The sequence below is a fragment of the Crinia signifera genome, chromosome 7, assembly GCF_055691185.1.
Source record: "Crinia signifera chromosome 7, ASM5569118v1, whole genome shotgun sequence".
In the NCBI taxonomy this organism is placed as follows: domain Eukaryota; kingdom Metazoa; phylum Chordata; class Amphibia; order Anura; family Myobatrachidae; genus Crinia; species Crinia signifera.
The window spans coordinates 153,507,950-153,568,897 of record NC_139223.1 but is presented as its reverse complement, the minus strand read 5'-3'; the positions used below and the strand labels follow the sequence as shown (position 1 = coordinate 153,568,897).

Sequence of the window (60,948 nt, the reverse complement as noted above, 5' to 3'; positions counted from 1 at the left end):
AATCATTTTTTTCTGACTTTAATAAAGTTTTTGCCGGGTATATATCAAAGGGGTCTAGACCTCGTATATCTAAACAGGTCCTTATTTTACCAAAACTCGCTGCCTAGTCTGAATTTAACCATTTTGTCGATAACAGCCCTTATTCCCAATCTGAAATTAGATAACTGGGTAGCGAATGGCCTCTCCTCTCTCGAGGAACAACTTTTGTCCTTCACAGAGTTATCAGAAAAATTTAACATCCCGAGGCAGGACTTCTATAAATATTTACAGTTACACCATTGGTTAACTTTCTGTGCTGACAAGCCGGGAGTGCCTCCTACCGTACCCTAAACGTCTGGAGGCAATGTTGACTTCACAAATGCATAGAGGAGGTATCTCCAGATGGTATATTGAGCAAACTGGCGGCTCTCCGACGGATAAATTGGCTTCCCATATTAGATGGGAGAAAGACTTGGGTAGGGTCCTCGCCAGAGAGGACTGGGATGCTATCGCTTTGTCATGCTTCAAAGCTTCTAAGTGTTTAAGCCACTCAGAGATGTTCTACAAGCTATGCCACAGGGCATACCTCACCCCCCTGGCGACTGCACAAAATGTGGCCAACGGTTTCTAACCTTTGCTGGAGAGGATGTGGCGGTGACGGGTCTATCCTACATATCTTTTGGGATTGCCCAAGGCTGCGCCCGCTATGGGAGAAGGTGTTCGTCCTTTTGAGCGAGGTGGTGGGGGAGTCCCTTCCTATGGACCAGTTGTGGCCCTATTTCATCTGTCCCTAGTTGTCTCGAGGGAAGATAGATACCTAGTTGGCCAGATATTAATTGCCCCTAAAGCAGTAATAGGCCAGTTTTGGAAATCCCCAGAGGTACCTGATATGCACCACATAATGAACAAAATCCAAAAAACACTTTCTATTCAAAACTATTGACTGTAAATACTCCTCTTCTGCTAACTCTATCCACTTTAAGTGGTTTAAATGGACTACCTACAGAGAGAAAAATAATCTCCCCCTGGGTCTACCTAACCATAGTGACATGTCCCGACATGTCCCCGATCCTGTCTGCTTGTTGAACAGGTAAATAAATGGTGCATCTTGCTGGATTCCCTTCCTCCTTCCCCTTTAGTATTTGATTTCATTGTTTGCTAGTATTGAAATTTTTGTTTATTGATTTAGGTTTCTATATAGAAAATACAGTCAGTACGGTATTTGCCAATGTCGATTAGACACTTTTGTACCCGACTATGTCAAGCTGTCATTTTTCAGTTGATGATGTGATATCTGTGGTACTCTCTGCTCTTTTGTTTCATGTTGCTGACTCAATAAAAATTATTTAAAAAAAAAAAATAATTTACAATGAGCAGGCCTAAGGGCATAACTAAATATACTGTAGGTTCTAAGGCAAAATACTGTAAGGGCTCCGGTGTACAGTACCACCCAAATGTGAAAAATGTATATAACACATATAACATTATATAGCTGCTGACCCCCTCAACCTACAGTACAGTAGCTACCCCCTTGTATATAACACATGTAACTATGACAGTGGCCCCTCTCAGCTTTGGACCCCATAGCAGATGATCTCCCTGCACCCATGGTAGCTAAAGCATTGTCCAAGCTTGAAAGTTCTTTATATAATACTAGCGACCCGCCCCGGCTTTGCACGGGAAGCACTAATTATCTATAGCCAGATGACTTCTGGTGGATGGATGGGGCGGTCATGTGATGAAGTTTTAGCAGATATCTATAGGTACATTGCCGATGGTCAATCTGGTTCTGTTGCACAACTTTGATGCGTTTAAGTTAAGAATAGGCATCACCGGTGATCCAACCTTCAATGTTGATACGTGCGGTGGCATTCCGGGTGGTTCCAATTAGTTAAAAAATTCAATCGGATAATTGACGGCTTGTTCTTCGTCCATTACTGTGTCGATCAATTTGTATTTGACTGTTTTTCCGGGCAGTTTCAATTGAATTTGCTCATTGAGCTTGTTGACATCATCATTTTTTGGTGCCAAAATTGCACGTTCGCACAGCCAATCCGGATTTTTGTAGTTGGTTGTTAGATTTGGGAATACGTTGTCAACAACGGCTTGAATATTCCGTTGCATTTGACAGAAGTTGGCGGGAACTAAATCTCATTCGTGGCACGATCAATTAATTGCCAAAAAAAAATTCTGTTGATCCGATCACTACTAAACTTCACAGGATCACCCGCTGGGCTAATCTGAAGATTGCCTGAAAATTTCATCAAAATCGGTCAGGCCTTTTTGAAGTCCATAGGGAACATACACACATACCCACATCCATCTCCCGATATTTTATAAAGCATAATGGGACAAATAATAATCATTACTCACTATCAGCCTCCTCTGAACCCCCATCAATGAACTTTGACCTATTGATTGGATAATGAATATTTAGATGATTCCTGTCTGCTCTGACCTTTTGCTTGGATAGTATATTGTTACATGGTGCCTGGATACTGGCTTTGTGCCTAGACAGTGATTATTTTATACATTTTCTAAGTGGTGACTGTTTGCCATGGGCAATAAGTTCCTAATTCTTGCATTGTGAAGACAGGTGGGTCCCTCCTTGTTGCTGCTTGTTCTGGAGATGCACTGCTGCTCAGAGTTCATCATCTTCTCTGGGTATGGGTAAAACCCGGAACCGGACAGCAGCCCGGAACGCCAAACCGGACAGGCTCCATTTATCAATATCTGCTATTCTGGAGCTTGTAGTGTTTGGTCCGGGGGGTGCATTGTTGGGGGGTGTCCCATCTGGTGGGACTGCTCTGACACCTGTCTCCAGGGAGTGGAAAAGGGGGAGAATTAAACCTCCCTGCATAGACCAGGAATGTAATAAAAACCTGAAAGGTCTGGACCATACAAGGAGGCTGTAATCTGACCCTTCCCCATGTCCCCGGTGAAAGCTATCACAGACATCCCCCCAGACTGGACACCCCACCCCACCCCCCCCCCCCCCCCACCCCCCACCCCACCCCGGACAGCCAGCCAGCTCCGGAATACAATGTTTGATAGTCCGGCGTTCCGATTCCGGTTTCCCCTCAGAATGTCATGACATTGTCACGCATGGCACCGCATCCTGGGAGACTTAAACCGCACCGATTGTAAATATGGTGGGGGTGGTAGGTGAAATTGGACAGGAATCGATGTGGTCACTGCAGCCGTGTACACAGTCCCCAGCGCCCTTGGTAGTATCCCTGCTTCTCTGTCCTAGAACGCAAAAGCCTGTGAGGACATTGGTCTGTGTATGTTTCACTTGAACTGACACATCTATATCTACAGTATTCTGCTGTAGATACCCAACTTAGAATAAGCCTTTAACATACAGCTCAAGCACGCATACAAGCCCACAACATAGACAAACGTGATTATTTTGTCAGAATCCAAATTAGCCTACTCATATGTATTTTTGTGGTGGGAAAGAAATCAGAGCACACAAAGGAAACATAGGCAGAGGTAAAATGAGCCAGCTACAGTACCCTTGATGATAACCGTAATTTCAATTTTCAAACCAAGCCCTTTTCAATGCATTGCAATGTTACATGCATTTATGTCTGTATTCTGTCCTGGAACATTTCATCCAGTATTTCCAAGGTGTGTAAATATTAGGATAATTTGCGTTCTTGCCAAGTTAAGCATACTTTATTATATAAAAAAAAAACTATGATGTAGAATTCAGATAAAGACTTTTGGGAACATCTTCACACATTTAAAAAAGATTACTACCTACAAAGTAAATGCAAAAAGCGATTACATATTTCACATTAATACATATAGCAAATAACGCAAAGAATGTGAATTGTGAAATTCAGCTAGATCATTTGATGAATGATGAAGGAGTTTAAAAAATTCATTTTCAAAAATCAACTGACTGGAAGAAATAAAAAAAAAACAATTGATTGGTAGTTGGTAGTGGAAGACAATTGAAGGTAATGGAGTTAATTTGCAGAGTGAAAGGATGAAAGTAGGGAAAAATGTAAATGATCCCTCTGCCTGCATGCAGCGGAGACGGCCATTTTTTATTCAATAGAGTGTAGCCTATAAATTACTACCATTGGAACCAAAAGGACACAGGGACAGGTAACAAGTAACAGGATTATGGCCTCTCTTTGACACCTTGCAGTGACAGATTATGGGCTGGGATTTTCTCATGGAAACCCAGCTGAGCCACATTAAAGCTGGTCTTAATCCCTTTGGTTTGCATAGTTACAATCCTTAGTGGCTGATTTCCAACTAGGCATGTTAACAAGGTGTCCAGGGGCCTGCTGGCCCTCCCACTCACTGCTTCAAATCCACACATCATTTTTTTAAATGTAGCACCAGTGGAGGTGGAGAGGGGTGGTTGGGTGCCACTTTGTGAAGAGGCTTTGGGACTGAGGAGCCAATAATGACACTTATATGATGTCTAAGCAGGACCATGTACACTGAAGCTGAGTGGCTCTGCCTCCCTACTTAACTGCTGTTAGCCTCAGAGCAGTTGTGAAGGGAGAGGGGGGGATTAGGTTTCTGAATTATAAGGCAAATAATATTATACCTTGGGTCAGCCTGACCCATGACACTCTTCACAGTCCTCAGAGTTCTCTCGGCATAAGTTACATCTGCCCCACCTGCAGTGCACATGGTTTTGTCCAATCGAGAAGGAATTTTCCTTTGCGGGTGAACCAGAATAATGGCCATTGTGTCTACCTGAATTTATAGGTGTTTTGTATATTACATGATTTTTACAGATTCTTTATTAAGGAATGATTGTTACATTGGGGTGTCTTCCTCTTCTACTGATCTGTGCAAACCAGGGATAAATTTGAAGAATTTTTTTCTGACACTTCTTCTGCTTTTCCGTGGCAGTGTCCCAAAAATGTTGGATAGACTTATGGAGTCCCAGATTGGTGACATTGGTTCACTTTCACTACTTGTGATGCTAATGCTTCTATGTCGGGATAAGGAAGACCTCAGAAGACGAATTCCAGTGGCCTTGTGAAGTATACAGTCTTCTTCTATACTAGATTGGCGACTTAAGGTTTCTGCTCCTGAATCTTCACCAAACAAGGACATCGATCCCAGCCCATCTTCGTCATTGAGGATCATGGAGCTAATCCAGCTTCTCCCACTGCTGGAGCTCGAAATTCTGTGTTTATTCAGGAAAGAACAGGTTGAGTGGTTCCCAAATAGCTTAGAATGAATGCAGTCTAGCTCCTCTTGTATTTTAGTTTCACATATGGTTCCTGCCAAAATGTAATTAAAGAGGTTAGATGAAGTACTGCGCAGATTTTGTTGTTGGTAATTTGTATATTTTATTTAATCATCACAATAAGACACATTTTATTCTTAAAGTATTCTCTCAAACATGTGACTGACACTGTGGAAGTGTTAGGATGAAACACATCAGCGATGACCATTACCAGCCGGCCTCAAGTGAGATTAGTGGAAGGGTCAGAGCTACTCATAATTGCACAGATTGCAAAATCCTCTCGATTGTTCGGGAACTGCATATGGATTTGGGAATGGATGGCGATTAGAAATCCATTCACAATTCTCTCGTAAATTTACATGGGGCGGGTTTTCTTTCTGTCTGGGCAGTGGATGACTACTCGCAGTCAACTGCAACTATGCACATTAGCTATCCAAGCTGAATTACGTAGGCTCATTGTGAGAAATGGCAACTGCAATACAATGTCAAATAATATCTCAAATTCATTCAAGTAACAGGAACTCTTACATATACTGTACCTGTGAATGTCCGGGGCAGTTTGGGAACTAAAAGAGGTTCTGATATAATGCCCTCATGTGGGAGGCACAACATGAAATGTAGGAACCAACACCAAAATATTAATACATGAAAAAAAGTATTCACCTGAGTGAACAATACAGGCGCTGGTGGGGTGGGATGTTGAGATAGCTGCTCTCACACAGAGGAGGGTCAATCCCCCAAGAAAATGGAATAAAAGCAAAAAACAAGTTGGTGGTAGAGCGCTTTAAAAAAAAGTTGTCTGAGAACAACGAAAACACGTCAGATTGCACTTGCATGTTGGACATTGGACTCTAAATTGGACATCCCACTTGGACCAGCTCCCCTACAACACTTCGATCCCCACTTCTGCTGTACACCATCTGAACTGGACAATTCAATCTGGGACACCGCCACCTGCTCAATATTGGAGACCTGCCTACTTGGAGACAGAAAGATCCCCATACTACCAGGGGCAAGCTACAAGGTTTCCAGTCAGGTATATGGACACCCACAATACCAGTTTTCATATGGATTACAAATTGGGAGACCAAGTATAACCATCGGAGGGGAGCACTAATAGGAACAAGCGGGACTGGCACTAAAGTATAACTTTCCATTGTCCTCCCAACAGTAATTTAAAATATATTTTTTATATTTGTGCATCTATATATATTTTATATGTTCCTTTAATAAGGATAATTTTTTATCATGTTTTATTAATTTGCTAATTATTATTTGCTTATTAAATGTTGCTTTTTAAATAAACTTCAATTTCATATATCATCAGTTATACATATGTTTTTTTGCAATTTCTGCATAAGTAAGCGCTCCGCCACCAACTTGTTTTTTGGTACAATACATCACTACAACTTTGTGGAAGACATTGGTTATGATATTCTTGGCAGTCTAGTGGCCCCTAGACTTTTACGCTGTGGTGGTAATCCCCAAACCTCCACACTTCACATAATACCCCAACCAATGAAACCACAAATTCTCCATCAATCAGAAAAATACTAGTTTCCATAATCCCCCAAATTTTGACAATATCCCCACTCCTCCCCCAGTGAAGCCCAGAAACACCCCAGAAATTGTTACACTCCCAGATAGCACCCACTCCTGTCCCATTAACAAATGTCACAATGGATATAGATGGGAGCCCGCCTTAGATGAGTATTTGTAGCATTGGGTGCTCTGTGAACTGGCAAAGGGTGTTTGTGTGGGAGATAGGAAGGGAACAGGGCCACTACTCTGGATAGGGCCACACCTTTAAAAAAAAGTCACTGGCTGACAGATGGCCTCAAAAGTGTGTCGGCCTACTGGGAATCTTCTCTGTAGAGTCTATGGCCAATCCACCCCTGGTGCAAGTCATCAATGGTTGAACTTCATCCCCAGGGCAGGAAGGCAAGATCCCAAGACCAGACCCTATTCCCCCTTTGCTTACATGCTCCACACTGGCCCCTCTCTGCAGCCCCCACGCAAACACACCTGAAACCCAGAGGAAACCACGTCCGTTGTCACTCGGAGTTATGCCACTAAATATTACAAGATATATGTTTATATTATATCAATTGTGTTTCAAGTTTACTGATCTTTTAATAACCTCAGCACTGAGGCACTCAAACAAAGCAATACATAAATAAATGATGCATTGTACCATAAAGCAGCTGATGTTCTTTTCTTACAGTCATTTGTAGCTCTTTCCATTTTGACCGGCAATCTTCCTGTAGACAAAATAAATGATTTTTCATTTATTTGGTTTTATTCAAACCAGTCTTTTAATACTAAAAATACACAAGTTAAACATTGGTCTAATTGTCTGCACTATAACTTTTACATTAGCACAGGAAGCGAGATATCTCACAGCTTCCTGTTCTGTGGTACAGCGTATAGGTGGAAAATACCTAGCTGATGAAATAGAAGATATTACTTCGGTTACTGGAGAGACAAAGTGAAAATAAAAAGTTTTAGACAACTATCCTTTTATTTAAAATAAAAATAGAGTGTTTGAAACTCAGGACTTTGCTGCAACCGGACGCACCACATACAGTTATGTTCTACTGAGAATCAATCTGGTTATCAATCTGAAATCGTTACATGACCTGAGACCACAGACATATATGTGTAGACCAAATGTTTCCTTTAGAAGAGTTCTGTCACACAATGCTACAATTTAGGTTTAGACCACTCACTCCTCCCATCAATGGTTATTAGGGCGGTATCATGTGAATAAAAAACTTAATATAGTGAAGTACAGTCAGACAACACTTTAATACATAAAATCACTGGTAAACCACAATTCAATTTCCAGTGAAAACAGGTATATTACACAGGTATTTTCTACAGGGCATTCCCTGCAATACATAGATAAAATTTCCAAAGTGTGCATAAGACGGTCAGTGTCACAATTACCAGAATTGGTAAAACTGGTATCAGCAGTTCTTAAATGCGCAGGAAAAATTGTCCCGGGGCAACTCACTCCCAGTCAGCTTCCACCATCCGGCACCGTCACTCTCGATCCGTCTGTCTGCTCACACTGATGACCAACGCGTTTCGACTTCAATATGAGTCTTTTTCAAAATTTATTCTCTGTTATACTTTTTTCTTTGGGTTTTAATAATGTCTCCTGGGGAATGGCGGTCACTTCTTTCTTATATTTCTCTACTTGTGTTTCATTATAATTAGAACATAAAAACTTTTCTTGTAGATTTTCAGCCTGTTGTAAAAAAATATTTTGTTCCGAACAATTTCTTTTAATTCTCCTGAATTGCCCCCCCCCCCCCCCCCCAGAATTGACCTAAACCAATCCGGATGGTGACAACTCGAGGCGTGATAAAGGAACCAGAGTCTGTTGGCTTTGTATAATTTTTTGTTTGAATGGCGTTTTCAGAAATGTATACCGTTACGTCCAAAAAGTTCACTTCCATGTTACTTCTGTCGAAAGTAAGTTCTATATTTAAAAGATTGGCATTTAAAAATGAATAAAACTCCTTTAAAATATGTACAGGACTGTTTTACCGTAGGAATAGGATTTGCAGCATATGTTGTCATGGCAACGCGTCAGAAAGTACCTACAGTGACGCGACTATTAGGATTGAAGTGACGGGACAACAGGGACACACCTCCGGGTGGAGGATTATGGGATATTGAGTTCAATGGCTGAGGTAGATGCCGGAGAAGATATACAACTTCATCGTGACCGGAAGTGATGTTTCGGGACAGATGCGACAGCATTTCCGGTTCAGAGGACCTTGGGTAATGTAGTTCCGCGGTGAGACGACCGGAGGTCAATTATGGAATAATTCTTAGCCTTTATATAGCCGCATGGAGTGCGGTAAGACATCTAAACATTTGGACCTTGAAAAAGACTCATATTGAAGTCAAAACGCGTTGGTCATCAGTGTGAGCAGACAGACGGATCGAGAGTGACGGTGCCGGGCGGGGGAAGCTGACTGGGAGTGAGTTGTCCCAGGACAATTTCTCCTGCGCATTTAAGAACTGCTGATACCAGTTCTACCAATTCCGGTAATTGTGACACTGACCGTCTTATGCACACTTTGGAAATTTTATCTATGTATTGCAGGGAATGCCCTGTAGAAAATACCTGTGTAATATACCTGTTTTCCCTGGAAATCTAATTGTGGTTTACCAGTGATTTTATGTATTAAAGTGTTGTCTGACTGTACTTCACTATATTAAGTTTTTTATTCACATGATACCGCCCTATAACCATTGATGGGAGGAGTGAGTGGTCTTGAACTAACCAGCGCCTGAACTAGAGTTATGTATACATTCTTGTTGTGCAACATTATTTTGTAAAGGGTTAAAGGGAATACCCTTCATACATCACTAGTAAGGCTGCTCAGCGCACTGGTGGAGGAACACATTTCTTGTTTTCATACAATTTAGATTTAGAATCCGCAAATTAAGGAGCCATTGTAATTGTATGGACATAAATCCCTTTGTTCAGCCGGTTGTATATTTGCTAATGGTCCCTACTTTCCAGACATTTCCACATTTTGGAAATTTTTTGCACATATAATATTATCCCACTGCGCAGTACTGGTGTGTCTGTATACATTGCATTACATTAATTGTTCTCTCTGCTTAAGTTCCCTCATATATTTGTTTATTATTTTTAGCTTATAGTTTGCATTTCATCAGTTTCTCATCCACCTGGCATCTTAACTATGGTGAGATATGGACACCTTTGGTATCCATGCACAGTAGTAGCAAATCATGGCCAACCCAGGCACCCAATCCACCAACAATGACCACTTTATGGACGCTCTCACCCTTTGTATATTGAGCACTACTTTGGGTCACTGAAATCCACCTCCACTGACCAAATACCGGCATTCACGGCTCTTCTGGGATGGGGCAGAGCTAAAAGGCCACAAATCACATAATTTTAGCTCTGCCTCCCCCTCAAACAGCCATTAATTATGGCATTTATTGTCATGGGGTGGGGCTTGATGATGTCATGCTCCGAGCCTGCCTCTGGAAACGCTGCAGTCTCCACTCCGGCTTCTCCCGGAGAGGAAAAACAAATTGTAGCCAGGTATGACACACGCACATACACACCATGGCCCTGATTCAGGTTTGCTCGATAAGCTGCGAACATTGCAGCTTACCATACACCTGAGACGCCACTCCACCACCCTTCCAAATACACCCCCCCCTCCGCCCCACTGCTGATTCCACAGGGTACCATGTGAAGGGATGTGTCCTTGCCGCCGTCCGCCCTGTCCCTCCCTCCCCACAACAAACGGCCCAGCGAGTGAGTAACTCGCCAAGGTCGTTCGTTGCCAAGGTCTGCACATGCGCAAATATGCACTTACCTCCCAACTTCTTGGCTGCTGGAATAGGGACACTCACGCGGCTAAGCCGCGCACGCACCCAGAAAGGGGGTGGGGCCTATGCAAATGAGGGCACGGCTTATGCAAATTAGCCGCAACCCCATTTTCGAATGCGCACAGCGTCTATTCAATCAACTTGGGGGGGCTTCCAACTGCCACCCCCCGCAGCGGGACAATGCCGGCCGCGGGTGGGACAGCGGGATAGGACCCGAAAATCGGGACTGTCCCGCTGAAATCGTGACACTTGGGAGGTATGCACCCTGTTCCGAATAAAGGAGGCCCATATTAGTTTTAAAACTTAAAACATCAGGAGACTGGGAAGATCTCGCGCCCCTGACTTACCTTTAAAAGAAGCAGTTTAGCTTGTAATTCTGAGAGTCTAATTTTCACACTATTTTCAGTTTCAACTCTACAAAGAAAGAAAGTGTTAGAGGTCGGAATTTGTTTTAAAAACAGCTCAATGAGTCCTGAGTAGGAAATTGGCCGACATAAAAGTCAGAAGTATGAGTACACAGCCTTTCAGTTTGTTAGAAACTGGATCATAGGTCGGCACTAAATAGGTCAACACCATATGGTCAACATTGGTCAACACTGTCAAGGTCGACATAGATAAAAGGACAATACGGCAATGGTTGACACATGAAAAGTTGACATACATTTTTTTTTTTTTTTTACTTTTGCATACCTCACCATTAGGGTTGCCACCTCTCCCGGATTTCCGAGATTCTCCCGTTTTGGGTGGCAACCCTCCCGGAGGCTTTTCCAGTCTCCCGGATTCTAGATAAGCATCCAGACTCCCCCAGCCCGCCGCAGCCTCTCCGCACTCTCCCCCCCCGTATCGCCGCAGCCTCTCTGCTCCCCCCCCCCCGCTGAAGCCTCTCCACTCTCCCCCTCGTGTGTGCCTCCGTCAGATGCACCCGCCGGCGCTTACATCCAGCAGCACAACCTCCTGCCCGAAACACCACCTCCATGACCAGGCACCGCTGCCCTGCCGCCTGCCAGCTGCCCGATCTCCTGCCTGACACTCCTCCTGCCCGTCCTGCCACCGCTGCCCTGCCACCTGCCCAGCCACACTGTGCCAGCCTGGCCACCAATGTAATATTACCAGGTAATGTGACATGGGTGACATGTATATGCATGTATAATATACATATATACACACACATACATGTGTGTATTCAGTATATATATATATATATATATATATATATATATATATATATATATATATATATATATATATATATACAATCCCGGAGGAGGGCGGCACTCAGAAAAAATTCTCAACACGTTCTTATGATAAAAGCATACCTCACAACTTTGCCAGTTCAGCAGGCGGTACGCTGCTGCTGCGCGCCGTAAGAGCGACGAAATTTTCGGGGGCGTGGCCTAATTTGGGGCGTGACCTATACTCACGGCTCTCCCGCGAGGCCACGCCACCATTTTGCCGCTATGGGGGCATGACCCAGAGGCTCTGTGAGCCTCTAGCCATGCCCCCAGCCCCCTGGCTGCGGGAATAGACGCTGTGCGCATGCGCACAGCGTTTATTCCCCGCTGCTTAGCAGCTGACAGGGGGGACTCCCAACAGCTTTCCCACACCGCGGGACACTGACGCCCACGGGTGCGACAGCAGGAAAGGCCCTTATAATCGGGACTGTCCCGCTAAAATCGGGACTGTTGGGAGGTATGTAAAAGACATGTGTATTATAGGCCACGCCCACATTTCCTGAATAGTCCATGCCCACTTTAAGAGGCCACGCCCACTTCCCCAGGAGCACGCGTGCCATTAGGACAGGCAGGGGGGGGGGGATCCAGGAATCAATGATGAGTGAGGTGGCAACCCTACTCACCATCCATGTGTGCGCTAACTCCCATTGGCTCTGCTCTCTTTCCCATGATTTATGTACCTCCCTCCTCTATCCACTTCTCCCACGAGAGCTTCCTGTTAGCTTTAAGCCAGTGACACATGCTCTTCCTGGTGTTTAGCACAAGAGTAATATGTCATATCCAATGTAACCACATTTCCAGGCAACCAAACTGGACACATATAATCCAAATGTTTGACACCTCGGGTCAGGTTTCTGTCCTCCCTGACCTACCTTAGGACAGGTGTACCATCCCATTGGTGTATGTGGGGTCTTTCAGTGCAGACGTAAATCATTTTAAGCTATACACACTGAAGTATACGTATGGGCCGTCGGTATAACTATGATGTGATAAACTCATGATGCTATAAGAGTTTGGTGCCATTCATTGTACCACCACAACAATAAGGTTGTACCACCACAACAATAAGGTTGTACCACCACAACAATAAGGTTGTACCACCACAACAATAAGGTTGTACCACCTTAATTGATTTTTAAACATGATATGATTCTATCCTTGTATGTAGCCTTACTAAACTAAATCTTATGTACGAGTAAATACAGTATATTACATTACAATACTTTTATATCTCGTTGTTGCGCTCTCCTTATCAACATACTGTAGAAGATTATTGGAAGGTTCATTGCTTGGGCAGAACAGCGGGAGAAGTTTTGTGGGAGATACAAACAGCCATTCACTACATAAACCCATTTACCTGAGAAAATTTCCTGATGATCTTATTAGGTCAACTGTCTGCTGATGGCTGAAGCCTTCTGTGTCCATCCCATTAATATTAGTAACCATATCACCTAAACGCAGAATAGGCAAAGATATCACATCACTAGAAAGTCACCTCGTGAATACATTTTAGTTGTGTAGTGTGAAATGATATTCTAAAGTCTACATAGTTCCAATATTTCCCTCTGTCTTTTTTCTCCCAAGTAACCAAGCTCCAATATTTATTGTATATTTTATACATTTTGGACTATTCCAGGGGATATTTCTAAATAGAGAGATGCAAGATGCACAGGGAACCACAAGGTGGCACTGCTGAGCATTATCATTGGCTCCTTTCTGTTCCAGACCTGAGTTTATGATTTTGGTGTTAAACATTGACAGGGCACTTTGCGTTCACATAACTAAAGCTGGCCATACACCAGGGCGACCTGCATGCTACCTGATCGTATGAAGGTCGTAAGAGCGGGCAAACGAGCGATCGTATGTGCTTTAAAGGCGCATACGATCTGTTTATGACCGCAAGGAAAATCGATGGGTCAAACGTGCAGCGCGTATGATCTGAGGGCCGTCCTCTCGCCCCGTGGGGCCGCGCATCGTACTGATATTCCTCACAATGGGCACACAATCCGTTGCGTGACCCGTCGAGATTGTACAATAGGGCCTGATATTGTTCAGGTGTGTGGCGAGCTTTAGACCCTAAAGCTCTCCATGATCACATATCTCAGTATACAGAAGGCATGTAATATAATAATGTCAGCATCATAATTATATCGTTAAATAAATGTAAAACTAAAATAAGCTGTGTGTGGGGGCACTGACCAGCTTTCAGTCCGGCGTGGCTGGATGGGCTATTCTCATGCACTTTGCACACATATGTCTTCATCTCTGATCCATGCTCATACTGTAATTTGTAAGTCTGTAATGCAAACACACGTTCAGATGTGTAGAAGGGGACAGCACTCAGACACTTAGTTATTATGGAAATCTGTTTTCATAAAGATTTATTTAAGATTTTATTATAATAAAAGAAAGTGGGACTTAAATATTTATTTCCAAATTGTGCAGACAGTTTATACAGCTCAGTGCACACAGAACCTGTACTGCCCAGTAACCCGTATAATCCTTTTAAAGACCAGGGTTACAGGGAGACAAAGGCAGGTTGTTATATTACTGCCTTAAAGTCTTGATAAACAGTAAACGTCCCAGTACCCAGTTTAGTTATGGCTGCAATGTTATTTCTAAAGCTGGCCATACACTACGGCGATCTCTCGCAGCAGTGTATGGCCAGCCGATGCCCCACAAGACATTCCCGGGCAGCAGGATCGCATGCGTTACATCACATGTGGTCCTTTCACATGTGATCGCCTGCAACCCCTGTTCCACAACGCCGAGAGGAGGGTCCGGGGTCGGAAGGTTGGACCGGCATGCCGGTCCGACCTCCTGCTCAGGTTGATACGCACGGGGCCGCGCATTAGGCAGATTTTTTGTCCCATTCCATTGGGAATGGGTGAAATTGGCCAAAATCGTTGAAGTGTATGGGGGCCGACCAGAATATATCGCTAATGACTACAGGAGCACACAGATACACAGGGTACACACTGAACGTACACACCAATTCATCCGGGAATGAATCTGCAGTGCAGTGAACGGGACCCAGGTCGCGTCAACCCGTGTTACCCATTTCCACTACCCCTGGACCCACGAGCATCCCGGGTGCAACCCTGGTAGTTACCAGGGTTGGAGTGCCGGGTCAGTCAACCCGTAATGAGCTCCGACGAGGCCCCCGCAGGGGTACTTATATGAAATGGGTGCATTTGTGCATTGCATGTCCATTGGACTTGAGGCCCTACTGTATGTGCAACACACCCTGCACCCATTATAAATATGCCATTGGTCTGTGCATTGCTTTCCTTCGCAAATAACAACATCATAAACTTTGCACCTTGGGGGAAGTGATCCATAAAACAGGTATACATATTGCAAGCAAAGTAACCATAATGTATTTTCGGCCATATGCCAAGTTCCATTTTTGGAATGCGGTCCACCGTGCAAGGATGTGCTGCAACAGGAAGTTGTCACAGACCCATATGACATACTATAATTGCACTCATACTGAACAACATTTATAGGGGATTTATGGAAGGAGAGGGTCCGTGTGCAGGCACGGTGCGGGCCCTCTCCACTGTGGCATCGAGTAGACTCGTTTTATGCCAGAGTGGCTTTATGTCAGAGTTTACTGTGCATGCAAAGGTCTCCAAGAACAAGACACCCGTGATGGTCATTTTCCCGGGGACATATCTTTTGATAAATGGCTGCAGTCAACAGAGAGAGATTAAAGTAACACACAACAAATGGGAAATTAATATGATCACTTAATGAATATGATAACTTTGCAAGCTATTTGTCACCTACAGCCACATAAAGAAAAGTTGGTATTGATACAAATAAGCATTTGGTGTGAGATGTTACCTGAATCTCAAATCCAAAAGGTTCATTATCCTGTTTCACAATAACGACTATTCTCCTAAAAGAAAATATATTTAATGCATAATATAAAAAGTTAAGCAAATATCAAACACTGTCCAAACAATTACACATCACAATGTCTGTTGGTGCAATGGTTAGCATTGCTGCCTCACATTGCTGAGGTCTTGGCCCTAACTGTGCGGAGTTTGTATATTCTCCCCGTGTTTGCGTTGGTTCCCTCCGGGTGCTCCGGTTTCCTACCACATTCCAAAACTATACTGGTAGGCTAATTGACTCCCAACAAATTAACCCTAGAATGTCTGTGTGTGCGTGTACTGTACATGTGGTAGGCAATATAGATTGTAAGCTCCACTGGGGCAGGGACTGATGTGAATGTTCAAATGTGCTCTGTAAAGCGCTGCGGAATATGTGTGCGCTATATAAGAAACTGTTAATAAATAAAAAATCTAAATATGGGGGCAGATGTATTGAGCCTGGTCAAGAGATAAATAGGTGACAACGCACCAGCCAATCAATTCCTAACTGTAATTTTTTCAAACGCAGCTGATTGGCTGATGCTTTATCACCTCTTTGTCACTTTACAAAGCTTAATACATCTGCCCCATTGTTACTTGGTCTCAGTCTAGAGGAGGACTAGGCAAATGAAGGCTACCTGGCTGAAACTCTACTCGGACATACAACTACATACTGGAAGATGTACAGTATTCCAATCCCACCTTGGATCATTATATACTGTGGGGCTGATGTATCAACAAGTTTTGTAATATGCAACAACTTTTATTACATGTGGTATCAAGTATTGTATACTAGTAAGCCCACTCGAAGCAGATGTTTTGAAAGCTAGTAGATGTTGTTTCACTTGCTGCCAACAGATGGCAGTGTTTCTGAGTTAAACAGACATAAAGATAGATAGATAGATAGATAGATAGATGATAGATAGATAGATAGATAGATAGGGAAAAAAGGGTGTTCTTCTATATGGCGCCCCAAAGACACCCCAAATTCTGCACTTCCCTGCTCAGGGCTATACCTCTTTTAAATTAGCCAATAAATTTCAATAGTATAAAGAAGGGTGTGAGTGGAGATTGTGCGCAAATGGTTTTTAAAGTAAAAGTGAGCCATGCAAGTGGTGTGAAAAATGCTTCCCTTTTTCTTTTGTCTGACCCAACTTTATCAAGTCCTCCATCGGAACGTCTGCTTGCGGCATGACCTGACAGCTCCCATTTTGCCGCTGTGGGGGCATGACCAGAGGCTTTGTGAGCTTCTAGCCATGCCCCCAGCCCCTCTGGCTGCGGGAATAGACACTGTACATGCGCACAGGGTCTGTTCACTGCTGTCTACGGGTGACAATGGGGACTCCCAACTGCCCAGAACACACACACCCCCTGCGGGACACTGCCGGCCCCAGACAGGACGCAGGAACGTCCTCAAAAAACGAGACGTTCCAGCCGAAAGCGGGATAGTTGGGTGGTATGCAATATGTGGGTAAATTTACCCGAATGTTCAAAGTAAGACTTTCCAAACATGTATATAGAAATATAAAAAGAGGTTTGGAGAATCACATAAACATTTTATTTCAAAGTCATCATTTAAGTCTTTTTGAGTTAGCATTTAGCTGGAGGGCCATAGTTTGGACATGCCTGTGTTAGGGCATTCCTGATCTCTGCTCATACCAGTTGAGAAGAAGGGAAACTGCCATTGTGATCCATGCACTGGCACATGCCTCCATCAGTTGCACCCAAGTTGACAGGTAGGTGATTGATTGCTTTACGCAACTTCCCCACTTTTTCTCTCCATAATGCTTGATACAACTCCTCCTATACTAGAAATGTGATTCAGTACATCTGATTCATTTAGTAACCTGCAACGCCCTGCAGCAGTGTCGGACTGGCTCTTGAACGGCCATCCGGGTCAATGCAGAGGTAGGGATGGGGCCAGTCTGCAGCAGTGGTGTGACCAGCCGCAACAGAGACTGGGCTAACCATTAAGGAGTGCATGGGCTGGACCCCTTGATAAATATATATAATAAATACTGAGGACTATACGCGGTCACCCCTTAAGGTTAGAGGAGAGGAACTTTCATGCCTAGCCAAGGAAGGGTTCTTTACAGTAAGGGCAGTTGAGCTATGGAATACTCTGCCAGAGAAGGTTGTGATGGCAGATTCAATTGAAACGTTTAAAAAAAGGTTAGTAACATTTTTTAGCAGAAAAAATTATCCAGGGTTATAACCATTAATTATAATCTATAATAGTGGATCCAAAGAGGTCTGCCATTTTGGGTTATTAGTAGAGATGTGCAGGTTCTGATTTACTCTGATTTACTCAAAGCAGGATCTTATTGGCTATCCCAAATCACATGACAGTTGTTGACAGTTGATAGCCAATAAGATCCTGCTTTGAAATCAGAGTAAATCAGAGTAAATCAGAACCTGCGCATCTCTAGTTATTAGATATTCTGGTTTGAAAGTTGGTAACTTCATATAGGTCATTAAAAAAAAAAAAGAGGTGCACCGTAGGAGATCAACTATAGGTTGAACTTAATGGACTAATGTCTTTTTTCAACCTCATCCACTCTGAAGGTAATTCAGACCTGATCGCACATCCGTGGCTTCCCACGGCGGCTGATTATCGATAGACTGCGCATGTATATGCAACATAGTTTGTATGTTTAAAATCCTGCTACTTTTTTCTTTTGCAAGCCATTCGCAAGGTGAATGACATGAAGTAGGTATCTGAGGGTGGTAACTGGCATTTAGTGGGAGTGATGAGAAAAATGCTGGGAGTCACAGGGAAAAGGAAGACGTGCCCAAGCAATGTAGGGGAGGGTGTGTGACATCAGTAACAGGCCAGATATGCCTGTATTCATCACAGTAGATGAGTAAGGGCCTGAACCAGACCTTTTCCCTAGGCTGAATATGTTTGCAGCATAGCGACCAGGTAAATGCCACCTGCCCAAATGCTCCCACCCGCAAATCCTTGCATGCAGGGACAGAAACGCTTACACATCCCTGCACATGAGGCTACACGAGTAAAAAATCATTCAATGGTCACCAACCATCAAATTTTTTTTTTCCTGTTCGCAAATAATAGCCTAGACTGACTTTTATTTCTGACGGAGATGGCCAAAAAGGGTGGGTGTTTTCCCCAGGCAGTAGGGCCCACCAGGAATTTCCCCTGTACCCCTGTGAGTCAGTCCAAAAGTATGAGTTCTAGTCCTCTGAGTTCTAGCAGCCGGCCAGTTCTCATTTTAGGCTGCTGAGGCCGATATTTTTCATCACAAATCAGTGTAAGTAATTGTCAAAGAGAAAATAGGGTATTAGCTCAAAACAGATCAGCAATTATTCGGCACAATCCTTGTATTTTACTGGACGACAACACTTACCTGTGAGGTTCTGATCCAGTAGAGTCAACTAGTGAATTTGATCTTGACTTGGCAAGCTGTAAATAAGTGACAATTGTGTTATTTGTACATGTACAGTATGATTGTGAGCAATTCATTGAGTTCAATTAGAGATGTGTGCCAAACCCATTTGGTTTTGGGCCTATACAGAAACATAGAATTTGACGGCAGATAAGAACCATTCGGCCCATCTAGTCTGTCCCCCCTTTTTTAACCATATTGTTACCCTTAACCCCTATTTGATCTTTATTTCTTTGTAAGGATATCATTATATCTATCCCATGCATGGTTAAATTGTTCTACTGTCTTAGGCTATTCTACTTGTCCACTACCCTTTCTGTGAAGTAATTGTTCCTCAGATTTCTCCTGAACCTACCTCCCTTAAGTTTGAGTGCATGTCTTTGTGTTCTACAGGTGTGGTATGCCGAGCCAAAAGTATATATACACCGACATCGGAATCTCGACTACCAGAACTCCGGCAGGGGGCGAGCACAACGAATCCCCTTATGGGCTCACTGCACTCGCCATGCTCGGTGTGGGCCCACACAAGGGAGAATAGCTCCTGTCAGTTCGGATCCCGCCTTTTGGGCATTTAACAATCGGGATTCCAATGTCAGTGTATTGTCCGTCGGAAACACTACTGACGTTCCGTCATCCGGGACCTATGTTGTACTACTTTCATTCATTTGAACAATGTTTCCCTACTGGACCTTGCTTAAACCCTTGATACATTTCAAATATATATCATCATCGAATTCAGGGAATTTTTTTTGGGGGGGGGGGGGGGGGCACAGATTTTCACTTTTTTTAGTAAGACTCCTCTACCCCTTTTTAACATTGTGAAAGATTTACATTTCACCTACCTTATCCTTAACTTTCTTTCACCTGGTCCACCAAATGTTGTACTATCATGACAGGCAGCAGCTGCTATGCTAGTATTTGGTTGCTGCTCCTGTTCTCAAAAACTTATCATTGGGAATTTGTGATCAATGAACACACACAATTTGTACAAAACCATCTAATAGTATTATTTACTTAAACTTTCTTTGTTTTAAAAAAAACTACCACTCACTATGGAGTCACAAAATCTTATGTGATCACAGTTGGGTATGGCCTGCAGGGTCACAGTACATATATGTTATGTAAACAAAGTGGGATACAACACCTCAAACACACACCAGTTGTACAAAAAATTGTAGTATTTATTTATTTATGCACTGGAATGTTTGAAACCTGGACAGATATGCCAGCAGCATTGAAGAGGATTGACACTGAACATAACACAGCACTATGAGTGGATGGACCCAGTGAGTGAATGTACACAGCACTGCAGCCACTGGACACAGGGAGTGAATGGACACAGCAAAGAAGTCACTGGACATAGCACAACCACTTGAGTTGATGGACACAGCACTGCAGCCACTGGACATGACACAGCACAGCCCAGCAGTCAGTACAGTGGCATGGCCACTGGGAAACAGTGGCAAGTCGCTGCTATGGGGTCCTTATATGGAATCCAAAACCTGCAATAAACTAATGCAGGGATGATGACCTTTTGCATCGTTTTGGAAGCAAGCAAGGTGGAAAAACTCAAGCCGCCACTTGGATTCCCTCTGGAATTTTCAGTAGGTCCAGTTATAAGGAAACCAAGCCCACTCATCTCTAATAAAAAATAGTATCTTTTCCCTTTTTATAATATTTTTATTCTTTTCACTCTAAGGGCCTTATTTTGGTTCATTCTTTCTGACAAAATCCTTCTTAGATGGACAAAACCATGTGCACTGCAGGGGGGGCAGATGTAACATGTGCAGAGAGAATTAGATTTGGGTGAGTAATTTTGTTTCTGTGCAGGGAAAATACTGACTGCTTTATTTTTACACTGCAATATAGATCTCACTTTGAAGTAAAACCCCACCCAAATCTAATTCTCTCTGCACATGTTACATCTGCCCACCTGCAGTGCACATGGTTTTGCCCATCTAAGAAGGATTTTGTCAGAAAGAATGAACCAAAATAAGGCCCATATGTGATCTCTATAAACTTATGTTTGTATGCCATAGGCATATGCAGGGCTGGTTTCTAGTTGCCTGAAATCTCCCCTCTAGGGCCCACACCATGGCCACAAAAGTAATATATAAGTCAACTGCATGTTTTACCTTTACTATCATTTTACTGCATGTTTTACAGATATCAGTATTACAAAATACTCTTTAAAATGTATTTGAATTGAATTGTGTGCCAACTAGGTGGTCTGGAAAACCTGTTCTGTACTATGGCAATTGTCAATGAAGCAAGGAAGAAGGAGGCAGTATGGCTGTTATACCTGTTAGCACCTGTGACACAGGCCTCTTTTTGCAGCACAAATGATATTGTGACATTATGGTGCTCACAGGAGAGAGGAAAAAAAAGCAGACATAATAAAGTACTAAGGTAAAATGGAATCAGTGTTGAGGGACACAGGAGGAATATTTTGTGGCAGAAAAAAATGAATAAAACGGGGTAGGAGGATGGTGGAGGACTGCAATACATCTGTGTCGTATATTAGGACAATGACAATAAACAAGAGTACAGATGTGTCCATGAGCATCTATCCTCCGACACTACAAGTAAGCTCTGTGTGACATTATCTTTGCTACTGACTTTTTCCATTGTGTGAATATGAAGCACAAGCAGCTTCTGCTGATTAAAATTATATGCAACATGCCTCTATTCTTTGTGTGACTGCAGCTGTATCTGCATAAGAAATGGAACGTTACAGTGTTTTCCTGTACTGTAGCATTTCGTATGCAAATACAGCCACAGACACACATAATTGTGACATTTTGATCTAAGGTAACAACAGTAGAAGTACAATAGCAAGAAGAGATGCAAAAAAAATATACAAACCCTAGAAATCAGACAAGACAAGTGGAACCTGCTGGGTCAAAATAACCCATGACCAATGTTCCCTCTAATTTTACGAAGGCTGTGTGCGGCAAAAGATTTTGGCTGTGCAACTTTGGAAGGAAATTTAAATTTTTGTGCGTCACTTATATATAACTGGAAAATTACGTTCAGCATTTGTGTTAACTTTACTTCAAAATGATATTAAACATTTAAACATTAAAAACACAGCACACAATGTAGTTAATGGGTGAAACACACATTAATTGAGTCCACAACTGCAAAAAGGGACCACTGCTGCTTTGTGCGCTCTGTTGTAATGTCTGTGCGCACACTCGTCGAGTTGTGTGCGCGCGCACGTGCGCACAGCTTAGAGGGAACACTGCCCATGACTTCCTCTTGGTCACTGATTAGAAGTTGTTACTATTGCAAAAGTCTCTGAGGAACCACAATTAAACTGTCAGTGGCAGATAAGGATTCAGAGGGATGCGGTCATTTGGTCTACAGCATTATGGTAGACAGTCATTAGGTCGACACCATTAGGTCGACATGGGAAAATGTCGACATGTGTCTAGGTCGACATAGGAAAAGGTCGACATGGTTCTAGGTCGACAGGTCATTAGTTCGACAGGTCGTTAGTTCGACAGGTCATTAGTTCGACAGTGTCTAGGTCGACAGTCAAAAGGTCGACATGGAGTTTTTCACTGTTTTTTGAGCCGACATGTGCCGACAGGCGGTATTTCATGCCCTACCATCCACTAGGGCGTGGTGGGAGAATAAAATAGTGTGCCGAGCGCAGCGAAGCACCGTGCCCGAAGCATTGCGAGCGCAGTGAGCGATGCGAGGGTATGCGGTGCATTTTAAACTGTGTCCATGTCGACTGTGTTGACATTCAGGTAAAAAAACTGTGAAAAACCATATGTCGACCTTTTCACTGTCGACCAAGACATTGTCGAACTAATGACCTGTCGAACTAACGACCCGTCGACATTTTCCCATGTCGACCTAATGGTGTCGACCTAATGACTGTCAACCATCATGCTGTAGACCATCATGCTGTAGACCAAATGATCCCAACCCGGAATCAGACTAGTAAGCCAGAATCCAGTGGTGGAAGTTCTGGCAGGTTCATGTTACCAGAACGATAGGTTTCAGGATGATAGTTATTATTTTTTTCACTCTTTCATTTATTGGTGCACGATGAGACAATCATTTTGGTGTACCTAGTAAAAAGGCTGGAGTTTAGTCAAACGTTTATACCACCTATTTCAGATATTGGACCTGATTCAGGACCGGTTGCTAAGCAGCAGGCTGCTGAGCGAGCAGGTCAGCAACGCACCGGGCGAGAAAACGCATGAATATCCCCACCGGAATGTGAATGGATGTGTAGTTGCCGAAGGCATTCGCACTTCGGGGCTGCACATGGGTATATTCGCATGTGCAGACCCCCAAACATCAGTCCCCGGACCAAATAAATGACGGGTGACATTCTATGCTTTGCGCTAAATGCGCATGTTTTATTCTCGCACCACATCGCCGCAAATCGCCTTTTTTCAATTCGCACTTTTCAGTCAAAATGCGCATTTTTAATGTGATGCGCATTGGAGGCTGAAAAGTGCGAAGAGGGGCGATTTGCGGCGAAGTGGTGCGCTCTATTTAGTCCTAAAAATGTGCGATTTTCATGTCTGAAAATCGCACGTTTGCAGGACAGCGCAAAGTTAAAAAAAAAAAACCGAGCGCGGGGTCCCCCGCCCGAGCATAACCAGCCCCGGGCTCACTGAGCCGGTGCTGGTGACATAAAATCAGGGTCCCCGACAAATAGGGGTCCCCTTGATTTCATGAAACCAGCACCAGGCTCAAGGTCCAGCGCTGGTTCCCAAAATACGGGGGACAAAATGACTAGGGGTCCCCCGTATTTTAAGAACCAGCACCAGACACAACCAGCCAGCAGGGTAATGCCACAGCCGGGGGAAACTTATTATATAAGCTCCCGCGGCCAAAGCATTAACCCCCTGGCTGGTCAGCATGGGCAGGGGTCCTGGGGAAGTGGGGACCCCCCCAATGAAGGGGTCCCCCCCTCCAGGACTTACCAGTCCATGCTGATAGTCCGGGGCTGTCCCCGATGCCCCTGGGTGGTGGGCATCGGGCTGATGGCTTGTGTAAAAAAAAGAAGTACAACTATTGTTTTATACTGGCGAACTATGAGTCCCAGCAAGCCTACCCCGCATGCTGGGACTTGGAGAACCACAAGTCCCAGCATGCGGGGCATTAAAGGACCCGCTGGCACTTGTAGTTCTGCAGTACAAAAAATTGTTAACAAAATCACACTGACACACTGTAAAATAAAAGATTAATACACACAAAACACACACACACTGATACTTACCTACCTTGAGCCCGTAGGTCGGTCCCTGGATCCTGGGTCCGTCCTCCGGGGCTCCAGGGCAGAAGAGTCCGGTTCCGGGGCCTTGGTCCTGGTTCCGGGGCTGGTCCTGGGGTTCCGGGGCTCCTGGGCTGCAGAATCCGGGGTCCGGGATCCGAGGTAGTCCCCAGGGGTACCTAAGGAAGCAAATCCAACTCACCTGGTCCCCGGCGATGACCTCGGAATCCTCTCCGGTGACAGCGCTGCTCCCATCTGGTACCCGGCTCGCAGGACTTTGACAGGCGCAGAGATGTTTCCTCCTCGGCGTCTCTGCACAGAATGATTTCTTGGCCAATCAGGAGCCGAGAAAGTTGGCTCCTGATTGGCCAGAAATCATTCTAACTAGAGACGCCGAGGAGGAAACATCTCTGCTCTAGATGCGCTGAGATGTTACTTCCTCGGCGTCTGTATTCAGAATGATTTCTGGCCAATCAGGAGCCGACTTTCTCGGCTCCTGATTGGCCAAGAAATCATTCTGTGCAGAGACGCCGAGGAGGAAACATCTCTGCGCCTGTCAAAGTCCTGCAAGCCGGTTACCAGATGGGAGCAGCGCTGTCACCGGAGAGGATTCCGAGGTCGTCGCCGGGGACCAGGTGAGTTGGATTTGCTTCCTTAGGTACCCCTGGGGACTACCTCGGATCCCGGACCCCGGATTCTGCAGCCCAGGAGCCCCGGAACCCCAGGACCAGCCCCGGAACCAGGACCAAGGCCCCGGAACCGGACTCTTCTGCCCTGGAGCCCCGGAGGACGGACCCAGGATCCAGGGACCGACCTACGGGCTCAAGGTAGGTAAGTATCAGTGTGTGTGTGTGTTTTGTGTGTATTAAACTTTTATTTTACAGTGTGTCAGTGTGATTTTGTTAACTATTTTTTGTACTGCAGAACTACAAGTGCCAGCGGGCCCTTTAATGCCCCGCATGCTGGGACTTGTGGTTCTCCAAGTCCCAGCATGCGGGGTAGGCTTGCTGGGACTCATAGTTCGCCAGTATAAAACAATAGTTGTACTTCTTTTTTTTACACAAGCCATCAGCCCGATGCCCCCCGCCCAGGGGCATCGGGGACAGCCCCGGACTATCAGCATGGGCTGGTAAGTCCTGGAGGGGGGGACCCCTTCATTGGGGGGGTCCCCACTTCCCCATGACCCCTGCCCATGCTGACCTGCCAGGGGGTTAATGCTTTGGCCGCGGGAGCTTATATAATAAGTTTCCCCCGGCTGTGGCATTACCCTGCTGGCTGGTTGTGTCCGGTGCTGGTTCTTAAAATACGGGGGACCCCTAGTCATTTTGTCCCCCGTATTTTGGGAACCAGCGCCGGACCTTGAGCCTGGTGCTGGTTTCATGAAATCAAGGGGACCCCTATTTGTCGGGGACCCTGATTTTATGTCACCAGCACCGGCTCAGTGAGCCCGGGGCTGGTTATACTCTGGCGGGGGACCCCGCGCTCGGGTTTTTTTTTATTTTAACCCTTTATTTTATTTTTTACAGCAGAACCCTGCACAGAACATTGCGATCTGTGCAGGGTTCTGGCTAATTCGCCAAACAGACCCTGGTCTGAAATAAGTGCGATAATTAGGCACCTAAAAAATGCGATGTGCAAATGCGCATTGCATTAAATAAGCGACTTGTATACTTTTCTATACGAAAACATCTGGATGCGATAAAAATGCGAATTAATCTCGCAAATTTAATCAGCATACCTTAACGCACATAATATGCGATTTCAGTCCCTTAGCGCATCCCATTAAATTAACGATTTAATGGGAAAATGCGATATCGCCATTTTGTGGTCTAATTACCGCAAAAAAACGGAAATCGCAGAGCATAGAATGTCACCCAACGTATCAACCTGAATCACCCCCATAATGGAATCAATCATTTGTAGCTTAGACGCTCAAATTGTTATGTGACTTCTGGTAAATATTTCTATACAGCCCACAGGCTCGGTTATAGACTGGTACAATATAAAACACTATGCATGTCTTTACACCACATAACAAGTATGAAAACAAAACATCTTTATTTGAAAATAAAATTAAAGAAATTTTTATTTTAGCATGTGTACTAGTTCTTGTTTTCTTGCACATTTTTAGGATGCTATTAATATATTTATTATTATTCATTTAAATAAAAGATGAAGTTGTTGGTTGACGTCATTTTATTTATTGTCACTGATTATAATCTTTTTGCTCATCCTGTCTTTTCTTACCACCCCTTTTGTTTGATGACAAAGAGACAGGTATACTAAAGGACCCCATACACTATACCAATGTATTGCATGCTAGCCTCACATGTGATACCCCGGCAACAGACGCAACGCCTCTAACACATAGAATAAATTGTGGCCCTCATTCTGATTCATTCGTTCCCCTGCGCATTCATACAGGGGAGCAATGTGTAGAAACTGCGCATAAACTTTTATGCACATATGCAGCCGCTTTGTGCAAGCGAGTGCGGATAATTTATCAGCGAATGTCAGCTGCCCGTACAAGGGTGCCGCAGATCTAAGGTCAATGCATTAAAATTGTGTAGAAAAGGGACAAAACGTAGTAGAGTATTGGAGAGTAATAAAGTGGAGAGAGATAAAGTACCGGCCATTCTGCTCTTGACATTGTTCAAACACAGCCTCTCCAAGGCTAAGTACATCTTCCCAAAAGGCTATGAATAAAGAATCAAAAAATAACACACTCACATAATGGGCGGTATTCAATGAGCCAGAATCGCCAAGTTTTATGGCGATTCTGTGTTTTTTTCGTGTCTGACGGTGATTTTTGGAGCTCCTAATGCGAATCACCCTATTCAATGACCTATAATCGCCGATAAGGACCGGTGAATGAAGCACCAATCGCCAAATGTTATTCTCTACAAATCGCCGTTTTTAGTCTATAGGATTTTGCATGGGGAATCGACGGTAGTCGAGGGGAATCGCCAAAAGTGTATTCAATGAGAAGTTGGCGATTCCTTTTTCTTGTTACATATCGCCGTTCCTCACCGAGTGTCCCTCGTCATCTTTTTCTGGTGAACTTTTATAGGAACATGTCAAATAATTGGTTTTAAGTGTTCTATTTAACTGTGCAAGTGTAATGTATTATTATTTGCTGCCCTTGTGTGATGTGATGGTCGTAGAAGTGCTATACAAATATATATTTAATTTTTTGAGGTATTTTTTTTTTCTCCCACAAAGCACTGTTCTTACCCATGGTGCACCTCACTTACCCATGATTCTCCTCCCCACCTCACTCCTTCGTTTGGCCTTTGTGCAGATTACCCAGATTTTGCCGTCTGCTGTATTGGAAGCGTTTATTCAGGGTAATTTGCATTTTTCTTGCATTTCACTGCAATTTTTTAAACACTGACGACATTAATGAAGCTGTTTAGGGAAACGCAGGGTTGGCTGAGAATCGCCGTTAGGGCCGGCGATTCTCAGCCACGTTGAATAGGGTGACTCGGCGACTCCCCACGAATCCCCATGCATGGCGATTGGCAGCAAAAAAACGGCGATTGGCTGGCGAATGAAAAAACTGAATCGCTGTGACCAACGATTCAGCTCATTGAATACCGCCCAATGAATCACATTTTTAAAAATAACTTTTGTTACAAGCGGAACAGAAAAACAAGGTTGCATATATAACACTATGGGCCCCGAATTCGGCCCCGTTTCTGCTGGTGGGAGCAGTGGCGTAAGATCGCCCCAGTTGCCCGGAGGCAAGATAAATATTGGTTGATTGGCCCACCGGGAACCCGGGCCATTTCCCAGTGGGCCGGACCAGATGTCCCTCCGACTGGGCCGCCTACCTTGGTTCCAGGGCTGCCAGAACAAAGCGGCCGCAGCCTGGTCACAAACGGCAGTATTGCCCAAAACAAATATGGGCGCCGCATATATGCATATATACCTGTAGCGTCAGCACTCCCCCCCCCCCCCCCCGTGCCGGATTTCTATCCCCATCTGCCCCTGGGTGCCCCCACACACACACAGCACCTTATATAAATATATATATGCATGTGTGTAAGTGTGTATGAATGTATGTATGTTATGTTTCAAATAAAGAATGTGATGTCTATGGTCCTACTTGGAGGGGACGTCAGCCACAAAGGCGATATTGAAGACTTTCAGTGAACTGATTTACATTTGCAGGGGAGGAAAGGTGCCCCCTTGAGAGCAAGGGCCCGGCGGCAGATGACTCCAGAGTTACGCTTCTGGGTGGGAGTCTGCGCATGCATTTCACACTCGCCAAAGCATTTGCACTGGTAGGAAAGGGAACAGATGGGGAACGCCCAGCGTTTTATGGACGGCCCCCGTGATAAAATTGGGCATTCCCCTGTGAACGCACGCAGGTCAATGCCTGCTCAGGGCACGCGGCTGATGTCACATGACGACAGCATCCTTTTCAGCCATCTCCAGCGGCAATAAAAGTCCGTTCAGACCAACTTTGATTACTGAAGGGGAGAAAAATCATACGATGGTCGGCGACCATCGAATGATTTCTCTCCCCTTCCGCCACATGCGAGGAGTCTACGCAGCTTAGCAAACGAGTCTGAATCAGGCCCAATATAATGAGAATGACACTAGAAGGATCTTTAAGAACTGATAAACTGAGTACTGTTAGTCCTATATATTGTGCAGCATGGATGGTGTAATGGTTAGCATTACTGCCTCACAGCGCTAAGGTCATGGGTTCCATTGCCACCATGGCCCTAACTGTGTGGAGTTTGTATATTCTCCCTGTGCTTGCGTGGGTTTCCTCCGGGTACTCTGGTTTCTTCCCACAATGCAAAAATATACAGGTAGGCTAATTGGTTCCCAATGAATGAACCCTAGAATGTCTCAACCATACAGTACATATAGCATCTAGGGCGGGATGTTGTAACATCCGCGCCCATTATCGCCGGCTACCGCATTAATAATAACGGCATATGCTGTAACATATGCCGGTCTTAACGCAAGGGACAGCTCTTGCGATAAGAGCTGTCCCTTGCGATGCGGTGCCGGTACTGGACTTCCGGGTATGTGACCCGGGAGTCCATCTGCGCATGCGCAGAGTGACGCGCCGGCCGCAGGGCATGCTGGGAGGGATCGGTGACGAATTCCTCAAACAGCGCTGCGGTAAGAAGCCCATAGGCTTCTGCAGGGAATCGCCAGCTTTTGCTGGCGATTCCCTCCGCAGCGCTGGCACTGCGGAGGCGCCATATAGCATATAGAAATGCGGTAAAAACCCCGAAAACTGGGTTTTTACCGCATTTCTGCTTTACAGAATCTCCCCCATAATATGTTCAATACTTTTATAAGGACATCAGCTAAATAAGTCACGTACCTGCTTTCCCCTTGGTAACGTTGCTAAGGCTCCTGTCAGGCTGTGGATTCTTTTACCCTCCACTCCATTTCTGCGCAATGTTTCCGAACAAGCCCCAAATTTGCTAAGGACAAAGCTTTCCAGCTGGGGACCACGGATGTCCTGCATACTGTGTCTAGTTGTGCACATTTCACTTTGTACATTTATTTCACATACAGAAAAGACATGTCTGCTATTAAGAAGAAACCTGCCTTGTCTGCTGTAAATGGGAACGGAAATATAGTGTTTGTGGTTTCCTATGTAAAACATGTAAACCTTTACGGATACCAGGGAAACGCTCTGTGTATATATTAACCCTTTTACAACAAAATGGGCCCAAACTACACGGTATGACTTCCCCAGTAAGTATTCTGTAGCTGTAGAGGATGTAGAAGAAGTAGTGAGTTCTTGACAATATACATACATTTTAAAGATGGACAGTACCACTTGTATTGTTCTGTGTATAGGCATGAGCAAACCACAGTTGTTATGTAAAACAAAGTTTTTTTAATACAAGTTGATTATGGAAACATAGGTAAATCTAAGGGGGTGCACCGGAACACCCATTAGACCGCCGGCCGCCGCACATACAATTTAAAGAAATGACAGCCGGGCAGAAAAGGGCTGTACGCTGCCCAGCTGTATAGTCACTGGCTAACTTCTAAGCAAACAAGCAGCTCGTCCCAACATCAATGCTCCCACTGGACCGCAAGCCAATTGGAGCTTGCGGTCCGGCAGCCAATCAGGAGCGGCCACCAATACTACCAATGCCGCTCCTGACTGACTGATGTCGCGGTCCAGTGGGAGTATTGAATTTAGATATTGACAGGGACGCAGCTGCTGCTTTGCGTAGAAGTTAGACAGTGACTATGCAGCCGGGCAGCGTACAGCCCTTTTCTGTCCAGCTGTCATATCTCTAATAGGTCCTTGGCAACGAGCAATACCCTCCCCTATGGCAGTGAGAAATTCCCTCCCCCTTGGAAACTAGCAATATCCTCCCCTTTGGCAATGAGCAATACCCTCCTCCTTGGCAACGAGCTATACCCTCCCCCTTGGCAATGAGCAATTCCATCCACCTTGGCAAGGAGCCATTCCCACCCCAAACCCCCCTTGGTAACAAGCTATTTCACTCCCTTCTTGGCAACGAGCAATCCCCCTCCCCCTTAGCAATGAGCAATTAACTCCCCCTAGGCTAGGAACAATTCACTGGCCACACCTCCCACACTTAGGCCATGCCCCCAAAATTTTACCGGGCCCGGCATTCCTTTCGGCTGCCCTGGTCCCCTCCCATCACTGCTGCTGCTGGTCCCCTCCCTTCACTGCTACTGCTGGTCCCCTCCCTTCACTGCTGTTACAGCTGGAGTAACGCCGATGCTGGTTCCTCTCATCACACACACTGCTCCCTGCTGCTACCCTGGTCACACGCTGACCCCTGTGACTCCCCGGGTCACCAGCACACACTGGACCCCCTGCATTTAACACATGCTCGATCTGCTTACACCTCCGGCAGGCAGCAACTGGCTCATTGCATGTGCTTCATATTAACTATACCCCAGCCTGTGCCTCATCCTATCCCTCATCCTACTAATGCCCAAGCCTGTGCCTCATCCTATCCCTCATCCTACCTATGACCCAGCCTGTGCCTCATCCTACCTATGCCCCGGCCTGTTCTTCATCCTACCTATGCCCCAGCCTGTGCCTCATCCTATCCTCATCCTACTAATGCCCCAGCCTGTGCCTCATCCTATCCTCATCCTACTAATGTCCCAGCCTGTGCCTCATCCAATCCTCATCCTACTAATGCCCCAGCCTGTGTCTCATTCTATCCTTTATCCTACTAATGCCCCAGCGTGTGCCTCATCCTATCCCTCATCCTACCTATGACCCAGCCTGTGCCTTATCCTACCTAATGCCCCAGCCTGTGTCTCATTCTATCCCTCACCTGACCTATGGCCCAGTCTGTGCCTCATCCTACCTAATCCCTAGCCGGTGCCTCATCTTATCCTAATTCTACTAATGCCCAAGCCTGTGCCTCATCCTATCCCTCGTCCTACTAATGCCCTAGCCTGTGCCTCATCCTATCCCTCATCCTACCTATGACCCAGCCTGTGCCTCATCCTACCAATGCCCCGGCCTGTTCTTCATCCTACCTATGCACCAGCCGGAGCCTCATCCTATACTCATCCTACTAATGCCCCAGCCTGTGCCTCATCCTATCCTCATCCTACTAATGCCCCAGCCTATGCCTCACCCTATCCTTCATCCTACTAATGACCCAGCCTGTGTCTCATTCTATCCCTCACCTGACGTATGGCCCAGCCTGTGCCTCATCCTATCCTCATCCTACCTAATCCCTAGACTGTGCTTCATCTTATCCTCATCCTACTAATGCCCCAGCCTGTGCCTCATCCTATCCTCATCCTACCTATGAACCAGCCTGTGCCTCATCATAGCTATAACCCAGCCTGTGCCTCATCCTACCTATGACCCAGCCTGTGCCTCTTCCTACCTATGAGCCTTATTCTAGTACACTCTTTCTGACAAAATCCTTCTTAGATGGACAAAACCATGTGCATTGCAGGGGGCAGATGTAAAATGTGCAGAGAGAATTAGATTTGGGTGAGTTATTTTGTTTCTGTGCAGGGAAAATACTGACTGCTTTATTTTTACACTGCAATATAGATCTCACTTTGAAGTAAAACCCCACCTAAATTCTCTCTACACAAGTAACATCTGCCCCACCTGCAGTGCACATGGTTTTGTCCATCTAAGAAGGATTTTGTCAGAATTTCAGAAAGAGTGAACTAGAATAAGGCCCAATGACCCAGCCTGTGCCTAATCGTATCCAAATCCTGCTTATGCCCCAGTCTGTGCCAATAACATCGGTACATCCCATACAGTACCTCCAAATTGTCCCAATTACAGTGATGTTATGAAGCTGTCCAGGTAATGTAACAAGGTCTCTGTGTCTGGTTCCTGATGGCACACCTCTCCTCCCACTCTAGTTCTGTATCAAGTTGATTCCAGAGCTTAAAGTTAAAGCAGCCCGAGATGTCTTCTACATTATCATAAGCCACAAGACTTTACGGTACTTCTGTACTTTCACGGCGCCAGCATGGCGCCGCGCGTCAGAGTCCCCTTGCGGGGCTCGCTTCGCTCGCCCACGCTGCGGGCTCGGTGGCTCGCTACGCTCGCCACGCTAATTAAAATCGACTCCATGCCAACATGGATAGTGGAGGTATGAACTATCCATGTTGGCATGGCGTTAACTTAGTTTATTTTACTTAATTAGTGGCGAGCGTAACCCGGAAGTACGCGCGGCGCCATGCTGGCGCCGTGAAAGTAAAGAATTACCGACTTTACTTGTTACCTAAACCTGATTCTTCTACACATTTTCATCCTGCCAAGTAATAAATGTGAAAATGTTTCAGAGTTTCAGTAATGAAATGAGGTCATTTCCTAGATTAAGACAAAGATTTTGAGTTGATCCTTTTTATGATTAGGGAACAGAAAACTTGTGTTGCTGAGTCATTATTGGTGAAATACAGATTGTTATTCCAAGAATCCAGTCTGATTTTTATAACTGTAATGCAAAGGTGCCCAAACTTAATAGGCGCAAAGAAAATAACGATTATCCTGCTAACAAAGTTTCAGTTTGGTATATGTGCGATGATTGATTAGATGGTGTAATTAGCATAACGTTGCATAGACATGAAATTGTTGTATTGATGTGAAGTGGCATATACAAGTGAAGTGCGTACAGTTGAAGTCTATTGCATATAGTTGATTTGAATTGCATGTAGTTGACGTGAATTGGTAAAACTGTAAATAAAACATAAACATGCAATTACAATTTGCACATAGGAAAATGCAAGGTAAACATGCAGTACACATAACATTGTGCATACAACCTGACATTATGGGTAAAAGGTATATGCTAGAGCAGTGATTCCCAAACTTTTTCAGTCCAAGGCACCCTTTGGGTCTCTATGACTTTTCAAGGCACCCTTAAGCCAAAATAATTACCGAACTGTCACTTTTTTAAAGTTATTGGGTCAAAACAATGACAGCGCCGCCAGAGCCCGAGATACCACACATTGGTATGCCGGAAAGGTGAGTATACAAGAATTGCTGCTTACCAAATGTATACATTGCATCAAACCAAAATAATTATTTTTTACAAAGCCTGGGCTTCTTTTTTTTTCATTACTTTAAATGGAATGCATTTGACCGGTATTACACTGAAAAAAGACATAGGGGAGTACATGAATACTCCCCTATATCTTTTTTCAGTGCAATACTGGTCAAATGTACCTTCATCCATTTAAAGAAATATAAAAAAGCTTTATAAAAAAGATTTTTTCTTGAGCATGATCGCTCAGCCCACAGCAATGTGTTAGCGCTGTGTGCTGAACGATCTGTTATGGCCAGTGTTCTCACCGGAGAGCATGGTAGATATTAATTTCCAAGCGATAGCAAGGCGTGGGGCCGTGCATCACTATCACTGTGGCCCCTACACACATAGCGATGTAGGGGCATTTTCTAAGTGATCTAGTGAGATCACGTGTGTAGGTTGAAATTTTTAACAAGGTCAATTGCTGTTCGTATGAAAGGGGTAAAAGTCACTTACCGCTGGCACCCCCCCTCCCATAGTTTTCTCTATGCAGAGTCTCACATAAAACATATTCATTTTTTACTCACTTCCTCAGTTAGGACTTCAATCAGTCATCAGGACCCTTGTCCAGCGCACTCCTTGGCCACTCCAGCCAGATCCAGCAATTCAGTCAGCTAGCACCCGCGCCCTTTTCTGTCTGGCTCCAGTCACAGTTTGTTACACCCACTGTACTGTCCGGAGTCACGGCCAGATTTAGGGGTCAGGCCGCCCCTAGGCACAACATTTTTTGGCCGCCCCCCAACCCATCTGCTGCAGCAGTGCAGCCCAGCACATATGGCTGCCTGTGCCAGCATGACCCAGTCCTCTGTACCTTGGGCTGGACCACCAGCACCTTCTGTGGGGTCATTTGGTTCCCAGGAGGGGGTAGTGAAGCGGGTTGCATCTCTGTCGGCTACTTCTCTGTGAGGTGATGGTTACCCTGGGTCAGGGAATTTCAAATGTAGGTAGAAAGGAACCGCTGTGTCTGCTGCAGGAAATATTAGTTAGCCGCTGTGCTATTCAACGAGAGAGTCTGTTCGTGTCAGTTTGTGAAAGGAGACGGCACTTGCAGGGAAAATTCCCCTTCTACCTGTGATCGGATGCTCTGGAGCTGGTGGTGGGTTGTATGTCAGGGACGGGCAGATGGAGTGTCCATGTTGTCCGGGTGCTGCGCCCTGGGACGTCAGGCACAGGCAGCATGATGTCAGTCAGCCAGCCTGCCACCTATAATAGCTGCCACCCCTAGGCCTGTGCCTCACGGGCCTGGTGATACATCCAGCACCCCACACCAATGTTTAAAGTGGCCCTGGTGGCCCTGGAGAGGTGGTGGAACTCAGTTCCCCTAACCCCCCCCCCCCCTTTTCTTCCCCCACTGTGCATCTTTGGTGCGCGGCACACAAAAGGGGTGTGGTCTCACATCAAGAAAGGAGCGTTCTCACAAAGTAGCACACATATTGGAGCCGAGGCCGGCGGAGGGTATATATACATGACTGCACGCAGTTGCAGGGTTATCTCTAGGGGAGAGATAGGTGTAGTGAACCCAGACCTGACCGTGGGTGCTGATCAAGCTCCGGCGGGAGTGGGACAGCGCAGCACTGTCCTCATTCCCTCCTCTCCCTCTCTCCTCCCCCCACCCCCCAGGGTGCCTGCCAGCTCCATACTGCCTGCCTCAGCCTTCTGACTCGGCATGCTGCGCACTCCCACCCCCTGGTACCTGCTCACTCCGTACTGCGGCAGCCCGCCCGCTTAATCTGCACAGACAGCCGCTGTTCTCCCTGCGCAGTGCGCACTCACGACCCGGCGCCTGCTAGCTCCGTACTTCCCTACCCGCCCGCTGACACGGCACAGGCAGCTGTTCCAGTCCCTGCTCTGTGCACACTCACTCCCCCCTCCTGGTGCCGGCTAGCTCCTACAAGCTGCCCGGCCCGCTCACATGAAAAAGAAAAAAAAAAAGATATGAGGCTGCGGCGGCGGCACCCCTGTGACATTGCTGCGGCACCCCAGGGAGCCGCGGCGCACAGTTTGGGAACCACTGTGCTAGAGTGTAACTAGTATTGCTAGCATACATAACTGCCTAAATGAGTTTAGGGCGACATAGTTTTGAGTGATAAACTCACCATCGAATGCTGTATCAGGCTGGACCATGTGAGCTGTGTCTGCCTGAATCCATGTGAAGACTTAATATGGGCACTAGCATCATCTTTGTCCCAGAATGCATTGCTAGCCACAAAAAGTTAAGGGGGACAAACTACCTGGTATAGATCTGTGCTGACCACAGGAAGGAGTGGATTATGAAAAACACAGGAGCAATTGAACACAAAGGAAACTTATGCTGAAGGCATGACACTCCCCATCTGGTATCATTGATACCATATATTAAACTTTAAGATGATAACAATAAGAACAGTTCGGATACTGGTCTGTGAAAGAACTTAGGGGTTTATTCTGGTTCGGGCGGCTGGGCCGTAAGCGTACGTTCCGGTTTTTTTTTTTAAATCTGCGCATGCGTACCTTCCGCAATGCGCAGGCGCGACGACTCCACAACGCTGACTGACGGGTCTTTCCGTGCGAAATAATGAGGGAAACTGGGTGTAAACATGGGCGTACACGGGGGTGTGCACAAAAAATGTATGGTGCTACTACCGCTTGATCGGCGAAAGCACCGTTCATTCCGGACACAAAACAGGCGGCCGCCAACCGCCACCTCAGACCACCCCTACAGATACCGCATGACAGCATGCGCCTGGGTTTGCTAATTAACGCTGATTACTACTCAAACACATACACCTGAATGTAATAAGCAATGCTGCAGTCTATTAAGTCCAAACCATGATTTCACTACCTGCAAGCCACACACAGCACTCAAACACATTGGAAGCTTATCTTTCTATACTTCTCTACATGTAAAGGTTGGTTTAATTTAAGGTAAGAATCATTTTAAGACCAGCTTATATATGCTAAGGTAGGTATTTGTAAAACATTTTTACACAATCACTACGTGTTTTCATATAGTTTACACAGCAGCACACTCAATCTACACAAGTCGACATGTGTCAACGTGTTCACTCTAAAACCAACATATGTTTTGTATTTATGATACAAATACATAAACCACATCTAACAGCTACAAAGGATGTTTCAGCAATGTTTTCAGCCCATGGCCACTATTTTGCACACAATCTTTAAAGTAAAAAAGTAAATTGCAATGTGGGGACACATAGATAGTGATAAAAATGCAACATTAGAACATAAAATATATACATGTAAGGAGGGTTAAAATGTATTATTTTTAGCCTGTTCTTTAAGGTAGACAATTGAGGTAATAGAAAACAATAATTGATTAACAAATAGAATATTTATTTTAATTGTCTTAATCATAGTTGAAAGGGTAGATTACGAGGGCCATATATGTGAAGGGTATGCCAGCGTGCACGGACGTACGCTCACTCTCACGAGCGGTGACATACGCTGAGTTTTCCATTGAAAACAATAGAGACCCGTCCGTGCACGGCGGCGTACGCTCAGATAGCCGCAAGAAGTCGGTGGTAAGACGGACAAGAGACGTCGTAAACGGTGGTGTACGCTCTGTTGTACGCCAGTTGTTGGAGTCTAAGCGGTGATCCGTCCATGTACGTTGGCGTACGCTCAAGTGTACGCCACTCCCCTTTGTCAGTGTTTGTGTCCGTCCATATGCGGCTGTTTTGTGGGTGGACTTTCGCTCACCGGCCACGTACGGGGAACGTGCGCTGATATGGAACGTACGTACGTTTGGCCGCCGCAACCAGAATAAGGTTCTTAGTCTCTCCGTGTTTACAGACCTTGACCTCAATCTTACGGACTTTCCCATCCTTACTTGGGAATGTTTTGGTGACAAGACTTAAAGGCCACTCGTTACGTCTGATGAGCACAATGTCACCTGGTTTTAAGTTGGGTTTGGCAACTTGCCACTTGCTTCTTGGTTGTAAGGTAGATAAGTATTGTCTTTTCCACCTGTTCCAAAAGGTGTTTGCAAGGCTTTGAACTTGTCTCCATTGACGTTTAAATAAGTCTTTGGTGTTGAAATCCCCAAAAGGAGAATAAGCAGTCCCGGTCTTCTGAGTAAGAAGAGTGGCAGGAGTAAGTAGAAATGGGTCCTCTGGATCATTAGAAACTGAAGTCAAGGGTCTGGCATTGATGATAGCTGAGACTTCAGCCATGAAGGTAGTTAAGCTCTCGTGTGTGAGTCTTGCAGTTCCTACTTGCAAAATGATGGAATAAAGGATTCTGTGTATTATTCCTATCATCCTTTCCCATGCACCTCCCATATGAGAAGAATGAGAAGGGTTGAAAGTCCACATACAACCTTTCTCACTAAGGTATTTCTCTACTCCCTTTCTGTCGATGTTTGAGAGAATTTTAAATTCTTTAGCTGCTCCAACAAAGTTGGTGCCTCTGTCTGATCGAATGTGTTTTACTGGACCACGGATGGCAATGAAGTGTTTTAGTGCATTAATGAAGCTTGAAATGTCCATTGATTCTATAACTTCAATGTGAACAGCTCTGATGCTCATACAGGTGAATACCACTGCCCAACGCTTGCTGTTTGCATTGGCTCCTCGAGTGTGTTGGGTAATGATGGTCCAAGGCCCAAATACATCAAGACCAACATTTGAAAGGGAGGATCTTTACTAAGCCTGTCTGCTGGAAGATTAGCCATCTTCTGAGTTTGAGGAGTGCCACAAAGTCTGCGGCAAGTAATACATTTGAAGATTTTGTTGCTTACACACCTTTTTGCTCCAATAATCCAGAACCCTGCTGACCGTAGAGCTCCTTCTGTAAACAGTTGTCCCTGGTGTTTATCAGAGGTCCCAGTTTTGTAGGCCAATCGAATAGATGATCTATGTTGTGCCATCCTCTCACGGAAGGTGCAAATCATTTTGCCGACATACCCATAAGGGCATTTTAGATAATATATTACATGGTCCATCATACAGGTTAGACGATATCTCAAGTCAATCTTCCTGCCACTATGTGGATGATAGAATGACCGACCAGTAATAATTGAATTATTTTTATATTATATAATATATATATATATATTTATATGATATAATCCGATCCCAGCATAAGTGGATCGGATTAGCGAGTGCTACCTGTACCTTGAATATCACTGGATACTTTCTGTACTCCCTAGGTGGGCACCCTACATGGAATGAACTTTGTTTTGTAAGGAATATATGTTTTGTATGGATAATATTTAGATTCCATCTAACAAGATATATCTTGGTTAACATGTTGTGCTTTGGTAAGGTTTTACCTTTTTAACATTATGGGGGAAATTTACTAAGATGTGAAATACACTTCACAGGTCTTGTTGCTATGGGCAACCAATCAGATCCTGTCTACTATCTTCTAGAGGGTGAAAAAGAAATAAGAAGTAGCTTCTGATTGGGTGCCCATAGCAACATGACCTGTGAAGTGTATTTCACATCTTAGTAAATTTCCCACTATATGTGATATCTCTTTCATTAATTTGTGTTTAATTTGTGATGCTTACTGCTGCGACACAGTGTGTGCTCATTGATTGATAACAATATGGCCCAAAGTCTGAGTATTCTGGATGACACTCTATTGAGCAAAGCTGAGAATCACTTGGTTAGTTTAACTGATGATGAAATAGAAAAAGTATTGTTTAATAGTTTGGATTTTGATAAACTACCGACTCAATTACCGACTGATATTTATCATAAACTAATGAGATTAAAAAAAAACGTGAAATTGAATTAGTCCTACCTGGGAAATTTTTATCCAAGTACTTTCGTAAAAAAACAATACCACGTGGTTTTAGGATGAGAAACACGCCCACCATCGGACGTAAGAATCCAGCATTCTGCGTCCAATGGTGTGGCGTGTTAAACAAATGTTCATTGGATCTTCTAATTTTGGTGATTGAGGAGGTAGGGGTGGAGCTAGCAAAAATCAGATTAGAAATACAGACATTTGAAAATTACCACACCGCGGCCCTTATAAATAATAAGACAGACGATTGGATGACCAAGTTAAAAAAAAAACAGATTGATAAGTTTCAGACAGATTACATTTTTTTAAATGAAAAAATGGGAAAGTGTTGAGATGGACTACAAACACCATGGGGTGTATCGTTGGTTATCTGGGGAGACCCTACGCACAAAATATTTTGGTGGTAGAAGGCAGGGGCACATGAGAACTAATCAATCTGGTTCTAACTATTCCAATTATTCAAATAGTTCTTCATCATCTGATAGAAAATATTCTGATGATAGACGCCCATCAGGAGCTTTTTTAGGCCCAGGCACGAGATCCAGAATGTTTGGCAAAAATGTAGTAGATGACCCCACCCAAGGAGGGGGAGGATCTCAAGAAAAGAACAAAAACAAAAGAGGCAAAAAAGGGAACTAATTTTTAAGTTGTCATCACACCACCTCACTGAGGCGGAAGAATCCCTGTTGTCAAGAGGTATGTCATTTGTAGCTACTAACAAAATGGACCCTTTTAGATGGTCAGTTGACCTTCATAAAATGGGCTGCACATTACGGTTAATAGAATTCTTTGACAACCGGGATACTTCCACCCAAATGGTACCTACTAGTTTATTTAAAAATAGAAGTACATTTGACTCACCTTCTAGTAACACCAGCATCAAAAACTTTTTAAGGATGGTGAATTATGAGGTAATGAAAAATAATAAAAACTCCAGGCCGTATGATAATTTAAGTAAAGCTGAACGTGAAGCATTGGTAACTTTGACAAACAATACTTCAATCACTATACGTAATGAAGACAAAGGTGGGGCGGTGGTAATTTTGGATTCAGTAAAATATGACATGGAGGTCAGAAGACAACTGTCAGATGAGAAAACCTATTCTAAATTAAATTTCAACCCCATGCCTAGGATCAAACGTGAGGTGGATGAAGTATTGAAAATTGGACATAGTAATGCATGCATAGATGATAATGTCTATGATTATTTAACCACTGAGAATCCTCTGTGTCCTTTAATTTATTTGTTGTCCAAGGTGCACAAATCGTTGGTCGGCCCTCCTGGTCGACCTATAATTTCTGCACGTGGATCCATCTTGCAGCCAAGTGCTCAATTTCTTGATTTCTTTATACTGCCTGTTGCGATTAATGACAAAAGTTATCTTCTTGACACAGGTAATTTTTTTAGTGATATCGAGAAACTTACCAAGATTCCAGATACATGTAAATTAGCATCGTTATATGTAAGCTCGTTGTACACCGTGATACCCCATGATATGGGAATACAGGCAGTGCAGAATAAAATGCTGATAGGACCCTATAGTGGCCCCCCAGTTGGATTCATACTCGAACTTTTGGGCATGGTTCTACGTAGTAATCACTTTTCATATCAGGGTGATTACTACAGTCAAAACTCGGGGACCGCTATGGGGTTGAACTTAGCACCAGCTTATTCTAATATATTTATGCAGCAATATGAGAATGAGCACATACTGTACTGTCTAGCTACGGTTCCCAGATACTGTATTATAAGAGATTCATTGATGATGTGATCCTGCTATGGATGGGCAGTGTTGAATCCTTGAAGCAGCAGTACAAATTTTATTGTTTTTCATTATATTTTTCTTTATTAATTGTATTATTGTATTGTATATAAAATGTATATGTTTTTATTTGTACCAGTGTCCTAGGATGTAAGTCCCCTTTAAAAGTAAGGGTTGTACTTTGCTTAGAATAATATCTGACCAGGTTTGCATTCATTACCTATGATGTCCAATGAGGGTAAAATGATCAGTTATCAAATATGGGACTAAATCCCTGATTCAGTGCACTGCGCATGCGCGACAATATATGCGGCAATATGTAGTAATAGTGGTTGGCGGATCAGTGTGCTTGTGCATACATGGTTGGCATGTGGAGTTAGGGCGGTGTGCGGTCTTGATGACCGCAGGCTGCGTTGCTGCCGGAGGTCGGAAGTGATGCACGCACCTTGTGATGTGCTCCACTGAGCGGAAGTAGCAGCTATGATAGCTGTATAGAATGGTGATTCCTGGAAACCGGATGTGATGTATGCGCCTCAGAGTGTGCTTCATAGAGCCAGGTGGTAAGTGAGGATGGGGGGGTTATTCGTTAAGTGAGGGGGGGGGGGGTTCCCAGACTAGATAGAAATCAGTATATACAAGAAGCAGCGCTACACCACAATAAATAGACTTTTTAGGGTAAAAAAATTGTATATTTATTTGATAAACTAGACAGTTCAAAAACATACATACATACATACATATACCGTACATATAATATTTAATAGTGCACTCTCAGGAAAGGTTTGGGCCACTAACAGTAGTGGTTTTGCAATATTAACCCAATTGGTATTTGATGGGTTTACCAGGTTTACTAAAGCCTTTACCACTGTTCAAAGTAGAGGGGAGGGAATTTCACAGGTCCTCACTACTTGTACGGGGTCTTGATACGGCTCCGCTGAAGGAGTCTGCAGAAGTGGGTAGGAGGATGATGCAGGGTAGCCAATCCTCTTTGGTTGTTTGCTCACAGTTAGTTACTCAGAAGTAATCAACAAGTGGATTGAGTGTTGCAAATGCACGTGTCCTCTTACAGGTGGTAAGTTGCCTTCCGTATGCACCTGGAGGTGGCAATTGCAAGGTAGGGGGAAGGGGGGTGAAGGGGGGAAGGACACAATGGATCCTAAATAGATTGTCCTGGGGTGACAGTCAGTTCAAACAGGTGGCTAAGAGTGTTGGTAGCTCACCTGGAGGGATCTGTCAGATGATTGACCCAGTAGGATAAGAGGTAGTGATCCAATGTTGATTCTTCCAGAGTGGCACGATTTCAAACGTCCCCCAAGATGGTGACAATAGTGATGGGTAAAGGGCTTGTTCCTGGTCAATTCCTGGAGTGGCAGGCACACACCTATCGCAAGGTAGGGGGAAGGGTGGTAATACGCCAGCCGGTGGCGAAACGCGTTAGGTGTGTGTCTGCCACTCCAGGAATTGACCAAGAACAATATACATTTTTTTTTACCCTAAAAGGTCTATTCATTGTGGTGTAGCGCTGCTTCTTGTATATGTTTTTTTGTCTATTGCACATAGGGAGTGACTACCCCTATACCCCAGCAGCAGCTTTGGGAAAGCTACCCATACCTGAGCGCCCTTCTAGATAGAAATCAGTCCCTGGCCCCACAATTTCTAGTGGCAGCCCTGTGTGTGAACTGTTTGCTGTAACTCCAAATTTAGCATTTGCATCACGGGACGGGACCTGGAATACGGGATGTCCTTGTCCTGTGCCTCGGCTGCCCCCGCATGCTACCGGGGGCAGCAAATCCTAGCAATACTACAACCCACACTGAATCAGGCCCTTAATCATAGGCCAAATAACCTATCAGTGTGTCAGAAATCCCAGAGGCAACCCACATGAACATGGAGGCTACTGTGTTATAAAAATATAAACTTGCATGTGACTCATCTCTTCTCTCTTGACTCTTTAGGGGCCTACAGTATGCACAGGACCACACTGCACAGGACCACACTGCACAGGACCACACTGCTGAGTGATTTGAGCTCTGTAGTATATATACTTCGGTCAGCACACGGCGCTGTGTCAGCGCTGAGAACACTGCGATCTCACTAACTTTAGCCAGCATGTTGGATATTAACCCTTTGAGTGGCAAGGAAATTTGTCAAAATAGGTGTGAAAATTGCCACGCAAACATTTGTATTCATCCTAATGACCTGTAATGTTACCTTATATAGGAATTATACTATTATTTTTTTAACAAATCATTTTATACTTAAATTTATATAAGAAACGTTGGCATTTTTAGCGGATATTGGCACTCAAAGGGTTAATCGCTGGGCGATAGCAATGCGCAGGGCCACCCACCGCTATGGCCCCTACACATGGAGCGATGTAGGGGCATTTTCTAAGCGATCAAGTGAGATGACTTCGAAAATGTCCTGAAATCGCCCCGTGTGTAAGCCCCATTTAAACTAGGAGTCTCTTGATTAGGTTTTGGGGGTTAAAAAAGGGTCTGATAAATTCTTCAGTCTCACTGTTGGTGTTAAATTCTCTGCTCTACGGTATATCTCTGGGGTATCACAATTTACAGCGTATGATCTCTTGTAACACCTAACATTCATGATTGACTTCAAATGCTAAAATTGTTGGAAAATTGGTCCATAAAGGAAGTACGAGATGATCTCTTTACGCTGAAATATTGGAAGCTTTCATCCACCATTACGTTTGATAAATCTTACCATCGCAGACATAAATTCTGCACTAATTATTAGTCTCCCGTTCCCTCCCCTGCCGGCTTGTCTTGTTCACCGACCCCTTTCATTATACAATCTTCTGGATGAGCGGATTGATCTCTCCCAGGGTGTACAATGTCTGGTGCATTATGAATGTCGTCTACTTTTTTCACTTTAAACTTATGTTGCTGTTATATACTTCCAATTACTGTTTATGATCTGACAATTCCTAGTGATACATGCTAATGTTTCTCTCAACAAGATCCTGTTCTCTTCAGCGAATAATAAAACGGTGCTATAATTCCATATAAAACTACGTTGATCAAAAAAGGATTTCTGTAGTCGACTGTACGTTAAACTTTCATAAACTGCTGTACAGTTCAGGAGCCATCTTTTCTTTTATTCACTGTCAGCTTCATGTAGCAAGTACTGAAAAGCTGCAAGTGTAGGCCCGGTCGAATTTGCCACAAGGCCTGTGAGTCACAGAGTGACTGACCTCCTGACCAGGCTGGCAGGTCAGGATGGCCAAACGGGCCATTTACTTGAATGTTTGTCGAGTCCTCGTCCTGGAGGCTCCGCCGCACGGCTCACTGGCTCAGACATAGAGGCATAATACTTTATATACTGTAAGGGCGAGATGTATTAACATACATCGCCGCCCCTAGCCATGCCCCCGCCGCGATGATAGTGCATATGTACCTCAGTGCGGTGATGGAGGCCCCCCACGATACCTGTGATGTGGTTTTACCGCATTTTCATATGTACTAAAACCTGGCCGCTGCGTCACCGCAGGGCAGGGTATCGCGACCTTTGGGTGGCGATACCCTATAGAAGCCTATGGGCTTCTATCTCTGACCGCCGCAGCCTCCCTACCCTCCCTGTCCTCCGTGCTGCTCCTCCTCCCCCAGCAGCATGTCTCAGCCAGCCAGAGATATCGCATCCGATATATCGGCCGCCGTGAAACTAAACAAGTACCGAAATATTTTGCAACAAGCATTTATGCCAGGCATGGCCAAACTGTGGCCCTCCAGCTATTATGAAACTACACATCCCAGCAAGCCTTGCCTTAAGTTTAAGCATTCCCTAATAGCAAAACAGCTAGAGGCCATAGTTTGGCTAAGCCTGATTTAAACCCATATATGGGGCTTGATATACCCTATGGTTGCAGCATGATACGCCCCTACTCAGCCGCGCACCATGCAAAATTCGGTACTTGTTTCCTAGCACGGCCACAATCTTTGGGATCGTGTACCCTTAAGTTAAGGTACACGATGCCCGCGATGGACCCGATTTCCTTTGAAATCAGGTCCATTTTGCCGGCAAAGGAAAAATCGCGGGCATCGCGTCGGTTGGGACCATTAACATTGCCCCCCGACGCGACCGACGCGATGCCCCCGATTTTGTCATAGGCTTCAATGTTAAAATATTTTTTAACATTGAAATCGGGAGCATCGCTTCGGTCTTGTGCCATTATAATGGCACAAGATGAGATGGACTTGATTAAGTCCATCTCACATAGTAAAAATGTGAAAAATGTGAAATGGGCCAATATGACCCATTTCACATTATATATGGCCCCGTCGTCACCCCACGATAGACGCTAACCCGAAGCGTGGCGAGCGCAGCGAGCCCGCAAGGGGCGGCGGTGCGCGTCCTCCGACCTTTTCATTCCCCTACTAGCCACGTCGGCGTGGAGTTGAGAATATATAGTGTGTCGAGCGCAGCGAGCCACCGAGCCCAAAGCGTGGCGAGCGCAGCGAGCCCCGTGAGGGGACGCGTATACCTGTGAAGTTATACGCGGCCCCTCGCGAGGCTCGCCACGCTTCGGGCTCGGTGGCTCGCTGCGCTCGCCACACTATATATATTCTCAACTCCACGCCGACGTGGATAGTAGGGGAATTAAAAGGTCGGAGGACGCGCACCGCCGCCCCTCGCAGGCTCGCTGCGCTCGCCACGCTTCGGGTTGGCATCTATCGTGGGGTGGGGTTTATGTTGTAAAATTTGGGGGTCTAGGGAATATTTTACATTGAATCCAATGTAAAATCGGGTCCCAGGGACCCTATTCACATTTGATTCAATTAAAAAATCGGGTCAGTCGCGTCGGTCGCATCGCATGCGACCAAATCGCATGCGACGCGATCGACGCGATTTTTCCGACATGACCACCCCAATGGAAATCGGTGTGGCCTTGCTAGGAAACAAGTACCTAAAATTCTACCACCAACTATAATCTCCCTGAAACTCAAAAGTAGGTAAGTATGGTGTATATAAGATAAACTACAGAAGCTGATAAAACATGAATATCTGTCTATTGCTATGTGAACACCGGAAATCTTTTGTTCTCAGCTGCCGCACCCATGACTACAGAGGCAGTGAAACGTTGTCGAAGTTTAGTTTTACGCTTATTGTGGGTAATACCACAAACATAGCACAACACAAGGTTTTAAAAATCTTGTTACAGAGAAGCTGCAGTTCCACATACACATTTGTGTTGTCGTTTTGAAAAGCAGGTTTTCTACCTGAAGCTAAAGCAATTGTTTTAATATGTTCTCATAGAACTTATGCCCCTTTCAGACCGCACTTTTTACCCGGTATTTTGCCGTTTTTTTACAGTTTCAAAACAGTAATTTGTGCAGTCTGAAAGGTGCAGAGTGAATTTACCGGTTCTATTGAACTGGTATTTCTAAACGGTAATAAAGCAGGGTCCTACCCGATTCAGACCCGATTTTTTTCATCCACTGGTTCTATGGGTTAAACGGGTTCAGTGTTGTGAAGGGACAAAAACTGCATTGAAATACCGATTAAAGATATGCTGTGTCAGGGGTTTTAGCTGGCAGACCCGTTTTTAGAAACGTTTTAAAATACCTGGTCAAAGCAAGTTTTTACGGCAGCATTAGGAACACATTCAATCAGCTGTGGGGTTTAAAGAACAGTGTTTGCAATGTGTGCAAATGTGAGTATTTCTGAGTTGGAAGTGGCCATCACTGACATCACAGGCCCTCCTCATAGACACACCCAGAAAACGGCAGATGCCCACCCCCAAACCCCGCCTTCCTGTCAGTCAAATTACGGCCACATTGAATTTACTATCATATGAATTTTCTGTCACTTTTCACCCTTGTGCATGCATGGTGCAAATGGTACACATATGCAGTTGTTCCATAATCGGTCGATTTGTGAAATCTCTAATTAGTGGTCACAGGGGCAAACACAGGATTTTCAGAAGGGGGTTTCCAGAGAGGGGTGGAGCAAAGCACGGAGGTGGACACTTAGGTGACCCAGTATATGCCGGGTCAGTTAAAGTATTATAGATAGACCAAATGTATATACATAATATATATATATATATATATATTTAACAGCAGTGTAGACCCCTGGGCATAGCAATGTATTGGTGCCCCTTCCGATCCTCCAGCGGTAGGGGTGGGGGAAGCTTTGATGTCCCACTGGTGGTAAGGGGTATTATATCAACCGCTCAGCATGTAGGGCCTGGATCAGTAATTTCCACTAATTGCCCCTTTACTGCACAGATGGTGGGAGATGAGGTGGGAGAAGGGGTCATTGGGCTGAATGAAGGGGCCCTGATACATAACTTCCAGGGTGGTAGAGGATGTTTAATATGCAGAGGAGAAGTGTATAGTGGAGTGGGCTTATTATTCATAATTTTCTGGTGGGAGGACAGTTTGCTTGACTGCAGATATCTCCAGTTCCCAGAAATAGATTTCTTAGATTTTAATGGAATTAAAAACTAGAGAATCCCACCTACCAAATGGTATTGGGGACTAGGGGATCAGAGTTCAGCAGGCACAGCAATCTGCCAACGAGTATATAAAACTACACACTAGGTGTGTGGAGCTGGAGCAGTAACCAGCTGCTGGAAGGCTGATATCTCTGGTTCTGGGAAAAGTAGAGAAAAGCCTCTAGTGTCCATCAAAGCGGGAGAGTCCCAGCTTTTGGAATACCCCCTCAGAAAAACTCTACGTCAGACAGAACCTGAAATATCTGACTGGGAAAAGCAATTAACAGGCTTGGATGGGGACCACTCCTTTGAAGTCAGATATCTCCGGTTCCCCAGGGCCGATTTTTAAAATTCTTGTACCCCAGGAAAGAGGGGACCCTCAGCTTTCAGACTGGGGTCCTAAGATTCTTGGAGGGGTTTCTGGGTACTCAGAAACCCCCCCCCCCTGCGTGCGCTACTGGGTCATGTCTGAATCAGGCCCTCTATGCGGTATATACAGAGTTTTCCGGCATGGGGGCAGGGTCATGTGAGGTCAGTCTTGCCCCCGCACCCCCTCACGTGTTGCCTCTCGGAGCTTCTCCCGGAGAGGTGAAAATCAAAGTAGGCAAGTATGGTGTGAATTGCTATTACTCCGGCATTGTAAATGCCCGTAAAGGCGTCTCATCTCACTCAACTGGTGTGCTCAAATCCCGAATTTGCACAAAACTACTCAGTAGCAGTAAGTCTGGCTGCCGCCATGCTGATTCAACTAGTCCAGTGGTTCTCAAACTGTGGGTCCTGACCCCAAAGTGGGTCACGACCATCTCTGCATGGGGTCGCGACTCCGTGTTGCAGACCATCAGGCTAATAACATTCTAATCTCTCAGCCAGTGATACTGTAAAAGGAGTTTGAAAAATGAGTTGAATTGTCAGTTACTTCAGACTCCTCCCATCACTCTGTGCCTCCACAATGCTGCCATGTATGTGCTGTCTGCTGACCACACATGTGTGGTGACCATTCATTGGCCAGTGGGAGACGCGCATTAGCAGCAGTATTTCAGTAACTGAAATGCAGATTTAAAGAAGTGCCCTTCAGCTCTAGTTCCATTGAAACAATCCCTTTAAAATATGTATCATTTTTATAAAAACAATACATGCAATCTGAGTGACATTTTCCATTTTTCTTTATTTAAAATATATATTTTTATTTCACTTAAACACTGATAAGATTTGCCTATAGATACCACTTTACAAAACAATACATGGTCATAAAAATAATGCATGAAAAAAAAAAACATAAACTCTCCAGATACATCTAAAAAAGCCACTGTATACTTTGTAAAACAAGTATATGCATGTAATAGTTTTGGTTATGCTGTGCATTGCCTACAAGTACGCTGGTATATAGAGTACACATACGATATACATAACGTCACAAAGATACAAGGTACAGTATTAGCATTCTGTATAATCACAGTTAAATGAAATGTAATACAAAGCTTGTAAAATGTTTTATGCAGTAGTTATGATTTGTTATAGTGATATTACCCTGGTGAGGTACAGTACATTCAGGTAAGGGGAAGCAGGTGCTGCAGGTGAGGAGCTTTCATAATTTGTAATAGAACAGAATGTTACGCTCATACGTGCCCAGGAAAGCCAGGCATTCACACAGTATATTAGCACGGTTATTATGGCAAGTGATAGCAAGGAAGCTTCTCCCGAACTTCCACTATCACGTTAGAATTACAATCTATTACTGAAGATTAGGTCTACTTGCCCACACACATGGGTATATTTACTACAGAAGTGCCCACAGCAACCAACCAATCAGATTCTACTTTTTTATCTAGCACCTTCTAGAACATAATAGAGAAGATCTGATTGGTTGCTATGGGCACCATCTCTGCTTCTAAACCCCTGCACTTTAGTAAATGCAACCTATAGCATAAAGGCCCCCATACACTTGGGGAGATGTACTAAACCTTAAAGTGACAAACTACCAATCAATCAGCCCCCAACTGTCATTTTTCAAATACAGCCGGTGACATGAAAGTTAGCAGCTGATTGGCTGGTGGTTTATCACTCTCTATATATCACTTTTCAAGCTTAGTACATCTGGCCCCATATGCACTTTGGGCACGATTTCTCCCGATCCAGGAAATCGGCCCAAATCGAATGTGTATGACTTCCATCCCGATGCGCAGTCCCATGCGCATCGGAACGGAGGTCAGGCTGGCTGCACATAAGATAAGTCATATGTGTAGCCCATCAGCGACACATCGCCATGCTTTTTAGCACCCGCGGTGTGTCGCATACAATGTGGTCTGTAGGTGTGTTCCTATCTGCACACACCTACAGTGTCTGCAGAGCGTGGAAGCGCCAGGCAGGAGACGTGCTCTCCCCACTCTGCATCCCCAGCAGGTGGCAGGCAGGAAATGAAAAATAATAAAAACCAAAAAGTATGGGCAGTCGCTGATTTTTAAATGATACTGCCCCCCCCCCCCCCCAGACCCCCCACCCCTGCCTTCAGGTCCTGGGAGTTACTGTACATGTGATAAATTGCATGTATAAAATGGCACATCAAGTGCCAAATCGTCTGTGAGCCTCCCGGGAAGCTGCCAGAGGAGCTCAAGAGAAATCGGGTCAAACAAGTCAGACTAGTGTATGGGGGCCATTAGCTGGTCTTTAAGGCCATAATATAACTGACTACCTAATTCAGTAAATTGTCTGGTATTGGCACATGTATTATTATTGTTATTATTATTACTATGAGCAGGATGCATGATCATGAAAAAATGCTGCCAAATCTCAGAAAATGGCATTTTCTGAGGTTTGGCCACTTGCCTTATATGCATCAAGCCTCAGAATGCAATAGATTCAGGGACTTGGATGCAGTGGTGAACTCCATTTGTTGATGGCCTTGGGACCACAGAAAATTTGTGTGGCCAGGACTGGGATGTGGGACAAGGACCAGGATGCCTGGATCATACGGAGATATGCGGACAGTACTGAGATGTATGGATCAGACAGGATGTGCGGCCAAGACTGGGATGTTCTGCCTCTAGTGGCTGGGACTGGGATGTAGGCAAGGACTTGGATGTGTGGATTGTACTGGGATATGCAGTCAGGACAGGGATGTGTGGAGCAGGACTGGGATGTGGAGCAGGACTCGGATGCAGTGACGTAATTAGATATTTGCAGGCCCTTATAGCAGAAGTTTGTAAGGGCCCCTATATACCAACTACTGGTAATAAATATATACTGTATAATACATGCAATTTTGACAGGGAATGTGGGCCCCTCTCAGTTCTGGGCCCCAGAGCAGCTGCACTCCTTGCACATACGGTAGTTACGCCCTAGCTAGAACATGTGGATCGGACTGGAATATTTGAATAGGACTGGGAGGTGCTGGCACACCTGGGAATTATGGCTACGACTGGCATGTGTGGATTGAACCGGAATGTGGAGCAGGACTGGAATGTGTGGATCGGACTGGAAGATGTGGGGCCAGGACTAGGATGAGCGGCATGGATTGGGATGTGTGGCTAATAGGACTGCAATGTGCAGCTAGAACTGGTATGTGCGGATCAGACCGGGATCTGTAACCGGGGCTGGGATGTGGGGCAAGGACTGGGATGTGTGGGTCAGACTGGGATGTGTAGGTCGGACTGGGAAGGACTGTAATGTGTGGATTGTACCCACTAACTGGAAGATACAATGTGTGGTTCATTGAAAGTTATTAACATTTGACTATACTGCTAAGCTGCTATTATCATTTTAAAAATGACAAATCAAATTTAGCAGTGAATTAGTAAAACGTAAAATGATACTATTGTAATTAATGCGCTTTCTAATTCTATCTTTACATAACGCGTTTGCTCTGCAGGAGATTAGTTCTGTTGTCTCAAAATAACCCAACACATGAGAAATTGGTAAAACGGATTGTGATCACAGATAATAAGTGCACCTGACGCGCTTCACTGTGCGGATATAACAAAGATAATTAAATCCATTATTATCGAGTAGAGAGCTACTGTAAACATAAGAAACGAAGAAAATATTCTTAGGTTAAGCAAACTATAAATATTATTCAACTGCCAATACCAACAATGCATAAACATATTAAACGATAGACTCTTGCTTAAAGTGAACCTGTCTCCAGTTCTAGTGTCATTTCTATCCTGTAAAACAATATTACCTTAGGAATCCATTCACTCAAACGCCAGCTCTAGATGCTCTTTCTCCAACATTCAGGAAAACTCGATAAAAAATACTTGCAAAAATATATATATATAATACTAAAGCACAATAAAGTTAGAATGTAATTTAGCCATAGTGATGCAGCTAAAATGATCCCTGACTGAATTTTCCATTGACATTCTTTGTAAAACTAGTTCTAGGTACATAAAAATATTTCTTCAATACACGATTGATCCTGCATTGGTGTATCTAGCACATTAAGGATTATTTGGCTTATTTCAAATATGACACAAGTTCTATACTAGTTTATGTCACAAAACGCTCATTACAACATTTAACACTGAAAATCATGAGGGAGAATGATTACATAACAGATAAGGAAGCAGCAAGCACTGGTTGGTGAGGGATGGTTTCAGTTTTACAGATAATGATAGTACATGTGTTACTTATGCTACATTGTGCTTAGGGGGGTATTCAATCTGGGATTCCGTCTGTGGAAACATCCCAACAGTCGGAACCACGGGCCGTTTTTTGCTCAGCTCGACTGTAACTCGACAAAATTCAATGTTCCGGCTGCCGAGTGTTGGAAAGTGGGTGTGTCTGCGAAAACGGACGCATATTGTCGAAAAACGGCCGTGAATTCCGCCGCCATTTACGACAAAACAGATCCGACTTGTTTTGTCATAATCTGCCTTCAATGCTGTCGGAAATGACAGCATTGAATAGGTGAAAGCCGCTATTTCTGAGATTGAATACTACACTTAGTCTGTACCTATTATGTTTTTTTTTAAATGACATCACAGGTAAACATCTGCATTATTACCTTTGATCTGTTTTCCAGTGAAGATAACAAGTCATATTTAAAACAGGGTCATTAAAAAAAGACAAAATAAATGCGGAGTTAAAAAAAATAAGTATGGAATGTATATACGATATGCTTCTCATACACTTAAAAGAGTCATTTAATTGTAATCAGTGTTAACACTTAAAGGATAATTACACCCCAAACTGAAAATTTTATTTGAGTGAAAGTTACACCTGATCCCTTACGTAAGGGGAGATGCATCAGAAGCTTAGAGAGAAAGAAATTGGAGAGATATTAAAAATAACCAATGAGCTCCTGCTATTTTCAAATATGGTCTATAAAATGACAGTTAGGAGCAAATAGGTTGGTACTTTACTTTATCTCTCTACTTGATGCATCTCACCCATAGGGTGAACCAAGGTTTCCCTGACGTCGTATGTAAGTGAATGGGTATTGGCAGTGTGTTATCATTGGTCAAGTAAAGGATGGCAGACATTGCAGGAACTTTCACTCTCCCGATGAGTTTTCTTGCCCCTGACAAGCAGCCATGGAATACAGCAACATCAGGAGCAAACAAAGTAGTGCCAGCTGGGCACAAGGCTCGATTTCAGCAGGACAGATCCCATTTTGGAGCTCAGCCCTATTTCACAATAAGAATAGCTGGGAATTGAGAGTTTTCTCCAATTACCTGCTGCTCTGACTAGTGCAGCAGCAAGAGAAGGGTGTGTTCCACATTCGCAGGTACAAGCAGCCTCGAATGGTCCTTTAATGGGAGCTTAATGCGGTAGTGATGGTACAGGGTGTAAGAATGTGGCCACAATCCCTCCTCCTAGACCAGGGCTGGGCAACACCGGCCCTCCAGATGTTAGTGAACTACACATCCCAGGATGCTTTGCATTAGTTTTGCTATGTGGCCATGCTGAAACTGATGCAAGGCATGCTGGGATGTGTAGTTCATCAACATCTGGAGGGCCGGTATTGCCCAGCCATGTCCTAGACAAAGGATGCATTCCAAACCAAATCCCAGTAACCACAGGTTGGTAGGTATACTATAAGTGGGAATAATAATTTATTTATTTATTAGCAGTTTCTTATATAGCGCACACAGATTCCGCAGCGCTTTACAGAGAATATTTGAACATTCACATCAGTCCCTGCCCCAGTGGAGCTTACAATCTATATTCCCTACCACATGTACACGCATTCATTCTAGGGTAAATTTTGTATGGATCCAATTAGCCTACCAGTATATATTTGGATTGTGGGAGGAAACTGGAGTACCCGGAGGAAACCCACGCAAGTACGGGGAGAATATACAAACTCCGCACAGTTAGGGCCATGGTGGGAATCGAACCCGTGACCTCAGCGCTGTGAGGCAGTAATGCAATAATAGGGATTACTTCCCAGGCCATTCTCAGAATGCAGTGGCCTTATATATCTCCTTCTGAATCTCTAATGGGGAACCTGGATACTGCTCCCAGACTTGTATTCCTTGAGTGCAGGTGGCACAGGGTGTTGCGGCAGTTTTCCAACTGCCCCCAAGCAATATAAAATGTAATAAGGAAATCACCACATTTGAGCCATTCAAAAAGAAGCTGGTAAAAGTCTTCAGTTGGGATATGGTCATTAGGTCGACAAGAATTGGGTCGACATGCTGAAAGGTCGACATGGGTCTAGGTCTACTGGTCATTAGGTCGACACAAAAATTAGGTCAACATGGGCAAGGTCAACAGTCAAAAGGTCGACATGGGGTTTTTCACTGTTTCTGAGCCGACATGTGCCGACAGGCGGTATTTCATGCCCTACCATCCACTAGGGCGTGGTGAGAGGAAAAAATAGTGTGCCGAGCATCGCAGCAAGCCATGTGAGGGGATGCGGTGCTACGTTTCCATGTCGACTTTGTCGACATTCGGGGGGAAACTGTGAAAAACCCAATGTCGACCGTTTGACTGTCGACCTTGCCCATGTCGACCTAATGACCTGTTGACCTAGACCCATGTCAACCTTTCAGCAAGTAGAACTTATGGTGTCGACCATTCTCTTGTAGGCTTAATGATCCAAACCCCTCCAATTGAAAGAGCATTTGCTACTGTATATAACATAATGGTATCAATAACTGGCAGCCGAGTTAGTTCTGGCCTGCAATTGCACTTTACAGGCAGGCACCCTTTGTATACAATTTTAATCTTGAAGCTTTTAACCTACAACGCTAATAGTGATTTTGCTTAAATATAAGAAGGCTAATAGCAACTTGTTAATGGTGGAATGCTTTCACTTTCTATTACATCGTCTACATTAGAAATGATATTCTAAGTACCTGGAGGTGCCTCTTACCTCACTTATTATTTATAAATTCAGGTATTTTAAATTCCAGTTATAATGCATTTCACAAATTAACTCCCCTCACTGCCAGCACCACATAACAACAACAACAAAAACATTAACAACACTGTAAGAAATGCTTCAACGAACACTGACTTCAACATATTTGTCTTTTCTGTTGTCATAAATCAAGTAAATGTGCACATCTGCTCTCTGCCTCCTCACTGATTCGGGGAGGAAGCGCGTGACCGTGGTCCTGGGCTGCTTCCCCTCCTTCAAGGATCAATTGGGAGAACAGAGCCGGCCCACGAGAGCAGATGTGCCTGCGATACAGCACACTACAGTAACATGAAAGCAGCCAAAGGGGAGCTCTAGAGCTGGAGGTCCATCAACTGACAGCGGAACTTAATGCAGGGAGAGGACAAGCCCGTGAAGTGGTCTGGTCCCTGTAGCAGCCGCACTCCCTGAACATCCTGTCGCTATAACCTTGTATCCTGTATGTGAAAACATTTCTATTTTGAGTGTGATACATTGTATTCTTTATTAGCAAATGTCTGAAAATAAAGCCCCATACACACTTAGAGATATTACGATATCGCTCATTTTGACCCTTCTGAATGATATGGTTTGTAATATTACTTAGTGTGTACACTTAATATCATTAACGATGCGCGCTCCTGCATCCTCCACTGTCCGTACATACACTACATTATCAAGATGACATCACTGAACAATATCGTTAACAATATCTATCAGTGTGTATACTGTACATTATATCGTCCGCTCAGGGGTGCAAGGGAAATCGTTGTGAACTCGCGTGTAGCCGGCTTCCACCTACAGCTGGGAACATGGACAAATAAAGGTCATATCGACACATATACAGAATAAGGCAGCGGCGTTTTAAGACAGGATAGGGCCCCTGGGTAAATTATGTGGGCTCCCTTCCTCCATGACGCTGGCTCACTTTGCCAGAGTCCCCCCCCCCCCCCGCGTTTCCAGCGATATCAGTATACATGGTGCCTATCTTTGCCATATTTACAGCGTATTTATCTTATTTTAAAGAAATCACAGACCATTTGCCTTACCCACAATGCTTCTATGGGTATGGGTTGTTGCGTCGACCGACCTAAGATCGACATGCATTGGGTCGACCACTGAAGGTCAACATGGCTTAGGTCAACGCAAGGTCAACACGGATGGAAGGTCGACACAAAAATTAGGTCGACAGTGTCTAGGTTGACAGTCAAAAGGTCAACACGGGTTTGCCACTCTTTTGTCCCGAATGTCGACATAGTCATGGACACCGTGTCGGTGCACCGCTTCCCTTGGCTGCACCCACCATGCTTCATGGCACAGTGGGCACACCATTCTATTCTCCCTCCATGTCTCAGTGGATGGTAGGGCATGAAATACCGCCTGTACATGTTGGCTGATAAAATATTGAAAAACCCCATGTCAACCCTTTCACTGTCGACCTAGAGACACTGCCGACCTAATGCTTGAGTCAACCTCCCATCCATGTCGACAGTAAGCACGTCAACCTATTTTGGGTGTCATCCTAAGCCATGTCGACCTTCAGTGGTCAACACAATGCATGTCGACATTTGGTATATCGACCCAATGACTGTATACAGCTTCCATTATAGATGCATCACTGGGAAAAGGTACCACCTGGAAAATGAGCACAATGGTGGGCTGTATAAGTACTGTTTGTAGCAGACACACAGGGCTGCCACTAGCAATTTTGGGGCCCAGGACATATTTGTAGTCCCGGCACCCCCTCACTTCACTTACCGCCCGGCTCTTGGTCCACCACCCCCCTTCCGCTGTGCTGCCTGTGCTCGCTGAACAAAGCCCTGCTCACGAAGCGCAGGCTTCTTCACCTCTGGACACACTTAAAATGTGGCACCGGCTGGTGAGCCAATCAGATCTTGCGCACCGTTAGCCAATCAGAGCTGTTGCCGGTACGCAAGCTCTGATTGGCTCACCAGCCAGTGCCACATTTTAAGTGGCCGCTAGTGTCCAGAGGTGAAGAAGCCTGCGCTTCGTGAGCAGGGCTTTGTTCAGCGCACTGAGCGCAGGCAGCACAGCGGAGGCAGTCGAGTGGGGTACGATGGGTAGAATGAGTGGCCCCGGCCCTTACCTCTCTCTCAGAAAGGCTGGGCCCGGGGCAGCTGTAACCACAGCACCCCCCTGATGGCGGCCCTGCAGTCATGGAATGTACTTACCGCCTCTCTGTACATATTCTTCTATAAATATATTTCTTTATAGCTTAATTAGATAAATCACAAGAAAGCTTTTACAAAAAAAGGTTAGTGTGCCTTTAAGTAACTGCCAAGTCTATTCCCTTAGAACAAAACACAATCTTGTCCTTAATGAATAACAAGTAACAACTTTTTTTTTCACAGAACATTATTGTATCAGGTATATACCCAGCTGATCTTGTTACAAAAACATTTTTTTTGAAAAAAGAAAATAAATGTAATAATGAATCATTACTCTAAGCATATGCTGTTGTTCAAATAGTGTATTTCTGTATTTAGTGTATAGATCATTTCTTGAGCTGACTTTTTTAAAATGTACAGCCCTTCTCTTTTCTTGCTAACTGTAATATATACGTATTAGTCCTCGAAAAAAAAAGGGCCAGTTAGTCAGCAAACGGCTGTCATCAAGAAGCCTTTTGTTCTTAAATCTTCCAGTCGGGCACTTGTTACATTTGAGGTAGAAGAATCATAGCTACGAAGCAATCTCAGGTACATATTGTGAGTGCTGTAGTCTTACAGACGTGTAATTACAGCTTGAAATCTTCATCCACACAAAGCTGGGCAATGGTCTTCTTTATACGGAGAGCTGTCAGGCGAGCTTTACCGTTGGCATACCAGCACTCCCGCATTATCCTTCCCATAACCCGAAGAGCCTAAAAACCATAAAAAAAATATATTCACAACCTACTTCTGGATCTTTAAGGTTTTATTGCAATCAAAATAAAAATACAATAATTAAAATGACATAACAAAACTACTGGCACATTTAATTTAATGGATAAAAAAAAAACGTAGTTTTAGATAAAGTGGGCCTTGCCGTCTTCAGGCCCGTACACACTAGTACAATCCCACCGACACTGACATTGGCAGCGACGGGACCCGGCAGGAGGGATCAGCATTGGCAAGTGCATACACCAGGGGTTCACAAACTGTGTGAAGTGGAACCCTAGCACTTGCAGGGGTGACCTGCGTTGGTGGTCCAGGACCAATTTAAATTATTTATGGTGAGTGTAATATTCAAAACCAGTACCAAGGGGGCGGTGGGGGGTGCGGGGGCGACAGTCATGCTGCAGCATGGCCGTCGTTGATGATGTCCTCCCTCATCCAATCATGACTGGATGAGGGAGGGGGTCGTTAATGACTTGCCAGAGCGCGCATCGGTAACGATGCACAGCATACACACTGGTCGATATTGTGACCAACATTGTCTAGTGTGTATGGGTCTTTAATACAATGCTGCACTGGAACAACCTCCCGCCACCCATCAGGCTTTCTGATTCCCTTACCTCCTTCAAGCGCTCCCTCAAAACCCACTTCTTCCGACTAGCCTATCCCTCCTCCTCCTAACCTCTTTCTCTTCTCCTATGCTGCCTACCCTACCCCTCCATCCGTTCCCATCCGTTCCTACTTATCCTATCGTTTTTCGTTTATCTACCTACCTCCTTTTAGTCTGTTAACTCTTATGAGTAGGGCCCTCCTTCCTCACGTACTCACCCTACCTCTTTACCTCACCTGTGCTCCTGTTCTGTTCTTCCCTTCCTCTACTTCATCTTCAGTCTCCTCGACAATTTCGACACCTACTTCAGAACTGATGCTGATTTTAGTTCTACCAGCTATACCCCTATTTATGCTGTATTTTATAAACACACCCTGTACATTACCTTGTAATTTGTTTTTGTTTGCTATGTATGGCGCTGCAAACACTTTGTGGCGCCTTATAAATAAATGAACTACTACTAATAATAAAAATCAAATTCGACCACCAGTGGGTAGATTATTCAGCATAGTGGTACGTAATTCATTTTTGATTACCCCCACACTGTATCTATGGATAACTTTGACCATTGTGGTATAAAACTGTACACTGATTATATGTTTGACGTGAACCTGGCCATTTGTCCATAGATTGGCCGGGGACTATTGAATGTATATCGTGATCTGGACTGTTCTGATTTTAAGACGTTTGTAACCTTGCCCCCTGTGGCTTGTCTAATACAACCTGGTGGTATGTAATTTACCTTTTTAAATCCTTGGTTTCTCACACCCTTTTTACATGGATAAGGGGAACAGATTTTCTCTCTTTAGTTTCAGAATTATCATCTTTCTGAAATTTGTGTTTGAACCACCTCTTTTTAAAGGAGACCCTATCCAGTAAATTCTGATGGTATGATTCATTATGAACCTTTTTTGACCTCATAGTCACCTTTATATATTTCTGTTGGTGCTGATCTGATTTGGTGCGGGTCCTCCATTTCCCATCTATCTGCCTCATTTCATGTGGAGCTATAGTTCTCCTTCAAGTTGTCACTCACTGTAGTATTTACACCCTATCTTCACCGATTCTTCTCTTCCCATCGTCCTCCTCTCCTACCCTGCTCTTTGTCCGGAATTGTGTTCTTTTTTCTGATTAGCATAAATTGTTGTATTAAATATGTATGTTTTTATTTATTTATGTTTATTGTGATTCACAGTATGAAGTGTAACTTCCATCGCCCCTGAGGAAGTCATTCTATATGACGAAACGCGTTGGGAATTATATTCGTTATTGGAAATCTCCACTTCAGGGACACTACTTCATCCTACTTGTTATATGAAATGTATCATCCATATACTGTGATGTCAACTCTTGGCCCAAAGGGCATTTTTTACCGTTATTAATAAACTGTGATTTTATTCAGTTGTTCTAATCACATTTATTAGCGCACCCTGCATCTCCCTTCTTTTTTCATACCCCTATTTATGCTGTATTTTATAAAAACACCCTGTACATTACCTTGTAATTTGTTTTTGTTTGCTATGTATGGCGCTGCGAACACTTTGTGGCGCCTTATAAATAAATGAACTACTACTAATAATAAAAATCAAATTAATAATATAATCATTAATTATTGTTATAAATACATAAAAACAGCTAGCGATGATAGTGCAAAAAATCATATTGAAGGAGAAAATACATTCTATTTTATTGCTGTGTTGGTAAAGAGAAGTCCTGTCGGCTGAACATTCCAGTGGTCTGACTGGAAACGTTGGGGTACTCAAGTTATGCAATATTATTTAGCTTAGTAAAATACAGTCATAAAATACATTCAAGCTAAACAGCAGCTTTAATTGCTATTGAATACATTTAAATACAGATCTCTAATACCTCAAAGCTCTGCCACTGGTTTGGCACGTTGGGTCGCAGCTTCTGTTCACAAACAGCCTTTCTCATATCTTCCAATGAAGGATCAGAAGGCACAATGTCATAGTAAGGCAACTGGTATTCATCCACAACACCTGAAACAGGAGAAAGCAAAATAATGGTGTATGTGTATATATACATATGAAGAGGGGATGGTGCCCATTGCAACCAATCAGATGATGTCTAACATTTTCTAGGATGCAATACAGAAATGATTGGTTGGTATGAGGAACAATACCAATTTTAGAAGCTTTAGTAAATGTATCCTATTACCCGACAGAGCGATTATGAGATCAGAGTGCACACAGAGTAATATTTA

The 60,948-nt window shown here is 44.3% G+C and overlaps 2 protein-coding genes across 2 annotated transcripts in view; both read right to left on the bottom strand.

Moving 5' to 3' along the window:
- Window positions 1–3,400: 3,400 nt before the first annotated feature.
- CYTIP (cytohesin 1 interacting protein) lies at window positions 3,401–29,925 on the bottom strand. The gene is made up of 8 exons (XM_083152071.1): window positions 29,710–29,925; window positions 19,079–19,134; window positions 15,679–15,733; window positions 14,029–14,125; window positions 13,187–13,280; window positions 10,945–11,011; window positions 7,401–7,467; window positions 3,401–5,240 (listed from the first exon to the last, which is right to left on the bottom strand). The coding sequence occupies exons 1-8, from the start codon at window positions 29,875–29,877 to the stop codon at window positions 4,768–4,770; spliced, it is 1,077 nt and encodes a 358-aa protein (XP_083008197.1). The 5' UTR covers window positions 29,878–29,925; the 3' UTR covers window positions 3,401–4,767.
- A 27,292-nt stretch (window positions 29,926–57,217) lies between these two features.
- The window catches only part of ACVR1C (activin A receptor type 1C), a 102,169-nt gene continuing 98,438 nt past the window's right edge, over window positions 57,218–60,948 (bottom strand). The window contains exons 8-9 of the mRNA XM_083154021.1: window positions 60,594–60,724; window positions 57,218–58,101 (exon numbers count right to left, since the gene is read on the bottom strand). Of these exons, the coding sequence (XP_083010147.1) occupies window positions 57,976–58,101; window positions 60,594–60,724 (257 nt within the window). The 3' untranslated portion in view covers window positions 57,218–57,975. The remainder of the gene's footprint in view (window positions 58,102–60,593; window positions 60,725–60,948) is intronic.

What these genes read in the sequence shown, in the direction of transcription:
- CYTIP (XM_083152071.1), bottom strand. Translation starts at nt 29,877, where the DNA reads ATGTGCACAACTAGACACAGTATGCAGGACATCCGTGGTCCCCAGCTG. An exon ending in CTAAACTGCTTCTTTTAAAG is followed by an intron (nt 7,468 to 10,944) that starts GTAAGTCAGGGG and finishes TTTTGTCTACAG; the next exon opens with GAAGATTGCCGGTCAAAATG. An exon ending in AGAACATCAGCTGCTTTATG is followed by an intron (nt 5,241 to 7,400) that starts GTACAATGCATC and finishes ACATTTTGGCAG; the next exon opens with GAACCATATGTGAAACTAAA.